General features: G+C 40.9%; 1 protein-coding gene and 1 pseudogene across 1 annotated transcript; both read left to right on the forward strand.

Annotated features, from left to right (window-relative positions):
- Window positions 1-10,136: 10,136 nt before the first annotated feature.
- LOC136879146 (uncharacterized) lies at window positions 10,137-48,674 on the forward strand. Its single transcript, XM_068228947.1, has 2 exons — window positions 10,137-10,163; window positions 46,812-48,674. The coding sequence occupies exon 2, from the start codon at window positions 46,819-46,821 to the stop codon at window positions 48,391-48,393; it is 1,575 nt and encodes a 524-aa protein (XP_068085048.1). The 5' UTR covers window positions 10,137-10,163; window positions 46,812-46,818; the 3' UTR covers window positions 48,394-48,674.
- LOC136879447 (5S ribosomal RNA) lies at window positions 19,105-19,223 on the forward strand (annotated as a pseudogene).
- Window positions 48,675-72,089: the final 23,415 nt, after the last annotated feature.

A 72,089-nucleotide genomic window follows, 5' to 3' on the forward strand; every position in this document is an offset into this window, starting at 1 on the left:
GAGGGCCGTTTTCCCCAAATGAGTTTAACCTAGGTTTATTTTAATCTGGTTTAAGTCTGAGTTTAAACTAACATTCATTTTCCCCATATTGGTTTAAACTTTGTATCTAGTTTAAACCTGGCTCACAGTTAAACCTTCTATATTGTTGGTTTAAACTGCTGTTTATATTCAACCTTCTTGATATTTTATTAACGTATCTGTGATTTTCCTAACAGAAGGGTTAGTTTTGACTACCAGTACTGCAGCACTTTAATGAAAAACGTATAACCTAGTATTAGTATTAGAAAAATGGGAGAATTTATTGAAGTCTTTGGTTAAATAGGAAATAATTTTGATGTGCAAGAGAGGTTAAGAAGCCGCGTTCCAACAAAAGTTTACAATCTTGGAAAATCGGATGTAACGGAGTTCTTTGATGGATTTATAATTCATAAGCGAACAGCAAGGATTGTCTAGTATCGAAGAAGGATTAATTTAAAACGTCAACTGCACGAAATAATGCTATTTCGCTAGAAGCAATGATTCTGGTTGCTTTAAGATATGATGCAGCAGGCATTTTTTTCATTAACAACGGGGACCACAGACCTTAAATTGCAGTCTCCTTATAATATTATATACTGTAAAATACTGTTGGTGGCATGAATACTGTAATGTGAAGCATAAAAATATTCCTACATAAGTCGTGTAATACGTCCGCTCTTCAAGCGGTACTTGGTGGCCGTAGTCGCTAAACCGTGAAGTCAGCATCGTCCGAATCCGTGACAAGGCGGTTCGAATCTAATTTGTCGAAAATATTTTTACTATCAGAATGTTGACCGGCACGGTAGGAGAGGCGGTGGTATACAATTTCTAATCGCTAGATTATATATTTATAGGATCAGAAAAACAATAAAATGTTACATGCTTGCTAGTAAACTTGTAATAGAATAGATTATAGTTAAGAATGTTTCATCGTATCTATTGCCAGCATACCAGCAATAGAAATATTAATGCTGTAGGGAGAAGAGTATTATGCATACAGTACGACATATCGCGAACTTGGTTATGTTATAAACGAATATGGAATCAAGTAATACATCTCCATATAATACATCCTCAGTGGTCTGTCTGCTGGATCCAAGGTTTGTGAGATTTATCCCGGCCGAGGGCGATGGATTTTGATAGGAGATAGATCCCGAGCATGCTTGGAATTTGTTTACTTGAAATTCACATAAATGTTGATTTTCTGAGGAAAGGAATACCGTAGGCCTATTGCTGAAAGACCAGGATTTTAATATTTCAACGTTCCCGTGTGTTCCGTAAGACAATACAGACATCAAAAGACACGTATTAGGCCCACGGTACTTGTTTATGGTAAAGCATGACAGAGAAAAATAAGAAATAAAAGTGCGTTCCAATAAATTGTAGACAGCAATAGGTAGAATTATATGACACAACACTTCGCACAAATGTAAACAATTTATTTATCAGTAAAGCTAATATCCCGCCGAATTTGTTCTTTATTCACTACGTACGATAGCATTAATTCGCCACAAACAGCTGATATTATTACAAAAATGTCGGTCATTGAATTACTTGGCTCTGATTGGCCAATTCCAATCGACCATGCCTTCGACTATTCCTTCAGTGCAGCCAACGTTAGCGCCAACGACAGCTCGCCCGTTTAAACTAAACGAGTGTCAGAAATTGGTGGAGAAAATGGACGCAACTTTAAACTAGGTACTAAAGTTGAACGGGTTTAATTTATACCAGGTTTAACTCGATTTGGAGAAAATGGCCCTTAGAGTTATAGGGTTGGCGCTTACATGTGGCTCGGTCTCCCGCCCATGTGAGTGCCCACATAATAGATATAGAATTTTTATTATTTTATTTCATTTTAATTTATTATTTGGTTTGAATGGTAACATGTGCTTGGGCGGAAGCCTGTTATGTTCAGCAAATAAATCTATCTTTTCTCTTCGGGGTCGGCTATGAAGAGAAATGAAAACTGTCAGAATGAGCCAGAATGAACCTGGGCTCAGAGAACAAGCGGTTCTGCCAAATATCTTTGCAGACACTCCGCGTGACCTTACAGCAGCTTGCACGTGGTAGCCTGCGCTAGATGCAGCCGCTGCAGTTATTTAATTGAAACGTCTGCCGTGTTTTGTAATGATATTAGAAATAATTGTCTTCTTATTTGTCGTGTATACAAGATGTAGGCTATGCAAGGCCTGCAGTGCAGGCGGGCCCGGCGCTTAAGGGAGTCTGCACAGATTTCCCCCATAAAAATAACGAGCCCGCCTCTGTGGTGTAGTGGTTAGTGTGATTAGCTGCCACCCCCAGAGGCTCGGGTTCGATTCCCGCCTCTGTCACGAAATTTGAAAAGTGGTACGAGGGATGGGACGGGGTCCACTCAGCCTCGGGAGGTCAACTGAGTAGAGGAGGGGGGTTCAATCCCCCCCCCCCTCAGCCATGCTCGAAGTGGTTTTCCGTGGTACCCAACACGGCCGCTTCCTTCCCTCTTCCTTGTCTATCCCTTCCAACCTTCCTATCCCACCACAAGGCTCCTGTTCAGCATAGCAGTTGAGGCCGCCTGGGCGAGGTACTGGTCATCCTCCCCAGGTGTATCCCCTGACCGAATATCTCACGCTCCAGGACACTGCCCTTGAGGCGGTAGAGGTGGGATGCCTCGCTGAGTCCGAGGGCAAAACCGACCCTAGAGGGTAAACAGATTAAGAAAGAAAGAAAGATTAAATAATGAGTTAGTTAATGAATTAATTAATTCATTCATTAATTAATTTCAGCCGAATGTCATTCAGCATAGCAGAAGTGATATCAAGATATTTTTGTTGAATGGATTGAAAAACATTCAATTCCTAAGTACAGGAATTGTCAGATGTTTGCATCTAGCAGCAACTGTTACTGAATTAAGTCTTGTGCAGACATCTTTCATAACACGAGCAGAGCACCACCATCTCACAATACGCTGTAAAACTTGCCGGCTTTGTAACCTCCGTAGCTGATTACAAAGCTATTAGTACTGTAGTAGATACCTCCGTCATAATTTCGAGACTTATGCATGGCCTTTTATCTATTTCTAACTCTTCCTGTTACCGTTTCTTCCATGGAATGGTCACTTCCGAAAATAGAACGTATAAAGAACTACCTAAGAAATGATGTAATCCAATACAGACTCAGTGAAATCATCAACACCTATGCATCCCAGAAAGCACGTCTGATAATCTAGTTTCATTAGACTCTGATGTACCGGGCGAGTTGGCCGTGCGGTTAGGGGCGCGCAGCTGTGAACTTGCATCCGGGAGATAGTAGGTTCGAACCCTACTGTCGGTAGCTCTGAAGATGATTTTCCGTGGTTTCCCCATATTCACACCAGGCAAATACTGGAGATGTACCTTAATTACGGCCATGACCGATTTCTTCACACACCTAGACCCTTTCCTATCTTGTCGTCGCTATAAAACCTGTCTGTGTCACTGTGACGTAAATCAAATTGAAAAAAAGATATGTGTGTACAGTGACCTTTTTTTTTTGCTATTGGCTTTACGTCGCACCGCCACAAATAGGTCTTATGGCGACGATGGGACTGGAAAGTGCTAGGACTGGGAAGGAAGCGGCCGTGGCCTTAATTAAGGTACAGCCCCAGCATTTGCCTGGTGTGAAAATGGGAAACCACGGAAAACAATCTTCAGGGCTGCCGACAGTGGGGTTCGAACCCACTATCTCGCGGATGCAAGCTCACAGCTGCGCCCTCCTAACCGCACGGCCAACTCGCCCGGTACAGTGACGTTTTATAATAATAATAATAATAATAATAATAATAATAATAATAATAATAATAATAATAATAATAATAATAATAATAATAATAATAATGTTATTGGTTTTATGTCCCAATAACTACCTTTTCGCTTTTCGGAGACGTCGAGCGGCCGGAATTTTGTCCTACAGGAGTTCTTTTACATGCCACTAAATTTACTGACGCAAGGCTGACGGATTTGAACACCTTGAAATACCACCGGACTGAGCAGTGAAGTTTTAAAAGTATTCATGTATGTCCAACCCTTGTCCCGTTTCCCTAGGTGTAGGGTATGGAGTGAGAAGAATCTTCGTAGCGAGTTTTTACGAACGGGTGCTTTTCCTGAGGTCAACCTCATCAGAGGAGTTAATGAGATAAAATGAATGACGTATAAAAGTATAAAAACCAAGAATAGAAGCATTTGCGTATTTAAGTTATATTTCAATGCGTACAATATACACAAGAACCTCGTTTATCCGGCCCTCGTTAATCCGGATCTCTGTTTTTTTTTTTTTTTTTTTTTTTTGCTAGGGGCTTTTTTTTTTTTTTTTTTTTTTTTTTTTTTTTTTTTTTTTTTTGCCAGTTGCTTTACGTCGCGCCGACACAGATAGGTCTTATGGCGACGATGGGACAGGGAAGGGCTGGGAGTGGGAAGGAAGCGGCCGTGGCCTTAATTAAGGTACAGCCCCAGCATTTGCCTGGTGTGAAAATGGAAAACCACGGAAAACCATTTTCAGGGCTGCCGACAGTGGGGTTCGAACCTACTATCTCCCGAATACTGGATACTGGCATGCTGCTAGGGGCTTTACGTCGCACCGACACAGATAGGTCTTATGGCGACGATGGGAGAGGAAATGTCTAGGAGTTGGAAGGAAGCGGCCATGGCCTTAATTAAGGTACAGCCCCAGCATTTGCCTAGTGTGAAAATTGGAAACCACGGAAAACCATCTTCAGGGCTGCCGATAGTGGGATTCGAACCTACTATCTCCCGGATGCAAGCTCACAGCCGCGCGCCTCTACGCGCACGGCCAACTCCTCGGTGATCTCTGGTTTATCCGGATCGAAAATAATAAACATTTATTTTTACTTGTACAATATTTCTTTTACGGAGTCGAGTCTTCTTGAACGTCTTTTCCGCCAAGGATAGTTAAGGACAGCAATTGGAAGTAAGTCGGCCGCGGTCTATCAAAGGTACCGTCCCGGCATTCGCCTGGAATTGAGAATGGGAAACTGTAGACTCTTCTGAGTTCCTTGACACATTTGCACGCATTCTCGGATGCTCGGACGTGGATGTAAACGACGTAAATGTCTGGTTGAAAAATGATTGTAATTCAGGCTACGGTATAATGACAGATGAATAAATGATTGCCTCTTGTTCCTCGGCAGGTAATGACGAGAGTGCTGGTGAATTCGAAAATGAACCCGGCGCTCCATCAGAAGAAAAGTGACTCCTGGAGATGCAACAATGCGCCTATTTAGAATCCCAAACTGAAACCAGACCGCCAGAACTGATGCTAGTAAAACGTCTTCGTGATCATGTTGCGCGAAAACGCTATACAAATGTAAACCATAAAAAGCTCACACATTCTTTCAGTGCATAAAACAGAGTCGTAAATGTAAGAAAAGTGTTCTTATATTTTTTTGTACAATCGATAAAAGTATTACTGTACAACTTATGGCAATATGTTGTATATCGTATTTGTTTTTTAGTATTCCGGATTATCTGGATTTTCGATAATCCGGATCAGTTCCAGTCCCACTTAATCCGGATAAACGAGGTTCTTGTGTACCGGTACTTAATTTTTAAAGCAAAATCCATTATTTTTTAAAATAATCTTACAGTATTTTGTTATACAGTCCGCCTCTGTCGTGTAGTGGTTAGCGTGATTAGCTGCCACCCCCGGAGGCCCGGGTTCGATTCCCGGCTCTGCCACGAAATTTGAAAAGTGGTACGAGGGCTGGAACGGGGTCCACTGAGCCTAGGGAGGTCAACTGAGTAGAGGTGGGTTCGATTCCAACCTCAGCCATCCTGGAAGTGGTTTTCCGTGGTTTCCCACTTCTCCTCCAGGCGAATGCCGGGATGGTACCTAACTTAAGGCCACGGCCGCTTCCTTCCCTCTTCCTTGCCTATCCCTTCCAATCTTCCCATCCCTCCACAAGGCCCCTGTTCAGCATAGCAGGTGAGGCCGCCTGGGCGAGGTACTGGTCATTCTCCCCAGCTGTATCCCCGACCAAGTGTCTGAAGCTCCAGGACACTGCCCTTGAGGCGATAGAGGTGGGATCCCTCGCTGTGTCCGAGGGAAAAGCCGACCCTGGAGGGTAAACAGATGATGATGATGATGATTTTGTTATACAGGGATATAGATTGCATTCACGTTTTGCTTGCACCTGCTGCAGTAAAATTTGCGTATGCTATTCATAGGTTTTACATACAGTATTTGAGGAGGCCCAATTTCGTTTTCTGCAGGCGGCCCCCGTATTATATTCGTCGCGTCTCTGATGTAGGCTCAACTTTGCAGCGCTCCCGTAGCGCTTTTTTTTTATTGCTATTGGCTTTACGTCGCACTGACACAGATAGGTCTTATGGCGACGATGGGACAGGAAAGGGCTAGGAGTGGGAAGAAAGCGACCGTGGTCTTAATTAAGGTACAGCCCCAGCATTTACCTGGTGTGAAAATGGGAAACCACAGAAAACCATCTTCAGGGCTGCCGACAGTGAGGTTCGAACCCACTAACTCCCGAATACTGGATACTAGCCGCACTTAAGCGACTGCAGCTATCGAGCTCGGTGCTCCCGTAGCGGTCTCATTAATTGTGTAGATGCACTTTCAGTCTTGTTCGATCTCTTAAAGTCTAGTTTCCTCTTGTATACGTTCGCTATAGGCTTATTTATATTTGGACATTCTTGTATAATACGCCAAAAGTCGTAAATTCTCAGTCAAAATAACCTTCGACATGTTTTGTTTAGTAATGTTTCTGTTATTTTTGATAGCTCTCGTCGAGACGAATTAAATTACACCTCACTCGTCTCCGCGCGGTATTTGTACGTCAAATTACAGCACGCGGTAACTAACTTTCGACCGCCAATAACGTATGTACTGCACCTTAACTGGGCGCCATCTTGTGTGATGACGCCATAAACATTACGTCAGTTGCACGTTTTGTACACCCATCCTTCTTTCTGAAAATAATATAACAATCATCCCGTTTATGTAATACCTTTTGTGCTATAATCACTTCCTGCGTTACATGAAAAACGTCGCATCAATTTTTCACCGGAGAACTCCGATCCCAGTTTGAATGTTTCACATCAGAAAAATTAACAGCCTCGACCTTTTCTGACTAATATTAAACCTGCATCTGTCCATATCACAGATTATTTCAGTATTGCGATATTCTTTGAAAGTATCTTTGTGCATTGTGCATTGAATGAAATGACCGGCTCAGGGATGGAATGAAAGAAACCCCCATCTTGCGGTGAGGATAGGAATTGCGCCGGCTGCCGAAGCCTGTCGCACTCCTCTGGGGCAATGATTAATGACTGACAGATGAAATGAAATGATACGGGAGAGTGTTGCTGGAATGAAAGATGACAGGGAAAACCGGAGTATCCGGAGAAAAAAAACCTGTCCCGCCTCTGCTTTGTCCAACACATACGCTATCTCACATAGAGTTACCGGGATTTGAACAACGGAACCCAGCGATGAGAGGCCGACGCGCTGCCGCCTGAGCCACGGAGGCTCCCTTGTCCATTCTGCAACATCATCTATATTCGTAGTGTCAACTATACCCATCATAATGCACTGTACTTTTATCTATCATCATCATCATCATCATCATCATCTGTTTACCCTCCAGGGTCGGCTTTTCCCTCGGACACAGCGAGGGATACCACCTCTACCGCCTCAAGCTTCAGACTCTTGGTCGGGGATACAACTGGGGAGAATGACCAGTACCTCGCCCAGGCGGCCTCACCTGCTATGCTGAACAGGGGCCTTGTGGAGGGATGGGAAGATTGGAAGGGATAGGCAAGGAAGAGGGAAGGAAGCGGCCGTGGCCTTATGTTAGGTACCATCCCGGCATTCGCCCGGAGGAGAAGTGGGAAACCACGGAAAACCACTTCCAGGATGGCTGAGGTGGGAATCGAACCCACTTCTACTCAGTTGACCTCCCGAGGCTGAGTGGACCAGCCCTCATACCACTTTTCAAATTTCGTGGCAGAGCCGGGAATCGAACCCGGGCCTCCGGGGGTGGCAGCTAATCACGCTAACCACTACACCACAGAGGCGGACACTTTTATCTATTTGACCTGTAAATATTAAGACTTTTCTGGCTTATCAAATACGCCTTTAGTATGCTTTGTCTATTTATTTATTTTTTTATTTTTTTTTTTTTTTGCAGCCACCCTATGGGCAAGTGTTTGTTCATTTCTGAATATATTTATACAGGCAAAAGAAATACGAATCAATAGGTTTGTTTACCATGTCCCTTACTTCGCACCAACACAGACAGGTCTTATTGCGACAATGGGACATGAAAGGGGTAGCAGTGGGAAGGAATTGGCCGTGGCCTTAATTAAGGTACAGTCCCAGCATTTGACTGGTGTGAAAATGGGGAAACCACGGAAAAAACATCTTCAGGAATGCCGAGAGTAGCGTTCGAACCCACTATCTCCCGAATGCAAAATCATAAGGTTAATGACATGGTGTTCTTTTTCTTAATCTGTTTAACCTCCAGGGTTGGTTCTTCCCTCGGACTCAACGAGGGATCCCATCACTACCAACTCAAGGGCAGTGTCCTGGAGCGTGAGACTTTGAGTCGGGGGATAAAACTGGGGAGGAGGACCAGTACTTTACTCAGGCGGCCTCACCTTCTATGCTGAACAGGGGCCTTGTGGGGGATAGGAATATTGGAAGGGATAGACAAGGAAGAGGGAAGGAAGCGGCCGTGGCCTTATGTTAGGTAACATCCCGGCATTTGCCTGGAGGAGAAGTGGGAAACCACGGAAAAACACTTCCAGGATGGCTGAGGTGGGAATCGAACCCACCTCTACTCAGTTGACCTCGCGAGGCTGAGTGGACCCCGTTCCAGCCCTCGTACCACTTTTCAAATTTCGTGGCAAACCTGGAATCGAACCCGGGCCTCCGGGGGTGGCAGCTAATCACACTAACCACTACACCACTAAGGCGGATGACATGGTGTTAAAAGTTGAATTTCCCTAATCTTCTCTATTTAACGTGGCTTTCGAAGCCACTAGTTATAGAGTCAGGGTCATGCCAATCACTGACTAACTTAGAGAATCAAGACAGACTTTTCTTCAAGGAACGAAAAGCGATATTAGAGACAAAAATATTAAATATGGATTTTTTTTCTGGACTGGGAATTAGAATTAGCGTCATCAATTTCCCGACACCATTGTAACCATGGCAACCAGTGTTCGTCTATATACAATGAGTGTCCAAATGTCACGTGAAGGGGTGTCTCATTAGAAAGGGTGCCATGTATGACACCTGAGCATTGCGACCAACTGCGGCGTAGCTGAGCAGTCTGTCACAGGCACCAGTGTCGTGAGGAAGGCAACACGTCGCGAGTTAACCGGCTTTGAACTTAGGAAGAGCATCGGCGCACGGCGCATGGGCCGTAGCATCGCGGAGATTACACGCGAACTTGGGTTTCCGAGGTCAACAGTGTCGAGGGTGGATCTTCAATATCGCAGAGAGAATATTACCACCAACGTAAACCACCGCACGGGAAGACCACTGGTGTTTAACGAACAGACATCACATCGCCTTCGCAGAACCATACTAGGTGCTCGAGGGGCTACTGTGAGTCAGATCACTGCCCAGTTGAATGTTGTGAGTCAGGAACCCATTTCTACCAGGACCAGGCGCGGTTCTGCCTTTAGGTCACATGGTCACGTGCCCTTCCACCGATTAAAACTATTATAAAAATCAGAACAACATTATGCACGATTACTGTCACGACCAGTTTCAGTGAGTTCAAGAGGCTATGATTCACCATGGTTGTTCTTGCTCTAGCAGCCCTGGACTAAACTAGGCAACATAGTAAAGGTCTAATCCTGGATGGGACCGACTCGTTCTTATACCTGAACATCATCCCCTCATTCTGTGAGCTGTGAGGGGTGAAGGGGGTTATGGCGAATTCCATTGACCCGGTCACAGTATTTCTACAACGTGACACTTCAGCGCTAGTTCGTATTTTGAACTTACTTCTCCTACAGCCTACTAGATAGCACCCAGCTACACTTTCTTGTCGGCATATATATTATTAACGTGCGAAAAAGTATATAGTGTTTGTAGCAAACCTGTGTCTGTTAGATTAATCGTGTCCATCGGTGTCGATGTTCATTGTAAGTCTGAAAAGTGTGTGAAGATTAGGGTGATATCTGAGTGTATTCCTGTTCGAGCATAAGTGTTTTAAAAATGAATCAATTGAGCTACTTACAAACAAAATCTCTTAATTACGAAAACAGATTATTAGCTCAAGAAATGGGCGGACCAAGACCAGAGCTTAGCATAAATCGTTCAAAGATAAAAATAGAACCTACAATCGCAGTTTTATATACAAGAAATAAAAAGGTAAGATTAATTTAATTGATTTAATTGATTCCTAGTGTTCCAAATATGTTGAATGTGCCCCACCCATTTTTATCATCACGAGCCGCCACTGACCAGGACTGTAAGGAGAAAACTTCTGCGCATAGGCTTCACCAGCCGACGACCAATTCGTGTCCCTTTGTTGACAACTCGGCGCAGAACTCAACACCATACATGGGCCCGCGAACATGGGCAATGGACATTGGAACAGTGGCGGCGTATGGTATGGTCCGATAAATCCCGGTTCCAGTTGTATCGAGCTGATGGGCGCGTGAGAGTGTGGCGTATGCCCCTTGAAGCTGTGGATCCTGCGTGTCAACAAGGTTGTGTCCAGGCGGGAGATGGCTCACTTCTGGGCTGGGCGGGGTTCTCATGGTCGCAATTAGGCCCCAATGTCCACCTGCAGGGAGCGCTGTAGGTGTACGTTATGTGGTCAAACTTTCAGACCATCTACATCCCTTTCTGGCCCTAGAGAACTCTGATGGAGATGCCATGTTTCAACAGGACAATGCGCCATGTCATCACTCTGGTGGCACGCAAGTGAAGTTACGACCGTGGATTGGCCCTCCATATCCCCCCATCTTAATCCCATCGAGTAGTTATGCAATGCTGTAGAAGATGGTGTACGCTCCATGAACCCCGCACCAACTACACAAGACCAATAGCGGGTAGCAGTGCAAGATGCGTGGGTCCAGATCCCTTCAGAACGATCCCAACACCTTGTAGAGTCGATGCCTCGCCGTACTGCTGCCATTTTGAGAGCTCGCGGAGGAGCAACACAATAACCTCACATTCAGTTTCTTCCCGTGCCTTTTGGCCACTCAGTGTATAGAAGCGTCATCTCAGTGTGTGCTTTCTTTTTGAAACTATGAGCTTGAGAAAATCTCGTATCGAGTGAACTCCTTTCTGCTCCACGGTCCAGAATTCATATCCTTCAAATGGCCGAAAAAAAAAACCCAGGGCCTTGGAATAAAAGACATGCACACTACCTCTACAACACGGGGCTGGTTAATAATATTAATAATAATAATAATAATAATAATAATAATAATAATATACTTATGAGGTTTAGAATGTCTTTCATTTTCTCACTCCGAGCTCGATAGCTGCAGTCGCTTAAGTGCGGCCAGTATCCAGTAATCGGGAGATAGTGGGTTCGAGTCCCACTGTCGGCAGCCCTGAAGATGGTTTTCCGTGGTTTCCCATTTTCACACAGGCTAATGCCGGGACTGTACCTTAATTAAGGCCACGACCGCTTCCTTCCGATTCCTAGGCCTTTCCTATCCCATCGTCGCCGTAAGACATATCTGTGTTGGTGCGACGTAAAGCAAATAGCAAATAGCATTTTCTCACAATAAATGAGCCTTACCGTTATTTTGTGGATATTCATTTTTCTTTCCATTTGTCGGAACTCTTTAATTCCCATGTGGGTATGAAATGGCGTATTGCTTTTAGTGCCGGGAGTGTCCGACAAGTTCGGCTCGCCAGATGCAGGTCTTTTGATTTGACGACCGTAGGTGAGCTGCGCGTCGTGATGAGAATGAAATGATGATGAAGACGACACATACATCCAGCCCCCGTGTCAGCGAAATTAACCAATTATGGTTAAAATTCCCGACCCCGCCGAGAATCGAACCCGGGACTCCTGTCACAATTTAGCCATGGAGCCGGACCCCATGTGGGTGGAGTCATAGGACGCACTATCTGTACCCCCTGCATATCATAAGAGGCTACTAAGAGGGGATCAATAATGTGTACTCGCTTTTTCATCTCTTCAGCCCAAAATCATATCTATGATTTTGTGCTTTTTCGTGTAGCGGAGAAAATATACGAGCCTGGATTTTATTTAGAAAAAGTCCTTTCAGTTAGAATTACTGCATTGATAGGGTGAAAGTTCCTTATGGGAATCACTGCGAGAACCTAGGCTCTAGGTTTTAATACAAGGAAATATTTTCATTGGGGTAATCACATAAATAGGTACAGATCTTTGCACATGATTATGGTTGTGGTAAGGATGTAAAGGAGAGGGCATATAAGTCTCTAGTAAGAACCCCAACTAGAGTATGGTTCCATTGTATGGGACCCCGACCAGGATTGCTTGATTCGAGAACTGGAAAAATTCCAAAGAAAAGCAGCTCGATTTGTTCTGAATAATTTCCGACAAAAGAGTAGCGTTACAAAAATGTTGCAGTGTTTGGGCTGGGAAGACTTGGGAGAAAGAAGACGCTCTGTCAGTGGAGAGATGGCGTGGAATGACATTTATAGACGAATAAGTTTGAGTGGTGTTTTTACAAGCAGGTAAGAGCATAATATGAAGATAAAGTTTAATTCAAAAGAACAAATTGGGACAAATATTCGTTTATAGGAAGGGGAGTTCGGGATTGGAATAATTTACCAATGGAGATATTCAATAACTGTCCAAATTCTTTGCAATCATTTAAGAAAATGCTAGGAAAACAACAAATAGGGAATCTGCCACCTGAGCGACTGCCCTAAATGCAGATCAATGTTAACAGATTGTTTCCATTAGATTCTCGGTTCAATACGGATTTAACATGAAGTTTTTAAACCTGAACAGATTGTTTGTTCTGAAATTGCTCGCCATAAACCAGACGCTTATTTACTGAGAAGCCAGCGGTGGTTTGCTCTTCGATTTATCAGAGAAAGAAAGAGCATATCGGGCCATGGTATTAGACGAAGACAGGGAGATAATGAAAGGTCAGTAAAGCCGCTCGATACTCCACTGCCAGTTACGCCCAAGCTAGGGTAACGTGCTCTGGTCATGGCCTCCTGTTCCTGCACGCTCACGTGGGAGCACTGGGAGAATTCCGTTACGTAGGCTATTGTGTCGTCCTTGACAGTGAAGTGAAAGGAAACTGCACGCGATAAGCCGAGTAGGGGGCTTGGGTAACCAAACACTCCGTCTATCTAGTGGCGCCCTCATATCCAGCCAGAGACACAATTCAATCCCTGGCTTAATGTTTCTTTTTCCACCTTTATAATTAGACGATCTTACTTGGAAATAATAATAATAATAATAATAATAATAATAATAATAATAATAATAATAATAATAATAATAATAATAATAATAATAATAATCTAGCCACGCTGAGTGGCTCACACGCTTGAGGCGCTGGCCTTCTGACCCCAGCTTGGCAGGTTCGATCCTGGTTCAGTCCGCTGGTATTTGAAGGTACGACAGCCTCGTGTCAGTAGACTTACCGGCACGTAAAAGAACTCCCGCAGGACTAAATTTCGGCACCTCGGCGTCTCCGAAAACCGTACGAGTAGTTAGTGGGACGTAAAGCCAATAACATAACTAATAAACTATTATATAACGTAAGAGTTTTGTCTGTACATTGCTCAGAATTTTAAAAGAACGGTATTTCTGTATCGGTCATGTCCACAGTAACAAGGACATAAACTTTTTAATTTTCCGTCATTTCTGTCTGTCTGTCTGTATGTATGTATGTATGGACGGGCATCGCGAGAAAATAGCTGAAGATAATTTAATAAAAATCGGCATGTAAAGTCGGGGAGTGAGGCACTACAATATAAGCTATAAATAACTGGTAGTTCAGGGAAAGACACAAATTTTAATTCTCAAGTATATGTTATTATTATTATTAGTGGTCCTATTGATAAATACTACATAACTAAAGTTATATAGAAGTAATTTTCCGATCGTTTATGTGTTATACATTTCTACTGTACCGGCTATGATAATAGATGCTCAGGGAATAATATACTACAGTCTAGGCTATAAATAATTTTAATCACACTGAATTAAAGGGTAGTTTAGCAGAAGGTGCCTATTTTTCTAAAAGTACCTACAGTATGTTATTGGTCCTATCGAAAAATATTCTTTCTTAATCCGTTTACCCTCCAGGGTTGGTTTTTCCCTCGGACTCAGTGAGGGATCCCTCCTCTACCGCCTCAAGGGCAGTGTCCTGGAGCGTGAGACCTAGGGTCGGGGATACAAATGGGAAAGGAGGGCCACTACCTCGCCCAGGCGGCTTCACATGCTATGCTGAACAGGGGCCTTGTGCGGGGATGGGAACATCGGAACGAATAGACAAGGAAGAGGGAAGGAAGCGGCCGTGGCCTTCAGTTAGATACCACCCCAGCATTTGCCCGAAGAAGTGGGAACCACGGAAAACCACTTCGAGGATGGCTGATGTGGAAACCGATCCCCCCCTCTACTCAGTTGACTTCCTGAGGCTGAGTAGACCCCGTCCCAGCCCTCGTACCAATTTTTAAATTTCGTGGCAGAGCCTGGAATCGATCCTGGGCCTCCGGGGGTGGCAGCTAATCACACTAACCACTACATCACAGAGGCGTACGCATGCAGTATAAAAATCAAAATATTGTGTGTAAAGTTAGGATCAAAAGTTTATTGTGTTTCCACTGAACTTGACATGTTTAGAATATTGTTTACACACTGTGACAGTTCACTATTTTCGTCACTACTAAATAGTTGGAGGAGCCATTTTCGAAAGTGGAAAGTAACTTTCACGAGAAAAAAAAGTCAACGCAGAAATATTTATGCGATGAAAAAGAATCTGATTCACCCGCAAGGTAAAAATGTCTACAACATGCAACAGGCCAACAGCATCTAAACTTACACAATACATACACATAACACAAGTAACTGAATAGATGAGGAAGAATATGAGAGCAAACGTCCAAGAGAGTGAAATGTTATTGAATTTGGTGACAGAAAGCATTAACAACATAGAGAATAAGAAAACAAATTATAGACTACACATTGTATATTTCACTCAAAATATAAGGCAGTGTTCCTTACTGTAATTCTTCATTTAAATGTCACCCAATCGCGAACCGTACAAAATATAAGCCTACCTATGTGTTGGGAATTCCAGGTTATGTTCTACCATGGATAACACTGAAAGTGTGGAAATGTGTCTGAAAATCAGTGGCGTCATAGTCCTCGAAATATGTCGCAAATTCTTTTATCCATCCAGGACACATTTTATTAATTGCATAATCTTGATTATATTATTACTCGTCGCTGTGAATTTCTGTAAGCATTAGATATTCCAGCCGTCTACGAGCAGCCATCTTGGTAGGCTATTATCTTAGATTTCCTATTTTACCGGCCAACCAATCTCCGGTAAAATGTTAAACCGAGATAATACCCGTTATCCGAGATAATGTTGTTTATGAATACAAACTCATCTGTTATCTCGGTTTACGCAGCATTAAACTAAGATAAAACTTGCGTTGGTGAATACGAGCCTTAATTATCATTTTGTACGCGTTGCTCGATTAATTAATACCACTCTTCGTTAATTTTTCCCACTGCCTGTTCGATATGCACCCGATGGCTACTGATTTTTCCTAACGATCTTTTCGATATCGTTAATGTCATAACATAGTATCGATACTAGCCTACAAAAATATCGATACAAAATTTCGATACTGGGATACCGAATATTAAAAAGTATCGATATTTACTCATCGATAATATAGCAGCATCGTTAGTGCCGGTGTCCCGGCCGGTTTATACACTGTTCCGGTTTGAAGCTTTTACCCATCAAGTATAGTCCTGACGCTCATCTTGTGGTGAAAACCATGAATGGAAAGTCGTGTTATGATATGTCTTTGATCTTGATTTTCTTTGGTCCAGTTTCTCACCAACCTGGCATCTGAGGTATAGAAGTCGGGGTCGATTTCCTTTTTCTTTTCTTCCCTTCTGCGTAGGAGTTCATTGTAACCGGCTCACGATCAATCTTCAGAAGACGGTGCAAATGACCTTCAGAAAAGGAGGGAGACTTTCTACAAATGACACTCTCACCCTCTGTAACAACGATATAACAGTAGTCAGCAAATTCAAGTACAGTACTTGGAATAACTCTTCAAACCACAGCTCTGTCTTTTAATTACCACAGCGGGCTATGCCACAGGTTATACGAAGTGCCCCGGTTTGAAAAAAAATGTTATGGTAAACCTGTCTAGAAACTACTGTATGTTTGGTGAGTAACGAGCGATAGTATCACGACAGCTTAAACAAGAAACCAGGTGATTCATCCACATTCCAGGGTCGTATGGAGTAAGAGATGTCTGCAGCTACTTTTCCTCATGTACATTTCCATGAAATTCTGAGAATGCTTGGTAGTGTATCAGACAACCAAGATCTTTACAGTGAAAAGAAGGGTCAATTGGTCGTTGTTAGGTCTCTTTCTCTGCCTAGCCGAACCTGTAAAAGATTGATCAGGTCACCTGTAAGGACATCTTTTCGGTTTCCTGTCAAAGAACGTGGTACACTCAGTCCACTTTTACCAGATCAGTTCCACTTTGTGCCGAGATTACGAATGGTGGAAACCGTTATGACTTGTAAGGCCTGTTTTGTCCTTCTGTTAACCTCAAGTAACACTTACCGAAGGTTGTATAATGCAGGGAAAAGCGACGACGGGACCATGGTGAGGCGTACTATGCAAGATAGATAGGTTAGTTGGCTGGTGAATATTGTTTTAAGGGGAGGTACAACTAGGCAACCATCCCCTATTAATACTGATTAGAGGGAAAATATGGAAGTGATTCGACGCTTCGAAACATGAAGGAATCGGCCAAAGAAAGAGACGGACCACGAAAGGCATGAAAATGAAAGCCACCCTAGGCTTCACAAACCTAATACCGTCGAGGTCGGAAAAGAACAAGACTTGAGCAAGGGAGGTCGGATAGGATAATTGAAAGTGAGGACCCTGGCACAAGTATGTGGAAGCAATGCCAGGACTCAACTAGGGGCCCCATGTTCGTCAACCCACACTCCCAAGTTAGCCCCTGGGACCCATTTCAGTCACCTCTACGAGAGGCAGGGGCTACCGTGGAGGTTATTCTACCACCCGCACCCACAGGGGGTACTATCCATTGTTTCCTTCACTAAGGCAGAAATTGCTATTGCAGTAACACTTTGCATACCGGTAGCTTTCAGATACACGTTTGTGCTCTGATCATCATTACTCAGTCATCAGCATCATCATCATCATCTGTTTACCCTCCAGGTTCGGTTTTTCCCTCGGACTCAGCGAGGGATCCCACCTCTACCGCCTCAAGGGCAGTGTCCTGGAGCTTCAGACTCTTGGTTGGGGGATACAACTGGGGAGAATGACCAGTACCTCGCCCAGGCGGCCTCACCTGCTATGCTGAACAGGGGCCTTGTGGAGGGATGGGAAGATTGGAAGGGATAGGCAAGGAAGAGGGAAGGAAGCGGCCGTGGCCTTAAGTTAGGTACCATGCCGGCATTCGCCTGGAGGAGAAGTGGGAAACCACGGAAAACCACTTCCAGGATGGCTGAGGTGGAAATCGAACCCACCTCTACTCAGTTGACCTCCCGAGACTGAGTGGACCCGGTTCCAGCCCTCGTACCACTTTTCAAATTTCGTGGCAGAGCCGGGAATCGAACCCAGGCCTCCGGGGGTGGCAGCTAATCCCACTAACCACTACACCACAGAGGCGGACATCATTACTCAGTACTATACCTAATTTTGGAGCTTCCATACCGTTACAGCCATAAATAAGATCGAGACTTCAGTGGAACTTATATTTTGATTAGACCTGTTCTGAGAGACAGAATCAAAAATACTGCGCTGGTCTTCTGAACCCAATTTGGCGAGGTCGGTCGTGGCTCAGTTCAATAGTATTTAAAGGTGCTCAAATACGCCAGCCTTGTGTCGATGGATTTACAGGCATGTTAACTGTAGGACAAAAATCTGGCACCTGAGCGTCTCTGAAAATCGTAAATTTAGTTACTGAGACACAAAAAACATTATTATTATTATTATTATTATTATTATTATTATTATTATTATTATTATTATTATTATTTTGCGTGAATAGTCTCTTTCGGAACACACGAAGCTTTATTTATGATTTCGTTTGCGTATATCCAGGATGCTTTCATCTGTTGACTAAAGATCCTCTTCCTTTCTTCCGTCCACTTGGTACCTGCTCTTTTTGGTACTTCATTCTCTGGAGTAACTCCCCACTTGTCAATTTTCTTTCTATATATATTTCGATTCAAAATTTCTTCAGGTTGAATTTGTGTGTTTTTCATGTCCACTTTTGTTTGTTGTATCCAAGGGAAATTCTTCAGTTTATCAACTCTTTCAAGAACTTGGTGGGTTAGTCTGGTTTCTGAAAGCAATGCCAGGACTCAACTAAGGGCCCCATGGTCGTCAACGAACTTAACATCTCTTCAATACGTACTAAATGTACGTAACACGACCTAATAGGTTGAAAGTCGGTTTCGATTAAAATGCGGTCGTAAACATTCAATATTCATTCTACATTTTGTTCAATCTTGAATGGTTCTTTTGATAATATAAATTTCTTGTTATCTTCGTTTATTTCCGCTAAACAATATTGTTGCTGTCTTTCGGGTATAGCGCTAGGTTTGGAAGCTTCTTTGTCAACCTGTTGTTATCCATTTTGGGTAGGTATCCGTAGAATTTTAATCGCTTTTTTCTAATTGTATCTGTGATTTATATTTCCTGTACTTTCCTTCCGTCCAAATGCCATTTTAACAGTATATCCTGAAATATAATGTCCCTAGCTTACTCTGATTCTTATAAAACGAAATTCAAATGCAGATTACCAAAATATGTCATTATATTGAGATTTTTTTTCTAACTATGCAACAAAACTAAGAAAGCATAAATATGCATTTATGTCAACGGCCATACCATGTTGAATACACCGATTCTCGTCCGATCACCGCAATTAGGCAACACTGGGCGTGGTCAGTACTTTGATGGGTGACCGCTTGGGAACACCACGTGCCATTGGTTCAATTCCCTTCATGCCTTTGCTGGCAAGATATAGTGTCTTCTGATATGTGCTAGAATAAATTTGTTACTTTCATTGATCTGTCTCAGTCTCATCCTTGGCTTTGACAATATGAAAGTGACTGAGGTATGAACGATGTTAGTAATACTATTCCTTATGCAGCCAATCCCTGGTGTGAAAATACACTCGTATGGTCGGTTAGTGCGAGCATTTCAGTGGGCTTGGCAGACTGATACGTAATAGCAACTTTTGACCCGGTGAGGAAAGCAACGGGAAGCTACCTCACTCCTCATTTCCCTAGTATGCCTCTTCAGTGACGCCTAGGCTATTTATGACAGCTGTTCGCGGAACTGTGGAGGATCAAACCAGCCTTCGGACTGAATATCCAACAAACAACCAAACCCTATGGCGCAACAGCCCCGAAGGGCCTTGGCCTACCAAGCGACCGCTGCTCTGCCCGGAGGCCTGCAGATTATGAGGTGTCGTGTGGTCAGCACGACGAATCCTCTCGGCCGTTATTCTTGGCTTACTTGGCCGGGGCAGCCATCTCACCATCAGATAGCTCCTCAATTGCAATCACGTAGGCTGAGTGGACCTCGAACCATCCCTCAGATCCAGGTAAGAATCCCTGATTATTACTTTACTTCTCGCAGCCCAGTACTCGCTACATTCAGCTGCGCGCGGAACGCCTGTCGCTTGTTTACACGCTCGCGGCCTTCTCGGGGAGGATGTTGTGAAGCTCTGCTCAGAGCTGTCGACCTGTGTACTGAGGAACTAATGAGTGAGGTGCATCGATAGCTGGTGGTGGTGATTATTGTTACACGATTGGTCTGGACTGGTTCTTGCTGTGCGGACAGTTAGGATAGGATCTGGACAAGACTATTGGTCTGGACGGTTAGAAGCCGCGAAGCGGCCCTAGGCCCGTAGTTTCGTGTGGAAACACGATTGGTCTGGACAGTTAGGATTCTTGCCGTGGACAAGAGATTGGTCTGGACAGTTAGGATTCTTGCCGTGGACAAGAGATTGGTCTGGATGGTTAGGATTCTTGGCTTGGACAAGATGATTGGTCTGGACGGTTAGGATTCTTGCCGTGGACAAGACCATTGGTCTGGACTGGTTCTTGCCGTGCGGGCGGTTAGGATAAGACCTGGACAAGACCATTGGTCCGGAAGGTTACAAGCCGGATTGTTATTTTACATGGTTTGTTTGTGCTTTTATTCAGCCGGTGTTGGTAACGCAATGTATTTATCAGCATTGATGGCAATGACGTCACATTCCGTTCACGTTGACCAATGAGAATGCAAGAAGCTACTTTAGCCATGGACGATGGCAGCTGCTGCTCTTTATTAGATTATAAAGGTAAATGTACTTTTGGGGCGGGATGGTGGGTTCCTAGACATGGGAATGAACACATCTCTACTCTAAAAGTAATTCCAAGTAAGATTTGCATTATTTTCACTTCCTTATAATGTTGTAAACGTTGGGCTGCGGGATGTAAAGTTATACCGAAGCCCTGACCTGGCCGGGAATCAAACCATGGGCCTCCGGGTAAGCGGCAGACACGCTACCCCTACACCGCGGGGCCGGCTCAGTAAAACCTGTTTAGTTTTTATTATAATGCTTGGAAACGTACTGAAAATACAAAACCGCAAGATATAATGTTAAGGAAAAAACTATGACTTGTCATAGAAATCCGCCCCATACTGATAATGATAACATATCAGTAGAGTGACGTGTATTTTCCACTCTCTCACAGTTGTTTTAAGCAGTGTATCTTCTGTTAACCAAACGCTTGGCCTTGGGACGATGCGATTATTATTACAGCAAGCAAACACCAGAGGAGGAGTGTAATTACTCTAATTGTGGGTTACGCTGTACAGCCAACCTCGCGGATAAGAACAGAGTGTGATTTAGGGCCTGTACTACAACTGTCAGATAAACAGCCAGATACGTAGGCTGCAGTTTTGTAAACTAGAAGTTAAATATTTTCTTGCGTATTACCAACGAAGTTTAACTACGGTATTGTTATGCTGAAGATATAGTAACATTTTATTGCGTTGGTAATAAGGCTACTGAAAATATACACTAGTGTCCAAAAGTTAAGCATAAGTTACTAGTAAGCAGGGCAACAGGAAAAAGACCGCAAATCGCACGACATATGCACCTTCCAAACTTACGTGTTCGCTCTGTGTAACAAAGGAGTGTTCTCTGCTTTGACTTGTGGCCAGTGCCTGAGCCCCATATTCCCGCAGTCGTGTTTGCCCTGTTATAGTGTGCGGAGTGTAGCCTCGTGGTGAACGTGACAACATAATAGCACAACGACGCCATTTGGACCCCGTTTAGCACGGTAGAGTACTCGGCCCCCTGCAAGAAGGCCAGATACAGACCGAAGTCGCCGTATCCTTGAATGTGCCACAAAGTGTCATTTCCAGGCTTCGGAGATGATTTCGAGACACAGGAGATGTTAGTCGTAGGCCAGTACCAGGTCGACCAAGGGTAACCATCCCACAGCAGGACCGATATTTGGCCTTAACTGCCCGATGAAATCGGAGTGCACCTGCAAGACAATTGTCGGCGGAGCTTGCAGCCGTCTCAGCGGTTGCCGTTTCTCGGCAAACTGTGAACCGGAGGCTTAGAACAGCAGGGCTCTTTGCCCGACGTCTAGCGGTGTGCGTCCAGCTCACTCCAGCACAGAGACGGGCCCATTTACTGTGGAGCCGTCAACATCGAAACTGGACCATTAATGAATGGAGGCATGTGCTCTTCACAGATGAATCCCGCTTCAGTTTGCAGAACAATTCCCGTCGTACATTGTTTTGTAGAGAACCGGGTAGCCGATACAACCACAGGAACGTCGTGGAACAGGACCAGTATGGTGGTGGTGGCGCCATGGTGTGGAGCGGCATCATGTTGAATGGCCGTACGGACCTGCACATCTTCATGGGTGGTCCGAGGTACACTGTTAACGCTCGGAGATACAGGGATGAGATACTGAAGCCACATGTTCGACTCTTCAGAGGTGCGGTTGGTCCAGACTTCCCCTCAATGGGCGATAATGCCCGACCGCACCACGCTGCTCTGGTGGATGCATTTCTGGCTGGGGAAGACATTCATCGCGTGGACTGGCCAGCGAGGTCTGCGGATCTGAATCCTATAGAACATGGCTGGGATGCATTGGGGAGGCAAATTGCATCCCGTCAGCCTCCACCAAGGACCCTCCAAGACCTTCGCATTGCCCTTTCGGAGGAATGGGATCAACTGTTCTTGGACCATCTGATTGAGAGCATGCCACGTCGCTGCGAAGAATGTCGGCCGTCAGGGGTACCCATAAACCCTATTAACAGCATATTTTGTTGTGGAAGGCACTGCCAAGTTTTGTTAGTTGTTGTCAAAGGTGTACCTTAGCTATCAGAACCTTTCTGACACTGTTATATTTTTGACAAGTTGTGTGATATATGGTGTGTGTGAGTCAGCTTTCGTTTGTTTAGCGATACGTCTGACGGTATGGTCTCGTTTAGTGATTATGCTTAACTTTTGGCCACTAGTGTAGTGTAATTTAGCGCGGTGGTATACGTGTTCCCTGGTGTTTTCATTTGTTTAGCGCTACTCCTTTTGAAATTATATTACTAGAGTCCAATATCAGACTCTTATTAAACTATAATGTGGAAGTTCATGTCAAACAAACAAAAAAGAAAAAAAGAAATAGAAGAAAAAGGACTGAATCCTACACATACGAAGAAATGTTGAAATTAATTAAATATGTAACGAAACTCAGAAATTGTTGTAGAAAATAAAACGACAGAAAATGTAACCCGGACGCAATCTCGTTTTCGTCAAATACTATTTAGAACAGACGTCATCACGTAGTTGCTCTAGGGAGCGGGTGTTACTTGCTCTGCTCTGGACGGCTGTCTGTCTCGTGACAAGAGAGCAGCAGTCAGGCGGGTTGCATACCGTGGCCTTATTGTACTTTCCGCTCAGAAATGTTACCTTCAGTACGCATTGCGTCATGAACTTCCTCTCTTCCCCTACTTGCTCGCTAAGCTGCTCTCGTTCCTCGAAAGCGGGGAGAAAACTGACTCCGAAGGCATTTTGCTCTCGATTGAAGTTGCCTGATTTAGAGGATGCGCGTTTCGGCGAAATTTAAGTTTATAATCGTAATCAATGCCACTTTACGCGGCGTAGAATCATGAATAGCCATTATTAATTCAATTTATTGTTGCAAATTTAATAACTAGTTTGTTTCTTTTTTCCAAGACAATGTTTTTTTTCTAGTGACTTTATGTCGCACCGACACAGATAGGTCTTATGGTGATGATGGGATAGGAAAGGCCAAGGAGTTGGAAGGAAGCGGCCATAGCCTTAATTAAGGTACAGCTCCAGCATTTTTCTGGTGTGAAAATGGGAAACCACGGAAAGCCACCTTCAGGGCTGCCGACTGTGGGATTGGAACCCACTATCTCTCGGATGCAAACTCACAGCCGCGCGCCTCTAACTTCACGCCCAACTCGCCCGGTCAAGACAATGTTAGAACAGTAACTGGCAAGCATTGATCTCACTTTAGAGTAAGTACTTAGTAGTAAGTTGTCACGAAGTCAAAGAAATGTTTTTTTTTTTTTTTGCTAGGGGCTTTACGTCGCACCGACATAGATAGGTCTTATGGCGACGATGGGATAGGAAAGGCCTAGGAGTTGGAAGGAAGCGGCCGTGGCCTTAATTAAGGTACAGCCCCAGCATTTGCCTGGTGTGAAAATGGGAAACCACGGAAAACCATCTTCAGGGCTGCCGATAGTGGGATTCGAACCTACTATCTCCCGGATGCAAGCTCACAGCCGCGCGCCTCTACGCGCACGGCCAACTCGCCCGGTTCAAAGAAATGTAAGGTCCTTTACGTCTTCATCCGACGGTCGAATCACCATGAACAACGTCATATACCCTTACTCCATATGAGCGTCGTGGATAGATTTGGAATAGAATCCAAACTTTTGACACGCACTCTAGTGGTTAGGAAATGTGTACTATCACTTCTAGTACCTTGTCCGACTCGTTGGCTGAATGGTCAGCGTACTGGCCTTCGGTTTAGAGGGTCGGGGATTTTAACCTTCATTGGTTAATTCCAGTGGCTCGGGGGCTGGGTGTTTGTGCTCTCTCCAACATCCCTGCAACTCACACACCACACATAACACTATCCTCCACCACAATAACACGCAGTTACCTACACATAGCAGATGCCGTCCACCCTCATCGGTTAGTCTGCCTTACAAGGGCTGCACCCGGCTACAAATAAAATAGCCACACGAAATTATTATTATCTCTAGTACCCTATGGACTAACATTTAGAAGCTAAAAAAAATGTTGGACTATTGGGACTCGAATTGCGTGGCAACATCACCTGATGTTGCCGTAACGACTACGATTACCTAGGAAACTTGCTGTTGAATTGCTTGCGTGCAACTCATATAGTCAGTAGCAACAACTTACTAGCTTGGGAAACTTTTAAAAGTTCTGTGATAGTTGGACAGAAAGCGTGATATATTTTATAAATATACGCCTATACATAGATTGTATTATAGATTCATCACGGTGTGCAGCCATCTTGATTCTTACAACAGCGTCCCCGATAGGAGCAAAGTCCCTGATAAGAGCGCCAACTGCCTCTCCAACTTCGGCGTAGCTAAACTAGAGAATATTATCCCAAATTGCACATAAACGGAGGTCGTAGTACGCGTTTTCAACCTAACTTCCAGATAAATGTGCAAACTGTCGCTTAAATTTCAAGCACACTTTTATCTGGCTATCGTAGTACATTCCTATCAGCAAAACATCGTTCGTTCGTAATCTGTTTACCCTCCAGGGTCGGTTTCTCCCTCAGACTCAGCGAGGGATCCCACCTCTACCACCTCAAGGGCAGTGTCCTGGAGCTTCGGACTCTGGGTCGGGGATACAACTGGGAAGGATGGCCAGTACCTCGCCCAAGTGGTCTCACCTGCTATGCAGAACAGGAGCCTTGCGGGGGGATGGGAAGATTGGGAGGGATAGACAAGGCAGAGGGAAAGAAGCGGCCGTGGCCTAAAGTTAGGTACCAGCCCGGCATTTGCCTGGAGGAGAAGTGGGAAACCACGGAAAACCACTTCCAGGATGGCTGAGGTGGGAATCGAACCCACCTCTACTCAGTTGACCACCCGAGGCTGAGTGGACCCCGTTCCAGACCTCGTACCATTCATTCCATTTTCTTGACTCCACACTCCCCATTTTGAGGTATAATTCATTGTTCCTAATCTTATCAGTCTTTTGTAAACTCCTCTCTTCTACTATTTGAATTAGAACCTCCTTGATCACAACCTTGTAACTCCATTTTAAATTCTTCTCTCCACTATCTGAGCTAGATGCTCCTTAACACTCCATTTCAAACTTGACTATCTGAGTTAGAAGCGACATTTTCGCAACCTTTTACTAAGCATCCTTTTTCGTACCCACATCTCAAGGAATTCCAATATCTGTATGTCGATTTTCTTTCTTCTCCAGTTTGAGCTATAATCTCCTTGTTGATTTTAAATAGGTTTAAATGCCATTGACTTCAGACTGGATTGCTACCTAGGACCAGAAATCCAATGAATAGTCGACACAAAGGTAACAAACTAGTAAATTGGAACTTTTAACATAAAATCCTTACCGCAGCGTATTCTTTCTTTCTTTCTTTCTTTCTTTCTTTCTTTCTTTCTTTCTTTCTTTCTTTCTTATCCCGTTTCTTGAGGCGGGGTCGAGTATGACATGAGATGAATTTACATGGCATGTTGTACGGCCGGACGCCCTTCCTGACGCAACTTTAGTTGGGGAGCTAATGAAGATTAAATTAATGATAGTGAACGAAATTGGGCAAGGAGGTGGACAGAAACAGCTGTGGTCTATGGACTGGAACGTTCCCGGCATTTGTCTGGAAGTGAAAATGGGGAACCAAAGAAAACCAGGACAGCCGACCGTGGGGGCGAACCCACGCGTGTCCAGAATGCAGAGCTTGGCTCCGCTCCTAGCAAATCGGAAATTTGAACAAAAGATCCTAACCACAGCGTATCTCATTCGCATTTTATTCATTACGGTTTAGCGTCCTCGTGCCTTAACTTGCGGAATGACGTTGGCTGGCCAAGTAATTAGTGTTAAGTGCCGTCACTTGAAGACTCATTTTATTGATCGTCGAGAGCTGCCTCCAACGTGTAACATCTCTGTCTACTATATATAGACTTCACTAATTATTAACAAAGCTCCATAGTACACAAGTTTAATAACTCCTTCTTGCCTAGCAATTAGCAAGGACTTAATGAAGTCTGACTTCTTGTGGACAGAGTCAACTGACTCTCATGTTAGCATACAGAGTTGGAGGAAGAAGGCAACAACTTCTTTGAACATGGAAGGAAATTCGGTTGTTAAGAATTTTGAAGAATTGTTACAAATGAGTTTGTCATGGGTGATGGTGGTGGTGATTTTTTTTTTTTTTTCACAATTTGCTTTACGTCGCACTGACACGGATAGGTCTTACGGAGACGATGGGATAGGAAAGAGCTAGGAATGGGAAGGAAGCCTCCGTGAACTTACCGAAAGTACAGCCCCAGTTTTTGGCTGTTGTGGAAATTGGAAAACACGGAAAACCACCTGCAGGGCACCCGACAGTAGGGTTCGAACCCACTATCTCCCGAACGAAAGCTGAAATCTGCGCCACTCGCTCGGTGATTGTTGTTTTAATAATGTTATTTACTTTACGTCCCACTAACTAATTTTACGGTTTTTCGGAGACGCCGATGTGCCAGAATTTAGTCCCGCAGGAGTTCTTTTCCGTGCCAGTAAATCTACCGACACGAGGCTGACGTATTTGAGCACCTTCAAATACCATCGGACTGAGCTAGGATCGAACCTGTCAAGTTGGGTATCAGACCAGCGCCTTAACCGTCTGAGCCATTCAGCCCGGCGATTGTTGTTTTAAGAGGAAGTACAACTCGGCAACCATCCCCACTTAACACAATAAATAGAAACCAAAATAAAAATAAAATATTTATATTCAATAAATTACTTTCGCAAATGAAGGAAAAAATAATACATGCATTAGTTATTTCCGTAAATATATCATGAACATATACATCACACTTTATTATTATTATTATTATTATTATTATTATTATTATTATTATTATTATTATTATTATTATTATTATTATTATTATTATTATTACAATGGCGGAAAAATATCAAAACACCATGAAATAAGGAATGTAGAATACGGAAATGTTGGCAATGTAACTGTCGAGGTAACATATTTAGTTGATTCAAGGTACAAGATTACAGGTTAATATCCGCGCGAGAAAAGCCATCGCTAATGTGCTATGCTGGTCCATTATTAAAAGGTGTAATCGCCTGACTGTTGAATGCCGGCATTCAAACGTGCATGCATTGTGTCGTACAGGTGCCAGATGTCAGCTTGTGGGATGGAGTTCCATGCCTGTAGCACTAGGTCGGTCAATACAGGGACGCTTAATGCCGGCTGTGGATGATGCTGGAGTTGTCATCCAATGCTGTCCCATACGTGCTCGATTGGGGACAGATCGAGGAATCGAGCAGGCCAAGGCAACATGTCGACACTGTAGAGCACGTTGGGTTAAAACAGCGGCATGGGGGCGTGCATTATCCTGCTGGAAAACACATCCGGAATGCTGTTCATGAATGGCAGCACAACAGGTCAAATCACCAGACGGACGTTCACATCTGCAGTCAGGGTGCATGGGATAACCACGACAGTGCTTCTGCTGTCATAGGAAATTGCTCCCCAGATCAGAACTCCCGGTGTAGGTCCAGTGTGTCGACGCCGCAGACAGGTGGAATGCAGTCGCTCACCTGGCCATCTTCTAAGCAACACACGGTCATCACTGGCAACAAGGCAGAACCAACTTTCATCGGAAAACACAACGGATCTCCACTCCATCCTCCAATGAGCTCTCGCTTGATACCACTGACATCGCAGACGGCGGTGGTTTGGGGGTGAGTGGAATGCACGTCGCAGGGCGTCTGGCTCCGAGCTGACCTTCAAGTAACCGATTTCGAACAGTTCGCTGCGTCACTGTGGTGCCAACTGCCACTTGAATTGCTGCTGCAGACGCAGACGCTACGCCACAGCCATACGCCGAATATGGCGGTCCTCCCTCTCGGTGGTGCCACGGGGATGTCTGAAGCCCGGTCTTCTTGCAAGCGTACCTTCTCGTGACCACTGCTGCCAGCACACATGCAAAGTGGAGACATTCCTGGCAAGTGCCATAGCGCGGAGAAATATCCACTTTCAAGTAGCCCTATTATATGGCCTCGTTCAACCGCAGCCAGCTGTTGATACTGGCCTCTTCGTCGTCGTAAAGGCATTCTTGATCCACTCACAGTCACTCCGTCCAATCTCACAGGTAACTAACGATCTCGCACAGTGCAGCCCGTATTTAAAGCAAACCTGATGTGCAACGTCATGAGGCCGCTATTAGCATCACACTAATGCAATTTGCGGGAAATCTGAATCAACGTCATCTTTCAGATGTATAAATACGCCTATCTACGTTCGTTAATCTAGCACAACCCCTTCTTGGTGTTTGGATACTTTTTCCGCCAGTGTATTATTATTATATATATAATTCGCTGGGGCCATCAAGGACCACGTTAAGTCTTGTTGCATTTGACACTGAACTTGACCTTCTTTAGAGGCCAAATTTCCCTCATTCTTTGTGAGTGGGCCTGCTTACGCTCCTCTGTCCAAGGGGCACCGTGTCTTCTCTTCGGTTGCTCGTCTCGGTTTAGCCCGTTCGTCAATATTTTCTTGCCGAAGAGATCTCTGTTAAGGGCGTCTTCAGCCGAGATATGTAGCATTTGCAGGTCTTCTTTGGTATTTCTAAACCAGGGAATTGTGGTTTTGGGGTTTGAATCAAAAAAGTGAAAGATTTCCTTAGTTAACTTTCTATTATTATTATTATTATTATTATTATTATTATTATTATTTTATGATTCGCCTTTATGGTCTTCTGTATGGCTTTAATTTTGTTTTTCTCCGTGGGCTCTCTTCCTTTCCTCAGTCTACTTGGTCCCTGGTCGCCTAGCTGTTTACTTTTTTACGGAACAGATTTCCGTCTAATATTTCTGATATATGTATCTGTTCTTTCTCCAGGTCTTTTTTGACTTATGGGATCTGGTAGACTATTTAATGTTCTGCTGTATATAATGATCTTATATGTAAGCCTTGTTGTTGGAGTCTTTGAACGTGTCCATAAAATTTCAATCTTCGTTTTCTAATATCTGTTGTCAGGTTGGATAGTTTCTCCGTTGCTTTACGGAATTTCAGTCTGCATCCGTCTTCAGTTTTTTCTGGACCTGAATTTTCCTCAGAATACTTTATATTTATATGTACTTGATTAATCCACTCTTACACATAATGTAAATGATGAGATCGGCAGTGTTCTCAAGTGTTTCCTGCAGATCTACGTTTCGTCTTTGGCCAGAGAGATCGACGCACTTAGTGAGGAAATCGGCACTACATGAACACTGCAGATCTCGCATCTTTAGGAGATAACAGTGTGTAGATATTCCATTACCCATTCTCAATTCGCACAAAATTCGGCCTCTCTCAGCCAAGGCCGAAAAGAGGCCCGTCACACCGCAGTTGTCTTTTTACTTGCACTCAACTTGAGAATTTGGATGGCTATTAATTGCGATTCTCAGGATGCCAAGATGGTTCGGCATAGCTGAGAACAAATAATACCCCTATGAAGTATGTTGATAAGTCTAGGTAGCAGTGTATCGCTTTCTTCGCAGCTTCATCCGCCAGCTCGTTCTCCGCGGTCCCCATGTGGCTAGGGATCTGCTGCAACAGCGGGTGTTGCGGGAAATAAGAAGCAATCATTTACAAAGGGCTTAAAGAGTCGGTAAACACTTGTGGCATCGTACGTGCCTCTGATCTAACTGCAGAGCTTTTAAGTGGGCGAAGAGCTCCGCAATCTAAACGCTACCGTCACTCGCTAGCGAGATCTTGGTGGTGATATCATCGGAAAAAATGAGCGAGCATTCAATCTTCTCTCCGAACTTAAAAACGTCCATGAAAAGAAGTCGCACGTCCAGATAGTTGTAAACGACTCATGAAAATACCTCTGCTGATCGGAAGCAACCGTATATACCTTATGTTTATGGAGTAGATCTACCCGCATATCCGGCCGCCGAACTGCCCTCGGAGGCATCTCGATCCGGCTAATCCAAACACCTATAGCCATATCTAGATCACGACACAAGCTATCAATACGAATTCCAACCGGTAGTGTGGCTCTTGGTCAGTTTTCGTACCTCTGGTAGTGTTAAGTATTGAACCCTTTGGGTCCATATTGAGGGATACCTACCTTTCTTACCTATCAGCAAAGTTCATGAGATCCGTCTCTTGGGTCGTGTCGGGTTCTTCGTCATTTCCTGAGGTAATGGTAGGGTTCAGTAATTCTAATCTATCTACTGGAATGAAAGGTCTATTTAAAAGATTCCTATTTATTCAGGAAAATTCTGAAGCAATCGGTCAATGGTATCATAGAAGTCAACTGTGTCCACTGGACACCACAATCATTTTTACATAATGGTCAGAACACTGGTGTGAGACTTTAACGTAACTGCCTGACGGGCATTCATACTAGAAACCATTGTCTCAATTATTAATCATTTAAGAAAGGAAAGTCTGGAAACCCTTAAATTCGGCTTCCATGTGAGACCACATGTACCATCATAGTGATTCGTTATGGTCCAGCACTCGTAACACGAACTCTGGACTCTGGATATAATTAAGGCCGTCCAAGCAGTGTGTGCCACACAGTGGTTCTACGGCATGGACCCTTAATTGAATCGATGTGACCTGCGTCTATGTCATGGACCGACATCTAATCTTCTAAGTTACTTTAAAGTCATTGTGGATGATGACCGCAAGGAAATGATGCTACAATGGCATATGGCCCTAATCTAAGTCACTGAGGTTGATGACGCCCTGACCATCCAAGTTTCTAGGCTGAAGGCTAAACACAATTAAGTTACATCGGTTGATGACCAAAGTTCCACTTTACTATCCCCAGCACATTCACTGCTCAGTCAATCAAAGTTCAATAATTACAACAATAGCAATGCTCACAAACTTAGTGGCAGTAAAATCCATTTCCTTCGGATATGTCCCCTTAATCGTTACTTTATTTTTTAATATTCCCCAGAAACAAACTAAAATTTCCAGAATGCATCTCCAAGTTATTCGCTTGATTAAAGTTATTTCAAATGCGGTTTCACTGAATTTAATAATTAAATAAATTTAAATAATTTAACGAAATATTAACGAACAACAAATTTTTATCTCCGCGGACTCTGGTTTCTTCACAAATTTCTACGCAGCTGTGATGTGAATTCAATATTGCGATGTTTATCTGGCTGGAAAAGAATTGTTACATAATTCATGTCCAGCTATATATCTTGTCTTGTGATCTCACACTTTTAAAATCTAATCTAGTCCTAACCGTTATTAACACTTGGATATCCTAATAATCTACGTACAAACCAAACAACTCGCCATATAATTACGATGTCACATCTCGTCATACCATTATGAATTTTGCACACCCCTCACAGACAAACCGATCATCACAGCCATCGCTCTATATTTTGGACAACCCTGAATTTGGTTACTCTGTTCCTTATACTCAAAGTTCGTGATTTCAAATATTCATTACGTCCCCAATTACAGTATTTCACAATACTCAGATCATTACCGGCTATGAATTTCAACTAAATCCAGCATTTTAACGTTTTCCCTGGCCAAGAATTACAGTACAATCTCAACTCCACGTCTGTCCCGTTATCATAGCTGAGGTCTCTCATCCTCCGAGTTCGTTTGGCAGTTACATGAAACACCTGGTTTATTCACAGTTGACTGGCTTCTCAAAATGCTCCCTTTAAACTCTGCCGACATAATTAAACAAATACGATATTCTGACCAACAAAATGCACAGGTTATGCTTCAAGATGCCCACACTAATTATACGCGTCGCCAATTATTACCGCTATGGATTTCTATGAATTTCTTTCCATTCTCAACATTATAAAATATTCCTCGGGCTATCATGTCCCGGCTTCAAATGACAGGACTCTAACCTGATTCGCACATCTCATCTCAACTCATATAAAACATTCCTCGGGCTTCCGTGTCCCGGCTTCAATGTCAGGTCCAACCTGATTCACAAATCTCATAACAACACAACTAACCCCTGTTTCCCAGCTCCACAATTATCATCGACAAAGAACTGGAACAAAATCCTTACTAGAAATCTCGACGTCTAATATGGCACCATGCATTAATCATGAATAACTTCGCATAAATGATATCGTATTTAATAACTTGATTTTTACGAACAAAATGACTGAAACATTCTACTAGATCTTTTTATTGTCAGTCAGACACAGTTTAAAATGGGCATTAAAAAAACGTTTCTCTCCGTGACCAAACTCATCACCCTAGGTTCTCACCCGACAGCGCTTCCACTCGATTGAAAATGAGTAACCATGGATTATTATTATTTACGTCAAATTGCAAACAGGAAAATTTTACGTCGACTGAACATCTTAATTTGGCATCACAAAATATAGGCAGTACACTCACACGGATGACGATCTGCATTGGACGTGATATCACTTCGGAACCCTATTCAATAACTTTTTACAACATTATACGGCACTCGCAAGACTTCAAAAAGTTATCCAAGTGGGAAATAAAACAAATGACTCTTTTAGTCGTACTCTCACATTTACAAAACTTAGTAGGGGTGACCACTGCGTCGTATATCCCCATTCAAATACACTTTTAGAGATCACGAGACAAGATATAAGAGGTAGTAAGATGGAAAGTCGCCTACCTCATGTCGTCACGCCAGTGTTCGTCATAGGGCTCACCTACGACCCTGGCACTTTATTTAGCCATGTTTACATTCATGGCTTCACAGTTTATTATTATTTTCTTCAGGTTTCCTGGAATAAAGCATTAAAAAAAAGAAAATACCCTTCACTTGTTTGTTGAGCGCACACGATGGACTATAATTGTTTCCGCACATGAATTCATTAATCACATTAGAATTTATTCAGTATTTTGACCGTCCTATCTGGTACAATTATTTCACTCAAGAAAACTATCCCCTCATGGACTCAAGACCTAGCCACACTGGCTGAAATCTGCAGTTGAACTCAGTCTACTTTCGTTGTTTGATTTCGCAGAGCAGCTCAACAATTTTTCGTCCGCTTTGTATCACAAATGCCGGAGAAGGAGAGTTCGTCATGGCGTCCCTTCATATTTATAGCAGTTACCCCCTCTCTTCGGATCTCTCTCTTTGCCGCCAAGAAAATTTCTATAAATTTTCTGACTTACCTAAACTGTAATTTGAAGAGTTTTGAAAGTGACTACATGCTTGCTACATTTCTGGCGGTAGTGTTCATGGACATTTAAAACTTTTACGGGTTCGATTTGTGAGATGATTGACCCCCTTTGATAGGCACTATATTTTTTTTGACTTGGCTTGGTCACGCCATGTACACGCGCTTTGAAATAGTTCACAAAAATGACTTGAGATTCTTCCGCCGTCGACACGTGTGGCTGACGTCACGTACCCCAGAGCGTGGGATCGAAGGTAATCACCTCCTCGTCACGTGTCAAATCCATGCTATCAAGAATCCAACTTTTAAGTGATTGTCGATTTACGCATAATGTTCTTAGGGTACAAAGGTCATGGGTTCAGTATCAAACAGGCATTGATAGCTTTGATGCTGCAGCATTTCACGCATTCTGGCAGCGTACGTTATAGGAGCATCCGCTGCCGTCTATTTGCTGAATATAGACCTCCCGATTCAGCGAGCAGACGCCGCGCTACTATAGTCTAAATGGGAAATAACCGTGCTCGAGTAGAAACGTATTAACACCACACGGACAGCCCCGTATCAAGTGCCGCTGAGAAACTTCAGGCATCCTTCGATTGATGAAGTCCCTGAAACCAGCAAGTGTCTACCCCTGGTAGGATACTGTTTCGGAAGCGTAGCTCCGGGTCAGGGTGCACAGACCGACGTCGATAAAACTGTACAAGTGAGGTTTCCGCTTCCGAAAAACGAAAATAGTGTTGTAGAGCCCATCTACCAGCTCGGTTCATAACTTGCTGTCCCTCAGTAACCGCTATCCTTCACGAGGTGAAATGTAGAGATAAATCGTCTACATAAGGCGATGGAAGAACTGCGAGCCCAGCAGCGGCAACTATGCCATTGATAGCAATTGCAAACAGTGTGTTACTCAACACATATCCCTGAGGTACTCCATTTTCTTGAACGTAATATTAATATTGATATACTCGGACTCGAAATAGGAGGAGAGACATGAGCATTTCAATGAACGTTGAAAAATCTAGGTATCCCCACTGATAAAGTGTCGAGATAATCCCATATCGCCAGGTAGTATCGTAAGCCTTTTCATGATTGATGAACAAGCCGATGAAGTGTTCACTTCGAAGAAAGGGTTGCTGAAAGGCCCTCTCCAATCTAACCAAATTTAATGATCGGTGGAAGACCGATGAGAGCAAAAAATAAACTGGTAATTATTCAGGAGGCCTCTCTCCTTTAAGTTCCACACAATTCGTCGGTTCACTACCCTTTCGAGCAGCCTTCAGGAACAATTCTTTAGGCAGATTAGCCTATAGTTATCCAGAAACGTTGGATCCCAGTTCCCCTCACTCTCCCTCACTCCATATTATATTGAATGGAGTGACGATATCTCGAAGGGTAAAGATTTGATTGTAGATTTTGTACGGCCCAGGATCTGTGCCCCTGCACAGCACGAATATGCTCTGTAATTCCCACTCCGTGAAAGGCTCGTTGTAGGAATACGAAACACTGAGTGTAAAAGAAAGTTGGTGAGCCTCTGTCTCACGCTTTATTGGTAGAAAATCAGGGTCATATCTACCAGAGCTGGACGTATCTGCAACCTGTGATGCTATGTGATTTTCAATGGCGCAAGGAGTCGTAAATACAGAGTGTAACAAGACTCAACAGCAAAATTTTACGAATGGATTCATCATATAGAGAAAAGACAACGGTGTGATAGCGTGAGTCTGGAACTGCGTAATTACAGACTTATGCGACCTTTAGTAACGTTCGTAATTCGACTACTACTAGTACTAAAACCAAAAAGCCAAACCCCACGGCACTTAACGCCCTTGAAAGGGCCTTGGCCTGCCCACCTACCACTGCTCAGCCCGAAGGCCTGCAGATTACGAGGGGTCGTGTAGTCAGCACGACGCATCCTCTCGGCCGTTATTCTGGGCTTTCGAGACCGAGGCCGCCATCTCACCGTCAGATAGCTCCTCAATTCTAATCACGTAGGCTGAGTGGACTTCGAACCAGCCCTCAGGTCGAGAGGAAAATCCCGGGAATCGAACCCTGGGCCTCCGGGCGAGAGGCAAGCACGCTACCCCTATACCACGGGGCCGGCACTACTACTACTACTACTACTAAATTATCTCCAATTCTCCCCTGAAGGGGAAGGCGGGTCTCTTTGATGGTGACGCCATCTCTCAGGTCAGGAGATTTGTTACGGTGAATGAGATACTCGGATAAGGTGGGAGGTGCGGGGTTGCGGCTGTGGCCTATACTATGAACTGTACCGGCACTCGCCTTAATGCAGGAGAATGGAAAATCACGGTAAACCATCAGGGCAGTCAACGGTGGGGACCAGTCCCTCTCCGTCTCCGGAATACGGAGGCGTAGAGCCACGACAGAGCCGTGGCCAACCATTCTCTGCTCGGTAATCGGTCGGAGCGCAGCGCTGTCGGACCATGGACCAGCGGTGGCCAATTGTAGGCCGAGACCTACTCTGCGACCTTCGACGTGTCATCCGACTCTCCCAAAACAGTTGCACTGATACTCTAAATATGTCTGTAACGCCAGCTGGAACACACAGTTGGCGTATCAGATGTAATGTTAAAGTGACCTCTCTTCGGACGATTTAACCTGTTCATTTTTTCCCCTTACGACCTTGGAATCCTTCCATTTTTAACACTTTGTTACTAAAAATATCTCCTGTGTTGCTTTTTCTTCTACTATATTGTTTCTTTCCAGATCTTTCTTGACTTCATGAATCCAGGTTGTTGTTGATTTCTTATTGCAAAGATATTTGACGAGCTCTTTGGTTAACTTGCTGTCATCCATTCTGTATAAATGTCCAAAAAATATCAATCACCATTTTCGTATTGTTCATGAAATGTTTTCTATGTTCCGATATACTGTATTTCATCATTACTTCTTGATTTCTATAGTTCTCAAGCCCTTAGCGGACCGACTATATTCCGTATAATTCTTCTCCTAATTTATTCGGCTTCTAATTCAGTATTAGACATTCACTCGCGTATAGGCGTTCTGGTTTGACTACAGTGTAGTAGAGTTGTATTCGTATTTTGAGATTTTTAGATAATCATTTTTTGTTATGGATATTCCTATTATTCCGTCGGCCGGGTCGGGGATTTTAATCGCCTTTGATTAATTCTTCTGGCCCGGGGACTGGGTGATTGTGTTTGTCCCAAAACTTTCCTCTTCATATTCAGCCAACACACTACACTACCAACTACCACAGAAACACGCAATAGTGATTACATCCCTCCAAATAGGGTTGGCGTCAGGAAGGGGATCCGGTCATAAAACAGGGTCAGATCCACATGTGTGACGCAGTTCAAACCCGCGACCCCACAAGTGTGGGAAAAGCGGTAGAAGAATAATAATAATAAGAAGAAGAATTCATATTGTACCGTATGCATTTCCATCTTGTGTATCCCTTTTTATACAACGGAGTTTTTAAAACCGTTTTCTTGAATAGTTACTCCCAAATATTTGAACTCATTTACCTTTCTTAAACGATCAATTTCTGCTATTAGAAATTCTACAGATTTTTTTTTATATTGGTCATTAATTTGTAGTATTTTACAGAAATTCTTTAACATGTTATGTTGGCTATTTCTTTCTAGAAACTGAGTTGTACTGCTGCATCAATCAATCAATCAATCAATCAATCAATCAATCAATCAATCAATCAATCAATCAATCAATCAATCAATCAATCAATCTGCATTTAGGACTATCGCCCAGGTGGCAGATTCCCTATCAATTGTCTACCTAGCTTTTTCTTACACGTTTTCAAAAAAACTTGGAAATTTGTCAGGTTTTATGAAAGTATGGCGAAATCATCTGCAAATAGCTAGACAGTGTATTTCAACACATCTGGGTTTTTTTTCAGTGTTATTAGTAGAGTCCGGATTATTAGGTGCTGATAGGTTAGAATGCAAACTTACTTAAGCCAGTAACAAGTATACTCTACACTGTACAACGGTTATGCCATGAGATTTGCATAGATATTAGGGGTACAGCCTATAGAACTCCTTGAATTTATGCTACTCTTCCTACTTTATGGTATAACGGGTTGCATGACACTTCCTACAAACCAAATTACTTTGCATTCTAACCTACTACCACCTACAAATCCGAGGTATAGTTATTAGTGACAGCTTGTGTCCTTTCAGTTTTCATTCCAAATTCTTACTATTTTCTTCACGACACAGTTGAAGAGGAGTGGAGATAAACCATCACTTTGCCTTACACTTATATTTATTCTGAAAGGTTTAGATACCCCCCCCCTTCGTTTAGGCTGTCTGTGGACTTCACTTGACAATCTTTGCTCTATTTTTAGCCTTCTCTGCCTTCGCTCTCTGCGAGTATTTTTCATTCTTTCTCCTACTTTCTTCCCTTTTCTCATAAAGTTTCTCCAATCTCCTGGAAACCACGGAACTTTTTTGTTGCTACTTGCTTTACGCCGCACCGACACAGATATGTCTTATGGCGACGATGGGACAGGAAAGGGCTAGGAGGGGAAAGGAAGTGGCTGTGGCCTTAATTAATGTACAGCCCCAGCATTTGCCTGGTGTGAAAATGGGAAACCACGGAAAACCATTTTCAGGGCTGCCGACAGTGGGGTTCGAACCTACTATCTCCCGAATACTGGATACTGGCCGCACTTAAGCGACTGCAGCTACCGAGCTCGGTACGGAACTTTTTGACGAGTTGTCTAAATCGATTTCTGCCCATGATATAATCTCCTGGAACCCCCATCTTCGCCAATCCAATCTCACATCTCGAAACCACTGCAGCTCTGCTTTCCTCTTCAAAAATGATCTTCGTTAGTCGGTTACTGTCCATCTTCAAATAGTGTATGAGAGTGGTAAATCAGAAGCAACCACTGAATATGGAGTAAATTAGTAGATCCGAGAGACGTGAGGCTCATTCGACGACGGTATTCATCTTTCTTTTTATCGTGTAGAAAACGTATTAATTCCTAAGAAGATTACGCCCACTATAAACAACTATGTATAAATGGCCAGTCTTCTTTCTGATGATGGAACTCGGAATGTGTTGTTTACGCGGGTCTATTTTTATCACTCATCTGATGTGTTAAATGAATGACGGGTGGGATCTTCTGTGATCAGTGCTAGCCGTCCAATTAACAACACAACCCTCGCAGCTGCTACAATAACAAGAGAGAGAGGATGTCGTCCGTCAAGCCTAGAATTTAATTCACTTACATGTCATCACTAGGGACCGATATTTATCTACTATAAACGATTAAAATATGCATGCATTTATGAAGTAAAATGTAGAAAATATGCACTAAAATTGAAAAATATGCACTTAAGAATAAGCCAGTTTTATTCACTCACTTCATACACGTATCATTCATTGAAGAAAGAAGCATCACAATCGATAACTGCAGGTTTTTCAATGTTTCCTGAAACAAATTACGTTTTTCATCTGTCAAAATAAGTTTATAGTCCGAGAATGACCTTCTACATCAAATGAAGTGATGGGACGAAATTTATACGCTGGCACTGAAGGTTCCGAACATTCATCTGGCAAAGACGCCCTGGTTCCACTCAAGTACTGACTCATTGTTTGAATCTGCGATACTTTGTTTTCTACAACATTTCTTCAGGAATTATTGTAGAACTGGATCGTTTAATTTATTACACGGAATACTGCTGCATATTAAAGTCTTACAAAGATTGGCTTCGGTTTTACATGCGTAAAAAATCCCAGTAGTTGTAGTGTATTGCTACTTTCCCTCCTTTGCCATAATATGTGCAGTCGTTTTTGCATGTTGTTCAATTTGACATTTCTTTTCACATTTCACCTCCTTCCAGCATACTTGACAATAGGTGACAATGGCATGAGTTGAATAATCACTATTAGCTGGGATACCCATTGATTTAATAAATAATTTCTGCTGCTCTTTTCTTTAGGCAGTTTGAGTAAAGGATATGCGGACTAAGAATAAAGTAACACATTGACTGAAGAAACTCCTCACAAAACTAACTCCGAGCTGCCTAAATGGTGAAAGTCCGTTTTATGTCTTACAGTAGTTTGTTAGTGAGATTCCTCTATTTTTGCACCACATTACAGAGATATAAATACACGCGAAGAATAGGACAAACAGCCAGAAAATTTAAGTTACTTCGAGATATTGAAAATTCGAGTAATAGACGTTCGAGATATCGAGGTTCGACTGTATTTCAATAGGTCTAAGGTAAATACGAGGGTTGGGTCACGAATGTGGGATCTACCAGATACACGAACATAAACAGATACACAGTCTCTCATATAAACTAAGACTGTCGAAGCGATACGTAAGCTTTAGTAGGGAAGCCGCGCGCATAGTTCTTGACCTTGCAAGCAGCCTGCAGATGTTCGACCTGGCAAGCATCAGTCGCCATATTTTCGTATTGAGTGAACAGCCATAACTCTCGCCACTGGTGTGCAGAAAATCCTTCATGAAGTCCCTCTTTGTGATAGGAAGATTGGAGTTTGGTGTGCTGTTAGTGCAAGACGAATAATTCGGCCTGGTTTTTTTTTTTCGAGACGATAGTTAATCCTGAGAGGTACCAAGATAACATTTCGACGCCGTTCTTCTACCAGTAAACGGAAGAAAAAAATCACGTGGGTGGTTTCAACAAGATTCAGCCCCTGCGCATACAGCGGAAGATTTCCTTATTACAATCGCGGAAGTGTCTGCAGACAAAGTGTGGGGTAAACTGAAAGAAAAAGTGGGTTATATGAACGCTACTGATCCACGAAATATCACTGTAATATTTGTCACATGTGAAAGGTAATCATTGATTTACTCAAATAAAGTCTCGAATCCCAGGTAGATTAAGAAATACCGTCGTTACTAGCAAGAAATATGAATACATACTTATGAGCTGTAAACAGGAGTCCATCATGTTGCATTCCGCTGCTCGCGCCGTCTTTTGTTTGTTTCTTGAGGTCCAGGGCTGGCACCGATGAATGGGAGTGCCATGTCTGTGAATTCTTATTATCTTTGTGCATTTGTCTAGCGCGGACAGTTCAAAAAGCAAAATGGAGGTGAACAACATTAAGGATGTTATCGCTTTTTTTGACGACGAAAATCACCATGTAATAAGGAAATTACAAGACCTAAATCCCGTGCCGAAGCAACCGGAAAATAGCATGATCCCTGGACCAATAGATATATTACTTTATTAAAGGAACAGCACTATTAGACAATTGACAGTTGAAGTGACACGACACCAAAGCATTACCGTGAGCAAAGACATGACACACGAAAGTGTTGTCTTACACACAAACAAAACACGGAAGTCCTGCGACGCAAAAAAATTGTATATAGCTGTAAGGCAGTAAAGTATGTATTCTGTAAAATTAAATATTTCCATTATTTCTTAATCTACCTGGGATTTTAGACTTTATTTGAGTAAATCAATGATTACCTTTCATATGTGACAAATATTACAGTGATATTTCGTGGATCAGTAGCGTTCACGTAACCGAAAAAGTGTATCCAACAAATCTTCACACATTGGAGGAACTGTAAAGAAAACATTACGAATGAAATCAGAAACATTACAGTGGCAGAACTCACTCGCCTCAGTCAGAAGTCAAAGCCTTTATAACCGAAGAAGCACGATACTTCCAGGTAAGATTTCATGTAAGATTGTACTAGCAGTTTCCCGCTGGCTCCGCCCGCCATGTACAAAGTATGGTGTTGTTCGTTACTATCCTCACGAATGTATTTGCAAAGTTTCGAGTTAATGAAGTAAAGCACATGATCTGATGTGGTAATAGAATGTAATATAATGTCAACAAAACACTTGAAAATGCATCACACAAAGAAATTGAATTAAACGTTCATTGGATCAACACTACGCGACGAACTGTTAAAAAGTCCTTCAAAGATCTTCGTCATGGAGACAAATGTACTCATAACTTTTCTCAGAATCTAGCAATTTAAATAGTTATTACCTCAAAATAAAGCGCTTTATCCACTGAGTGTTTTTAGATAAAAACGAACTGCATACCTCAATTAGAACGAAAGATATGATTGCTTCAATGAAAACAAAATGTTGAAGAAATGAGACGTCAAATTGAATGTGAACTCATAACTTTCCTCAGAATCAGCCAATTTGAATAGTTAAGAGCTGAAATGAAAGAGCTTGATCCACTGAGTGTTCTTAGGCCAAAACGAACTCCGTACCACCGAGCTCGATAGCTGCAGTCGCTTAAGTGCGGCCAGTATCCAGTAATCGATAGATAGTGGGTTCGAACACCACTGTCGGCAGCCCTGAAAATGGTTTTCGGTGGTTTCCCATTTTCACACCAGGAAAATGCTGGGGCTGTACCTTAATTAAGGCCACGGCCGCTTCCTTCCCATTCCTAGGCCTTTCCTATCCCATCGTCGCCATAAGACATATCTGTGTCGGTGCGACGTAAAGCAAATAGAAGAAAATAGTACTCCGTAACTCAATTATAACCAAAGATATGCTTGCTCCAAAGAGACAAAAAAAATGAAAAAGTCAAATAATTTGAGGAAGGCGGAAGTTAAGCGATTTATAGTACCCGATGACAACTCTGTGCATGCATACCTTTTAGTTAAAAAAGAGAATGAAGGAAATTGACCGGATAGAATGGCCGGACTGACTGACTTCAGTTTTCATAAATATTTTTAATATATAGATACACCCCGAAAGCAGGGCGGCCGCGCGCGACACTCTTTTGGCTGAGGCAGCTGGCGTAGCGCAGAGTATAAACACCGTGCGTTCGGTCTGATTTTATATGAGAGACCCTCTAGGAGTGAGGAGCGTAAGGGGCTGTATGTATGAAAAATACCGAGTAGGTTTACCAGGTGTAGGATATCAAGCGAGGAAACTATCAGCTAGGAACTCCTTGTTCTACATAATGTTTACTCTCAGGGAGTACAGTATCGTAACCTTTACGTTCAACTCTCAAAGTACGGTAGTCTCCTAGACTGTCCACAACAATATGTCGACCACGATGCAAGAGACCACACCATGTGTGAATTTTGCAATCGCATGCTTAATAGCGTTGGCAATAGAGATGGGACATTCGATTCATTTTACTGAATCGATTCATTTGATTCCGTTCACGTTACTGAATCGATACAGTGATCCGATTCACGGCACATTAGAGTCACCGCTCCTAATGCATCTGTAGTAGTATGAAATGGTAAGACAGCAGCAACAGCATTCATTGTTCGCTGCTGCCATCTGGTCTTCATACTATGAACTCCTTTCTTAGAAAAAAATTCTAGTCACTCTAATACATCGAAGGTTTCCGGCGACGCAGGATGGGAAAGGCCCTTGATTAGGAAGGTAGCAGCCATGGCCTTAATTAAGGTACAGTCCCAGGATTTCCTGGTGTAAAAATGGGGATCTACGGAAAACCATCTTAACGGCTGCCGACGGTGGAATTCGAACTCACCATCCCCCGAATGCAAGCGCATAGTTACGCGATACTAACCGCACGTCCAACTCGCTAAGTCATTTTTGAAAATATGTACCCGTGTTTTTCTATCGGCAGAGGATTCTTTTAAATCGTCATATTTTGTATAGGCTACCCGAGATGTACAGTAGCCCACTGGTTTCCTGATTCAACATACTGTTGGTTAAGTTATTGCGTCAGTCGGCTCACTTACTGTCCACATATTATTGAAGTCTTGTGCAACGGTGTGACATACGAACTGAAACAATACTGAGCCGTTCTTCCCAATATAAAACAGGTACTTTTGAGTGGTCATGAGCATGACTCATAGTCATAGGGCAGGCTACAGTCGAGTGTAATTAACTGTCAAATGTCAACTAAGTTATAATACTAAGATTCATTAAACTAATAACTAGTATAACCTAATAGCCTACCTACTTACTAGCTACTTTAGAATTATGTTTTGACTACCTTTTTAACACTGAAAATAAATTCATCTATTATTTAAACCTCCCTGTAAGAAGAGGACAGTGAATGCAAGTGGGTATTATTTTCAAATGAGCTGAGCTCGGAAGTCCATTTAGCGTACGATTCTTTCAGTGTACCATGGCTATGTATGTATTGCTTCAGAGGAAGCCCGGCTCTTCGCCAGTGTCCACTGTCCAGTGTGCCGATAAGGAGCCGCGTGTATCTTGTGTCTCACTGAGCCGTGCTCGTTCACGATTCTTTCGGTGTGCCATGGCTCACTGTATGTCTCGCTGCAGCGGAAGCTCGGCTCCCCGTCAACATCAAGTGAGTGCGCCACTCAGCACTGTCCGCTGGGAGTAAGCTGAATCGTGTGCCGTGAGCTCGCCGTTCCTGTGAATCGATTCACTCGGACACTTGAATGAATTGATACACTGCTTCGAATCATGCATTCAGTAGCCAACACCAGTCAGCAATGCCACTGCCTTCGTGATGTACAGGCCGTACTGTAGCAAGCGCGGGAAAGTAATCAGCTGATCGTTAGGGGGAAGTTCAGCACATGAGAGTTAGTTGAGTTACATGTGAATTATTCGCTGTTTTAATTACATTTTTATCGTTGGCCGCATGTTTATTCAGATATATATGAGATGAGTGGTTATCGAATGCATTATTAAGTGAAAAGTGCTTAATTAGTAAAGAAAACATAGTGTGAGCGTGTATTCATGTGAGATTATAGGTTAATAAGACCGCTATGCAGTGTTTTAATTTTGTAGTTTATTTGTGTAATGTTATATCCGGAGTGTAAAATTAATTCAGTACATTCTGTGTTTTATTATCAACCACGATGTGTATATAATTAAAGGTTATTAGTGAGAGAAATCATCATGCCTAAGAGTTACTGTGTGTCTAGCTGCAAAAAGAGAGTACACTCCAGTATTTGCGTTTCCTTCTCATGAAGAAGAAAGAGTTAGGTTATGGTAGAAGGCTATTCCTAGCGAGAATTTAATAGTTAATCACAACACAGTTGTCTGTATCAACCGCTTTCCTGAAGACCAAATCCTGAGGGGAATAAGTGTCTCATCGCGATGGTGAGTTGAAGTGTCTTATTATGTTATAAACATGGTTAACATTAGGTATATTTGTATGTAATCAGATTTACGGCTTATTTGAATTTGGTGTATTTGAAAATTCAGGTCCAATACATGTTCGAAAGGTACTGTAGAAGGATACTGCTGAGATTTTTTCTATCAAACTTCATATCATAGGCAATGGTACAGGATTATCCCATTAAAATTGAATATGAAAATAATATGTAGGTGTTATTTGCTTTTTTATTAACAATAACTTAGTTTCATGACAGTGACAGTAAAGGTTTTCTTGTTGTTGGAGGTTAGCTTACTCGTAATCTCTCTTGTAGGTACCGAATTGGTGGTACAGAAATAATTTACATTGTAGTATATTGTGTTGGTAATTGCTTGCATGTTTTCTATCAGTGTAATGTTCTAGTTGACTAGAAAAGGGATATAAATAACAAGAATACGTCTGAAAATTTTAGCCTCTAGTCACGGAAACGAACGTATACACACGATAAATACAACGTTACGGGGAAGGATATGCATTGTATGTCAGAATTAACAAATATTTGCGAATAGTTTTTGGTTTTACAAGGTGTTAACAGTTTCTTAAGTAATTTAAACGAGTGTGTTTTTCATGCGGAGCAGATGCGTATTGCCTTCAAGTCCCGCCCAAAGCGTGACGTCACCAGAGAAACAGTACGGCCTGTTCATCACAAAGGCAGTGTCAATTCCCTGTCGTGTCCTAAATCGTCTCTCACGAAATGGTTCTTTTATTTCGGGGATGATATCAAAATCACACGGAGACAGATCCGGTAAGCATGGCGGGTGTTCCAGTAGTCGGCACGCCTTTCTTGCCTCACCACATCCATTCTGCACGGAGCCTGACTCACTTCTGCAGTCCCATCGCCCTGTGTGTGGTACCGGTCAAACCACCGTCATTTTGTGCTGTGTCCATGTACTATGAGTGTCATGCTTTGACCACTGTATGGCAGCACCGTGCAAATGAGACGAAACAGTAGTTGCCGTGAATTATGCCCCAACCCTCGTAGCTTCTTTCTCACTTCATGGCACATAACGGGTAGGGTATATTTGCCATTTATGCAACTAGCTCCACACTGCGTTATAAACGATGCTCTGTCTGATAGTAGGTCATCAGCCAGAACTTCGTAGGTAGAAGTGTTCATATTTTACCAGTTAGAAGTTCCACTTCCGTAGTGGCTGGTCGGCGGATGCAGAGTGCGTCTCGGCCCACAAGTGGCCACGACTGGTCCGTGGTCCGACAACTCTGCATTCTGACCGGCCACTGCTCTGCACCTCAGCATTCGGGAGACGGATAGGGGCTGGTCCCCACCATCAGCTGTCCTAAGAATGGTTTTCACCGGGCGGTTAGGGGCGTGGGGCTGTGAGCTTGCATCCGGGAGATAGTGGGTTCGAATCCCACTGTCGGCAGCCCTGAAGAGGGTTTTCCGTGGTTTCCCATTTTCACACCAGGCAAATGCTGGGGCTGTACCTTAATTGAGGCCACGGCCGCTTCCTTACAACTCCTAGCCCTTTCCTATCCCATCGTCGCCGTAAGACCTATCTGTGTCGGTGCGACGTAAAGCCACTAGCAAGAAAAAAGAATCGTATTCCGTGGTTTTCCATTCTTCCGCACCAAGGTGAATGCCGGGACAGGCCACGGATGCTAACCCTTTCACCTTTTCAGCACATCTCCTTCTCCGATATAAATCTCCAGGCCTGAGAGACAGCGTCACTGTCTAGGAGACCCGCCTCCCCCTTCAGGGGAAAAATGAAAACAGTAGTAGTATCGTAATGGTTAGCACTATTCGCTGTCGTTCTCGAAGGCCCAAGTATGATTCTTGGTACTGTCAGAGACTTAAGATTGGCAGGAGGTTTGGTATGTGGTTACAAAGGTACAGTCAACGCACCTTCACTAGGGATGTGACTGGAAAAATCTGCATCACCTCGGGGAATAGAGGACACAGGTTTACATTTACCTTTTGCAAGTTAAAAAATAACAGTACTGTTATCGAGTTATAACTTAACCCTGTATAACTCCTTGTATTTGAAAGAATATTCACTGGTATCATGTTGAAATTAGATCTAAAGACATTGTTGATTAAATCGTCGTATTCTTCTCTGTTACAGGGCCATTATGCGACGCGCGTCATATACTCCACTGCCAACTCAGGCGCCATCTGAACCGCTTATCGTTGTGGAAGAAAGCGGTGGAGGTGAAGAAGAGGAGTCTCCAAGTCGCGAACCATCTCCACCCATGATGATGAATCCCGATTCTCCTTTGCTTAATCCTTGCCTGTTGTCTCCGTACCGTGACTTGAGAAAGCGATCGCTGCCAACACCACATTGCACATCAGGTATCACTGCAAGTCAGGTCCGCAGACTCTCAGAGCACGGCGTAGACAGCGCTGGCACCGCGGTACGGGAAGCAGCATTTCTTGCAACATTATCCCAGGCCCCAGTACCTGCACCTGGGGGACGACGCCATTCTGTAGTCACAATATCCCGCGCACCCCCACCTTCAATTTTATTTGGTCGTGGACGGCGAGAATCTATTGCAGCATTTCCTACCAGCGGTATGCAGGCTAGAGTTCTTCAAAGTCGACGGGACTCCACGTCTTCTGTACCTCGACCTCCTGCAACATCCAGCACAACCGGGAGTAATTTTAATTTACAACTTGACATAATGGATGATATTGCTGAAATAAAAGCAGCGCGCAAAGTGCGCTTAAAAATGTGGAGAACGCCTAGTCGAGAACGGGTGTGTGAAGTACAGCCTCTTGATGGTGCTGCAGGACCTTCAGGGACGTCTGTCACACCCACGAGGTATCACCAGCAACCAGGCGTTCCAGGAAGAAGTCCAGTTGGAGAAGGTGCAGGAAGACGGTATTCAGATTTTGTAACCACAGGTTCTCTTCAGCCCCCTCCAATACCACCAAGGCGAAGAGCCTCAGAATTACCACCAAGCTCTGTCGCAAAGGCAAAACAGGAAGATTCTGGCATAGTATGTTCAAATACAGACCTCATTTCAATCTTATCATCCCTGGCATCGTCGGCTCAAGAAATTAATGTACCTAGAGAAGGATCAACACCATCTACACCAAAACTCAAAGAAGATAAAAAGAAATCCTTCCTGCCCTCTGCTAGTAGCAGCACTGAGCAGAAAAGAAACCGTTTAAAGAACCTGCGTTCTAACAGTTTTGATGTATCGATGCTTCTTGGAACTGGAAACAAATCTCAGTACTCACATGCATTCAGGAGTGGTTCCGTAGGTCCTGCTAGTTGGTTCGTCAAACGGCATCAGCCTAAGAAAGCAGGAGAGCCATTTAGACAGGCCAAAGTAGCAGAGCCAATGGTAGAAAGTGGCGGAAGGAAAGAACTACGTCGTCGATCTTCAAGTTCTTGTAAGAGCTCCCCGACCAGTTCTATCGCAAACATTGTTTGGGACGAGCATGTCGGAGCTATTGTAGATGCGCAGAAATTAGGTAGCGCCATCGAGGTTTTCCTCACTCAACGTGGTGGTAGCAGTAAAGATTCCCCGAAGTCAGGACCCCAGCAAGGAATGTCATCATCCCCAACTTCTAAAACTAGTGCGATCAAGAGTGGAGTCAGCTCGTGGTTCTCCTCCATGAAGAATAAAGAGGGCGACGAGAGCAAAGAGTCGTGCGAAAGTTCCATCTGCTCTACACTCAAAGATCTGTTCGTTAAGTAGAGAAACGAACTCAGGAAGTGATCATTCTTTGCAAAACAATGTAGTTTACTATGATTTATAGCACTGATTCCCAGACACAAACAACAGTTTGACTAAAGGAGAAGAAACAGTATAATATGATTTAAAAATAAAGGTTGGAGAGAATAGAAGTAGTTCGCTAAAATATGAATAACTGAAAACATTATTTTAATTAATCGAAATATGTAGTTGGAAGGTTTCGGTTGTGTCCTTTATGTTAAGGCCCGGTCTAGAAAGCCAAGAATAACGGCCGAGAGGATTCATCGTGCTGACCACACGACATCTCGAAATCTGCAGGCCTTCGGGCTGAGCAGCGGTCGCTTGGTAGGCCAAGGCCCTTCAAGGGCTGTAGTGCCATGGGGTTTGGTTTGGTTTGAAATATCAATGCAGCTTTGGTCTAGTTCTCCATAGCTGAGCTTTGGTAGTCATTCGCCATAGCTGGGTTGTACATTATTTAAAATCCTTTTTGGTTTAAAAATCTTAATGTTGGACCGTAGGGTAGAGTGATTTAAAATTGACTGAACAGGGGTCGGGAACAATGGAGATATAAAATCCTTCTGTCACTGACATTTGAAGTCATTAGAAGTGATTCAGAACTGCAAATAATTTGACAATAGTTTTCAATTTCCTGCCATTTATATGCAGCTTTATGAGATCTTTCTTAACACGATCAAGTCGCAATAAATGGCCACATTGTTGACTGTGGAATCAGATTTAATTTTCCTGCTTGTAGTTTGAGTGTATCATACAAAAACACACATAAAAACTAATGCAGATAATTCATTCAAATTTTGCATTCGTGCCATTCTTCATTCCTTGAGTGGCTGTTGGTAAAAATGTTTCATTTGAAATAGTATGAAAAAGAATGGATCCTTGTTCTGTAGAAACACCGCAATTTCGGACGGTGGGAGGACTATATTTTTAAATATTTCTGAAACACCGTTTCTAATGGCGTATAGCCTCGGGAGAGGCATGGTGCGAGTCTTCTCGTAGATGGCCTGTTATTCGACCTGCATGTCTCTGAAGATGAAGGCTCTACCTAAGATAATTTCTAATGCTGAATAAGTCACACACACCCAGCCCCGAGCCATCGGAATTAACCAATTAAGGTTCAAATCCCCGACCCGTCCGGGAATCGAACCCGGGACTTTCTGGACCAAAGGCCAGCCGGACTGAAACACCGCTGTATTCAAGAAATGGATTTATATCAGGTTTATCGTCCTTTTCCTCCAATGTCCAATCACTACGGTTTTATGTGTCACCAGCCGCGCGCGTTTGGTAGAGCTTGGCGCGGTACTTTCGCTCTCACTTTCTTCAATATTCTGCTCACTTCAGTAACTTCCACTATCCTTGAACTCGGATTAATTTTCCAAACGCTATTTTTGCCATAATCGCCCTCTAAAACAATGTTTACAAGCGCTTTCAATCTCTCGTCGACATTACCGCGAAACCGCTTCTACTGCATATTAAATACTGAATACCGACGAAAATAAACTGTTAGTGAACCATTCCAGTGTCACACAGAAATACAGACAGCATTGTATTTGCCGCTAGTTCCCTACAGTGTGTATTGTTAGAAATTATATTGCAAACGGAATCTACTAAGACCGAGCTCGATAGCTGCAGTCGCTTAAGTGCGGCCAGTATCCAGTATTCGGGAGATAGTAGGTTCGAACCCCACTGTCGACAGCCCTGAAAATGGTTTTCCGTGGTTTCCCATTTTCACACCAGGCAAATGCTGGGGCTGTATCTTAATTAAGGCCACGGCCGCTTCCTTCCCATTCCTAGCCCTTTCCTGTGCCATCGTTGTCGTAAGACCTATCTGTGTCGGTGCGACGTAAAACAACTAGCAAAAAAAATCTACTAAGGGAGACACTGCGTCATTGCGAGCTGAGCTCGTCATTTGTTTCATGCGCCAAAACAGAGCGCGCGACCACAGCTCATCATGTGGCGCGAATGAGCCAAGTCCATACCTTCTTTTTTCTTGCAACTCCTTTCAACATCTCAGTACATTCAAATAATAATACGGAATTCTTGTATTTGCTTTCAGTGTAGTCGTGAGAGGTTCGCTGTATTTTTCTTGTAAAGAAGACAGAAATCTATAACTGGTACGAATTTCACCTGTTGAAACTTCTCTTATTTTCACTATCGCTGTGAATGACAGACAGAATTAAGCATTACATAATTATATACATATATATTAATATCATCCTGCATTTAACTTTATTCTTATCCTTTCGTCTGCAATCAATAGCAATACTGAGAAATGTATGATTGAATGTAGCTGGTGAGGTCTGGGAACCATTGCTATAAGTATAGAAATAAATAGATGTATTTTGTGTTCTCAACAATATTAATAGTTTTCTAACTGTTATGTAAATGGCATTTTTGAAATTAAAGAGCTGGTTTCCTTAAAGAAAAACATATTTGATGGTGTAGAAATTGTCTTTCAAAGTGTGCCTGTATCCATCAAACGTCAAGTGACTTTTCTGGTCGTTTTGGCGTTGAAGATGAAACAATGTAGCTTATTTTAAGCGAATTCAAAAACTGTATGAATTAAACCCAGTTTAATGAGCAAAATACAATCAGTGAGAAAACTCTCGGAATCATGCCTTATATTTTCCTTAATTGTATTGTAAAATATCCCCTTAAAAATATGATGAGCATTGTTTTCTAAAGCAGTAACTCGAATGTAAAAGAAAGATAAGATGTTTTCCTCTTGAAGAATATCAAAAAATGTATCTCCGTACAGAAAGCATATTGGTGAAGTATGACCAGAGTAAGTTGTTGTACAATATTTTTAGAATTGTTAGATCGTGGCGTATTTCTTCGGAAAATTGCCGATGCTTCCTCTAAAATTGGGACTGGCATGTTCAGAATGTGCTCTATTCCGTATTGTTATGAATAGAAAGTGAATGATAGCATAAGATTTAAGCAAACTATTCTGAATCTTCAGTGGAAAGCTTTGGATTTCAAAGAGAATGGCTACGTAGGATTCTCCAGAGTATCTTTACTCCAATGTGTTCTAAACTGATAAAGGACGGTAAAATTTTAAACATATATTCAGTAAGAACAGATGTTGACGTTGTAAAGGTGGAATTCTTAAGTTTGTGAATTCGCTAGTACTGGACATGACATTTAGTTGAAACAAGTTTTTCGTCCAGAACGATAATATCTGGACCCCGCATCACAATCCTCTGCACAGGTATGGTCTTACTGGAAGAAAACATGTACTAATTTCTTGACAACTAATTCAGAAGAATAACTAACGGAAGATATAAAGTTTCAACTGTTAATAAACCACATCTCTCCTAAAGTTTATTCCTTTATTAGTGATTGTAACAGCTATACTACCGCTATTGCCAGCCTTGAAAGCGTATTTATAAAACCGAAGAATGAAATTTATGCTAGACACTGCCTAGCTACAAGACGACAACAGCAACACGAATCTGCAGATTAATATTTACAAGTACTAAAACTACTGGGGAAAGATTGTAATTTTAAAGCGGTGTCAGTAGACGAGAACGCAGATGAATACATTCGCGATGCATGTGTCAGCGGACTATTATCCTCTCAAATAAGACAAAGACTTCTAGAAAACATTACATTAAAATTAGATGAAGTATTTTCTCAAGCACGGGCCTTGGAGATGGCCTTGAGACAATATAAGGAATATGGATACAGTAATACGTCGCTAGTCAGTGCAGCTTCGGACAACAAACAAGAGACAGGTAGGAAATCTGATGAATCGCTTACTGATAATAATGTGATAGCCATCGCGCGAAGGTAAGATAAAGGTTTCTTCTGCGGTTTCAATCGTCACATGGGAAGTAATTGTCCTGCTTTAAATGCTTTTTGCAGTAATTGTAAGGAAAGAGGACATTACGCTAAAGTATGTCAGTCTAGAAAGAAAGATTATGATACTGTAACATCTGCTACAGGTGTATGTAGTAATAATAATACGAACATCTGTATTAGCCCTGGTCATATTCTCTATAAAATTTCACTGGCTTCTCTAAACAAAGCTATCTTACTACTTAGTGTTAATGGAGTTCAGGCTAAGGCCCTCATTGACACAGGTAGTATCTCTAGCTTCATTACAATCTTCATTTCTGTTTACATTTCTTAAACGTTTATGAATTCGAAAGCTTCCGTAAGTAATCAACTCTACACAACAACATTTATAACCTCCTCTTTGAGATTAGAGTTAACTCTTGCCAAAATATTCTCAACATGGGGCAAGAAAATCCATCGACCACTTTCAGAAGCCACGAGATAGCAACGATACCGGTGCTATAATTTTACAAAAACGAGGTTAATTAACCTCGGCTAGTATTGCTCGGTATGTAAATGTCAGATTACTCGCATTCAAAATCTATAGCCTACCGAATATAATGGAACAGAGCAAACTAAAGATGCCCAGCCGTATTTTCAGAGGAAACTTCGTCAGCTGTCTTCAAAAATACGGAACAGTCTTGCAATCCGAAAAGCTGCCTTAGGGACTTCCAAGCTCACCGTAAAGCTTTCATTATTGACTGAAATGTTGTCTGCTAAAAATTACTAGAAGTTGTGGAACGTAATCGAATCTACATGAGTTACGAAGGAGCAACTTGACAAGTCTCGACTGAATAGCTTTTATGTTAAAACTGAGACACCTAGTTGTAGAGGTATGCTGATCGTGTACCAGAAAAAGGATTCCATCAGATAAGATTTATTTATAAAATCAAACTACGACAATCTTATTAATGTGTTCTCTAAGAAAATTATTAACACCAAAATGGTGGTCCTCTCTGAGACTAGTAATCTGTTTCTTCCTTCCAGTAGCTCGAAGGGAAACAAGGTCTTTATTATGTATATGCTGAAAACAATGTAAATAAACCTTCTCTGCGTGTTATTACGTGCAGTTTGCAAATCAAAACGAATTCCGTGAATGTGAATTTCAGAACGTGAGGTTCCCTATTTCACGACTTCATGTCTTACTCTGCTATACTATTTTATAGGGTATAATTAAGGTTACTAAATAGAGTAGGGGCATTTTGCTGCGCATGATAGTCATACTTTCTAAAATTGACAATATCCCCCAGCACACTCGTGCTGTTTGTTAACATCGTGGCAGAAGATTACTTACTGGAGGTAGGCCTTGATAAAACATTGCCAGAAATATATTGTACTGCTAGAACGTTGTTCATCCCACTAATTTCGCATGGCTTTACACTCATTTTTTTCAAAACTTATCGGCTATATGATCTTCTTACACTTATCTGAATCACAGAAGGCGAAATTCATCTTGGGACTTCTTCTCAATTTATTCCTCAGAAAGAAATAATAATACCAGATACAGCAGTGCAGATTGTTTCTCTTCACTCTCAGACAAACACACGCCTTCCAACAAACTCCAAAACAAGATCCCTTCCGCCTAAAAAATACTTTTAATAGTACTTACGTTAACTACAGAAGAAGTTACATGACGATTAAAGATAAATATTATTTTATTGCTAGTGAGAATATACCAGGGTGGTCATATATGTTTTACAGTGACACAATTGACACAGGAGAACGATATTTCTTTACAAAAGCAGACTATAGGAAACAGAAAGAAGATTGAGTGTGAATAGCTGTCTAGAGAATATAAGTAATGCCAAGCTGATATGATATCACTAATTTAGTACTTTATATAAGTACTCTATAAAAATAGAGCCTAATTAATGTGATCTATACTGAAGATCATGGAAGCGGATATTTTCAAAAATTTATTTTAACAGAAAAGCTAAATATGTTCTATGGACTTTACAGACACAGTGTGAAGAAATCTACTTGAATATGGCAATTAAAAGTATTTTGAATGTTGACTTGTCCGACAAACCGATGCATTTATTAATAAAAGATGATCAGTATGGAAAATAATACATTTTGATTTACACAATGAATAAACATACGAGAAATATATAATCAAAACTGTCAATATCCTAACTTTGTTATTTCAAAAATTGAAATGCAAACATTAAGTTTTACAAGTACAATTACTTCTTCGAGGGCATTTAAATAAATATTTGGCTTAGAAATCAGAATCTTTAGGACGAGAATTCTCGGGAAGATGTAAACCTAGAACCTAGAATTAATTTCACAGATATGTGTAAAGCTGTTTTGGAACTAGATGCCATTTGAGGACATCCATCTCAAAGAACAATCAGGATAATTTTGGTAATATATTTTTACTGTTCTTTGTATATTCCAAGACAAGTAAATGCTAGTACAAAGCCTTTTAAAGGCCTTACAAGGCGCATTATCATTTATGAGAGACAAATGAACTAAACTGCTTTCTGAAACAGTGTTCCTCATGTTGCTTTAACACTATAATAGATATGTAGAGGTGTGAGAACACTTATGACAAAATTGAAACAAACTGAAGAAAGGAGGAAATTCCTCCAGTTCCTATTAAGGAGCAATAAAATTTAATAAAGGTACGCGATAGAAATATTTTTTGTGAACTTGAACATAAATTAGCCTGAAGAAAAATTTGACTTACCTGATAACCCAAATTTAAGACTACATTAAGAGCCTATACAAACAGTTTTTTTCCATGACGAAATTATAGTTGTGTATTTAAAAGTGACATTAAGTTACTTCTGCTGAATGATGTATAATTTTCGGAAAATATGGGATGGAATGATGGAAATCTTTTGTTCGAGCTGAGCTGTCAAAATGATCGATTTGCACAAAGAGGAGTGCTTTCTTGGTCGCTTATTTTGGGCTGTATTGGCATTTGTATTTAGGTGTAAATTCCTATAGTGAAATTCTATGTAAATGAGGAAGTAAGAAACCAAAATTGAAACCGTAAAGACGAAGGTGAATCTGTAATGTTGGAATTGAAACGGGATCAAAGTTGAGCAACAAGAGGCTAGACAGGGAACATGAAACAAGTGGAGCCTGGCATACGATGTTGGGTTAACTCCAGTCGTTGGTCACCGTTCATGTCCTATACGTTGTCAATATGTTAAATAAACTAGAATTCGAAGTTCACTGTCTACATTATTCATGGTAATATTCATCACTTCTATTTTCTGAACATTTAAAATAATATTCCTTACTATGGCCTGACTACTACTTAAATTCAGTGAATGTTTCCGAATCTGAATACGTAAAAATATTAGCTAGTTCTGTTATGACTGAATTCGTTTCCCCCACCCCACCCCCTTTACCATGTAAATATCTCTCGCATTAATTATTCTATAAAAATTGTAATAGCAAAACTTTTAGAATTGAGGGCACCTTCTTCTTCTCCTCCACTGAAGACTGCATCACCTCTGTAAGGGCCCGTAAAATTTGTTTATATAACAATATCCTTAATACATCAGATATGACGAAAATGTAATAGTATAGAAGATCGCCTACAAATAATATCAGGGAGATAAATTAAATCTTTTTGAGGATGTTCTAAACCAAGGGTTTACAAATGGCGCGAAGCCATATTTTGCAGGCCGCGAGGGCGTTTAGAAAAGTATATTTTAAGAATTGTGAATACAAATTACAAATTTCATAGCTTCTTCAAAAACTTTTAGACCCAAGTCCTGTTATTCACGTGGTATGAATAGATTATCTTTAAAAAAATAAGATCCAAACTTCGTCGGAAAATGAGCCCTCACAAATGCCAGTAATGGGTCTTAACCGTTAGAAAAATGGCTATGGGATGCATTCCAAATCTTGAACTCCATGCCAACCTCACTGTGCACATTTTATGCAATGTAGCATGCAGTGAATACCAAGACATTCTGTAATTGCCATTGGTGTAATAAGCGGATTCAGTTCTTCTGTCATTGGTAGTACCGACTGGTACACAGTGCTACACACTCGAAGAAATTTTCAGGGAAGTACTTCTGAAAGTACATTGCTGGGATTTTAGGCTCGTACAACTGGATATCGTGGTTTTCTTCACACTACTTCCACTAAGTTGTCCTTTAAGTTTTGTTTTGGTCACATTATTAATTTAAGTTTGTATTTAGATCAAGTTTTTCATTTTTTGTAATTTGTCAAATAGTAATTCAAACGAACTGAAATTTGTCCTGGGTTTATTTGTTTGTTTATTTTTTATTTCATTTTATGCAATTGTAAAATAGGGTTTTAAACAATTAAATTATTAAGCCTTCCTTTCATTGGAGCTATGCATATTATTTCATACTGGTATTACGTTCTATTTGCGAAATTCTACGAAAATTGACTTATTGTTAAAGCGCGGCCCGCGATCTTGCCTAAGGTTTCCAATGTGGCCCTCGAGCCCTTATTAATTGGAAACCTCTGATCTACATCCAACTCCTACCAAATATCACCACAATAAGAGCCAAGATATCTTTTACGGGATAAAATTCTACATTCCGAAAATGGTATATTATACCTCGTAAATTCGATGTTATTAGTTGCTATTGGTCTATGCCTACAACCCTCCACCCTTAATTTACCACAATATTCTATAAAAACAGGATTATTTATACACGTAACCTTGAAATATTATTACGAAATCTGTTTATAGTTCCTTCACAGTCCACATATCTGTACAAACAAGAAGACAAAACATCCGCATACACAACCCATATAAGAAATGTTCCAGAATCGCCACTGTAAGAAATTATATGTCGAACTACTTAACAGTCACCTCTTCGTTGGGCACATCTATGAAAGAATTGTACGTCATTTTTATTTCATTCTGAATAGCTGAAAAGCAATTCTTTCTTTCTTATTTACACAATGAAACAAAAGTGAAGTATGCAGCTATCCAAGGCCTTGGATTGTTATGAATGTGGGAACTTGACTTTTTCAGTTCAATAGATGTTTGATTCCCGCATTTAGAGTCAATAAAAATAACCTGCCTCTCAAGACACGCATTGTGTCACTAGACGCCCTTCTGCCAGCTTGCGAAAACCCATGAAATGCAATTCCTCGCTGTTACGGTTGTAACGTGTCTCATATTTTAATACAATATAAAATGGAAAAACTTCGAGGCAGTTATGTCATAGATATTTAAACAACCCTGGAAGATTTCTGATATAAATTGTATGTAGTGAATTATACATAATTAAATGGTTTTCGGCTCATTGGTTGCATAAGAAAGTTATTAATTATTTAATGGCAACCTAGGCGTAAAGTGTATCCTCAATTGAATATCAGTCATCGCATGATGTGATAATATCGGTAGCTGAATCGTAAAGTGATACAGGACTTTCTCTTTTTCTGATTTACGTAAGATACCATTAATGAACAAACATTTATAGACATGTTTGAGTTTCATAGCTTGTACTCTGAAAATGCTCTCAAACAGACAGGCAATCGTGATTATTCTTTCTACGACAATCATAAAAACTTTCCTATCAAAAATCTTTGGGTAACGTGTTACTTTAAAATAATTGTACTGATGCTATATTTGTATATATATATCTGTGTACTCTATGCGTAGGTAGAGTACTCCCTGAGTGCACAAACACGTGAAAGGAGGGGAATGCATGTAGTGGAGGGGGTAGCTACTGCTGGGCTGCTTACTTGAGATCTTAACTTATAATACGGTTACAGATACGAGGAGCCGGTGTGAACACTTTCGTAGCAACTAACGATGTGAACGTTATTCCCCCTCTCACTCATCCTGCAGCCCATGGACTCGTCCGCATACGAAACACATTTTGTGCGCAGCTAAGGTTTTGTGCCATCAGGTAGTAATCTGCCTCTACTTAGTAGAGCTCGTGAGAAAATTTTCAACTCGTTTGATGTAATGTGTACTTATTACAACTATGTAGAGAATTTAATGCCGGTTTATATGCTAAATTATATATTTTGTTTATCACAATGCAATGTCATGCTGAAAGAAATTCTATCGCATATCTTTATTGATGGATACTGTAGTTTATTTGTAGGTATATGGAAACCCAGCTCCTCGTATTTCTAGATATGCTGTGTATAAAATCTATTTGTATGTTATCAGTATTAGATTGCATTAACCTTCAGTGATATGAAAGAAAAGAAGGTATGTTATCGCTACATAGGAGAATAAAGTTAATAGTTGTAAATGTAATTTTATGTATCAACATGTCTATGATATGTTTGTTGACAAGATGTGTCTATATTTTATCATTTCAGGAAATTAAACAACAAATCTGTCATTATTTTTAACTTCTATAGTCAACCATAACTTTAAGTAGTTCTTAATGTATTACACTTAAGGAAGTATTTTGTGTTAATTAGACAATATCACATATGAACAAAATTAAGACGTAAAAATCTTGATATTACTGAATGATATGTACAAATATTATTATATAATTTGATCATACCCTTGAATATGGCTTTATCCATCTCAGAATATAACAGAGACATTTGTACGATTCAAACAATGACTATAATAAAATTGTCATTATTTTCCAATGGTTTGATTAATATTACTAGTCTTTATAAAACGCATTGAGCATCGAAGTAGTGTCATTTGCAATCAGCCGAGTTTTATATATCTACTTCCCCTGTTCAATTATTTATTGTCAGTGTAGCAATATACAAAGTTTCAAGGATAGGCTATCTTTACGAGCTAAACCCATCTGTAATGTAGAGCTCTAAAAGAAAAGCAGTCAAACGTTTATCAAGCACACAATAAAGCAGATTACCTCCTTTCAACTGCCATCCAAAATATCTCTGTTAACTTTCGGGTTAAATTGTTCAAAAATATCTTGAGAGCACAGTAATAGATATCTCTATAAAGCATATCAAAGAGTATTTTTAATGTTATCATGATGGCAGGAATTAAAAATGAAAAGCTACAATTCGCATAGCATCTGATTGAACACAGCAAACACTACGTAAAATAGGAAAATATTAACACATTTTTAGTATGTGAATACTATAACTGTCAGCCTTCTCCTTGACTGTTTTACTGCTGAAGTCGAGTATTTTTCTTATTGTTGTTGTCTTCATTACCATAGACGTCAAGTACACAATGAAAGGTTGGCATTGACTGTACGACACCGCTGGTATCCGAACCCACAACCACTCGGTTGGCCATTTTTGTTTTGTACTTAAAATCTCTCTCTACGTACTGGACACGACCTAATATGTTGAAAATTTATTTCGAATATTCTGTGTATTTTGCTGCAAAGTAGTGAATTTTGCGTTCGATGTAAGATTACCTATGAAGGAGATATCGCTTAAGTTTGCGAAGAGAAGCCCCAAGTTGAACGGTTCAGTTCTCAAACACCAAAAGCATCAAATTAAATTTTACAATGTTGAATCAAAATTAATAAAATCATAACAAAAGACTTTATTAACAGTTAGCAATTTCCGTAAACCTGGCGAAAAATATGGTAAAAGTCATAAAAATATCGGGTAAAATCCACTAACATAGTTTCTCGGTGATCCCAAATGAGTTTTTCTGTGTTTCCGAAATGGATAAGAGTCCTGAATTTATATATACTGTTTTATTATTTGTATTTCATGTCATCAATTAATTATCATAACATGTATTATACTATTATGTACTACGACAATTCTATCAAAGTTATCAACGTTGACATCGTATTTAAATATTTATTTTTGAATTGAAGTATCTAATGATCTGAAAAATTGTAAATAAATTGTTCCTAATTACTTTCCAATACTACCCAATCCTAATAACTGTGGTATTATTTTATAAATACATGATATTCTATTTAATAGTCTGAACATTCAGAAACTTACCTACCTAGGATGTCAGAAAATGCATTACATTTGTGTCTTTTGTAATATAGAAGATATCCTTGAAGGTTTCGCTTTCGTATAGAAGTAACTGTTTTTCTCATATTATATAAATGCTCCAAAAGTTTTTTTAACCTGACCTGGTAAACCGTCATTAACAACGGTGGAATAATACAAGTTTACAGTGTAACATCTAGGATGTCGTCGGTCAGTTGGTCGGCCTAAGCCCATGACTACTGTAGAGCAGAAGCTGCTCCTTATATCGTAATAAAATCAAATTATCTTCATAAAACGTAAAGATGCTATTTCTTGAGGAGAGATATTATTTCACGTTCTTTTTGTAAAATACTGAAATGATATAATTTTATTATAGGACTTTTCATAAGTGAAATTATTGTGCAATAGGATGAGTGAAGAGCTAGTTTAATATAAAATAGTCTCCAGTTCTTTTAATGTAAATAACATATACCGCGTTTTAAAATAATAACATATTTCGCACTAATGTTTATAATATTTGGCGATATTATCACTTAAACTGCATCTAACGATATCATCATATAAGTACATTTCTAAGTTATATTCATATCAACAGTTAACCATGTACAGAGCAAGATATTTGCAAAACGTAAAGGTTTCTTAGAGTATAACTCGTTTGACGCGACGTAATACCGGAAGTTTATTACGTCTATGTAAAATCTCCTTGAAGGGAATACAAACGTTTATTCCGAGTTACTCAATATATTTATTAGGTTGCCTTCTCAGTACGACTAACATAGAATTTACAACTTTGTGTATATGAATCTCACTGCAATTATTTTCAATTTGTAACTTCGTTTGCATTGCAGTAATCTGTAATTGCATTAAGATGCCTATATTCATTTCTTTACATGGGAGGATCTTACGGTATAAAGAGATTCGGTTTACTTAAGATATGGGTAATATTCACAATTACCAAAGTGGAATCTTCTTATTGATTATTTTCAAATATTAATTTAATATATTAATTGAAATTCGCCCTCTCTCTCTCTCTCTCTCTCTCTTTCTTTCTTTCTTTTTTAGCGTTTTTCATCAAATTGGGTCCGATGTTTGGCTATGTCTAGGACTTCTCGAGGTTTGAGGTCCACAGGCGCATATCTCCCATGATGTTGTCAATCCATCGCTTCGACGGTCTCCCTTGTGGTCGTCGCCCACCTGGATCAAGCTCGAGAACCGTTTTCATTACTGAATTATCATTGCTTTTCAGCTAAATCTCACTGGCGACCGGTCAATGTTTCTACATTGACTGTAACGAATCTCAAAGGGACTAACTTCTTTGGCCTGCTACGTCCTTGAGCAAGTAGCCCATGCGTATTTCTCACACTACTCGGTCGAAAGCGGCGCGCCTCGCTTCGGGGAACGCCCTACCATGATTCAAATTCCGATCTGATGTAACAATACATACGACGAGGTATGCCTTAATCGACGTGTCGCTCCAACTGTCGTTAAGGGAATGCGGGTAGCTGGAACGTGAGCTTTGAGGGCTTCCGCCAACAGGATGACGCGAGGAAGTTCTGGCAGTGGCAAGGCTTTGCCATAAGTAGTTGGCATAAGCGCGCCAATTGTAGGTAGATCTGGGTCGGCGTGTGTTTGATACCGCTGGCCGTGCTGGCTGCCTGCGTCCTGAGAGTCGACCGCGTCGTCCCAATCAGCTTCCTTAAGTTGCTAGATCTCTTGTGTTAGGTTGTCCTGTCCAGCGGGTGGCTCATTAATTGTTAGGATACTCTGCAAGGCGTCTTGTGTATCTGCTACTTGAAGTTTGCTTCCTTGGCCGGGATGTCGGGGTTGCCCGTGTTCGTTGGCTTGATGGAACCGCGTGCCTTCTGCTGGGTGAATGGTATCTGCGTTTGGCGTTGAGGCATAATCTTCTCGACGTGGTTATCCTAATTGATTTCATTGGCATTTCCTCCAATGGGGATATATTTTCCTCCTAAAGGAGCTCATCCTCCCAAAGCGGTTGGCTCCTTTCAGGTGTTAAATTACTTCCCACTCAGCGTAGAGTCGGTGGCTGTACAGTCTACTTTATTACTGCAGCAGGACAAACCAGGCCAGACAGTCAATGCCAGGAATTAAATAAAACGTATGAGCTCATATAAAATCGCATTAGAATGGTCAGCCACTTCGATACAAGTCCATTGGCCGTAATGGTATGCGGTTTGCAAACTTCATTTATTTGTGTATTGGCCTACCATCTTCGTCCAAGAAATGTCTTACTCTTTTCCTCAGAGAAGATGATCGTTACAAGTGCATGTGTGTTTCTGTGTCCTATGTGATGATTGCATATTATGTGTAGTACAGTGTGATGATGATGATGATGATGATGATGATGATGATGATGATGATGATGATGATGACAGACGAAGGGAAAGCTTGAAACACGATGTCGATGCTTAGCATATTCTTATCGAATAACACCAAGTAGTCTGTTCAGTGCCTAATGTCTCCATCCGATGGACGAGTTACCACGAATTGAAATCAGGTTTTTGCCACACGATCTGATGATTAGATATTGTATACCACCACCTCTCCTACACTACCAAACAATATTCTGATGGTAAAATGTTTCTTCTCCGACTAACCATGCTGTCAGACCATAAGGACTTCCGCCTTAACCATAACGACTAAAGTGTATGGCCCCAAGGCAAGCATATTAGAATATTTACTTCAATATTATTTCATAATACGAACATTCTGCGGGTTCATGTATTAAATAAAGCAATTATCATGATTAACATAAGATGGCTGAGTAAGTTTATTATATACCAACAAATACAATAGTACATAGCTGTGGAATCTATATAGTTACAACTGTTTGTAAAAGTCTACACGTTCTTACAGGAAATTTGAGGTAATCACAAGTTAGATTCACCCAATAAAGGATAATACTTATGATCAATAAAGTGATTATATAAATATGAATGAAGGTTCCTGATATGTATTTATTGACGATAATCTGAGCATTATTGGTTTATGTAATGTATGTAAACAAATCAGATTTCATCATAAAAATACATCTTAGCCAATTACGATAACAGAGTAGTCGGTTGTGGTAAGCAAGTTCAACAAATGCACATTAAATAAATTAAAACTGAATTGATAAGAATTATAATAAAGCTGTGTTCCTTGCGTTTTAATTATTGATTTAATATCTTTTTTTAGAATGATCAATAACAGGACGAAAACTTCAAACAGTAGAATAAACAGGCCCAGGTGCTTTTCCAAGTTAAATCCAGTTTCATAACAAAGGCAGTGAAATAGAAGGTCGATAGTTAACTTTATCTTTAAGGTAGTATGACTTTCTTTATACCACGAATCTCGTACTGTAGTTATCTCCACATAAATATCGAATATTTAATTAAACTGAATTGTTGGCTTATATTTTGAACATTATAAAAGAAATATTAAGTCTGTGTTCTTAAATATTTACTTTATCTTCAACAAGTGAAAAGTATAAATATATTTTGTGAGTGAACCCTGCATACTGGATACGTAAGTTATCATTATACCTAGATAAGAATGAAATTCACAGTTTTGCAACTGACGCGAGGAAGAGCATACATATTCCAAATATGATGATATAGTTTCATTTAATCGCATTTTATTTATTGATCTCTCTGTTCCTTTCGGTAATTTATGGTGGAATATATTAATATAAAATGTTAACACCGAGTGAAAAATTTAACGCTCGAGGCTGATAATTTTCATGAGATATTTAATATATTTTAGTAATGTTTAATGTAGTTTATTCATTACTAATAACTAAATTACAGTAAATAATACAGTTTTAATTGTAGTTAAATCTGTAGATATATCTTTGCGTAAACGTAAAACGATGGCAACAATGCTGGTTATCTGGGAGATGGATATAAACACATTGAAACAGATCGCACAAATAAGCATAGTAAAACAAAATGTTCTCAGAAAAGGAGGATATATTTTTATTCCTGAAGATGATTCGATCGATTCTCGCATTGCTGTGACATCGTTGGTTCCCAATAAGTCTGCTTCTTTATCTTATTTCTTTTAAATGACCATTCACTGAAAAGCAGTTTGCAGAGTGAATAAACGTTTATAATATTTTAATTCACTTATAAGAATAAACCCAATGTTTAGATTGCTAAGGACGACAAATTAAAGAGTATGTTGATACTTATCACGAATAAAAGAACGTTATGATCGCCAACAGTAATTGCATTAATAATAACTGATGGATAAGACAGAACAGCATTATGAATTGCAGAGGGTAATACGTCACCTGCAGAATATTTATGAACCATTATTTCTCTTTCTCGCTGAAGGATAGCCATTAGAATAATTTCATATCAGAGAAAAGGAGAAATGTTCCCGTTCATGGGTTTTCCCCTCCTTTCTTAATGCTGCTAACAGGAAAGTTTTACGAGAGATGCAATAGAATTACCTCAGATATGTTTATCCATTGATTTCGCTTCAAGGAAGAACTCTGATGAAGTTCCAGGTAGCCTGAATACTGCCAGTATTTTTAATCCCATCTTCCACATAAATTACAATCCAAAGGTTCTAAATGAATATTTTCAAGGATTTAAATTCGAATAGATCTTCAGGCCATGTACTGTATGTGAACATGTTGGCTTGAACTATAACGTTTAGAAATTTCGTATTCTTCATAGCATTTATATCCATGGTCTTTCCCGATACCATTCGTTACTAAACTTTGTTTATTTTTTAGTTCGTTTCTTTATGTACTCTCAAAATTCAAGTCAAGAGAGGGATGATCAATAGCTGTTCAATTTTCCATGTTATATAACAATAAGAGTCGGTCGAAATGGAGAATAGTCCTTGTCCGAATAACCACACCGAAGGCGTTGGATAGAGAAGAATGGTGGAATCTGGTGCGTTAGGTAGCTGGCTGAATTGTAACGGTCACGGCACCATTAGATGAATAAAAATAAATTAGAAAAATCCACGCACTACAGTGCTCTGGAATTTAAGTTCTACTCCTTCAACAATACACATTCTACAAACTTCGGCTGAAGTGTCTGCCCTAGGACAAAAATTATGTTATGAAAATAAGCTTCACCACTTAATAATTTTCATTATATTAATATGCTTGGTTTCACAGAGAATTTGTTTCTAATGGAGATAAATACGATTCATGCTATTCATTAATCATTTCAACATATTCCAAGAATTATATTTATCATGATCGATGACAAACTTGACCTCAAATATTACTATCACGTCAACAGCGAAGCCAAAAATATGTATTAGAAAAGGTCATCATTGCAGATCTAGAGCAGCGCTCCTTAGGTTACTGCCAACGTAGAATAAATCCCTACTCTACGATTGTTTTCTAAAGCGAACTGCCCTGTTGATAAGAATCATAATAATGTAGATAACAGTCCAATTCTTGCCTTAAGGCAGTACTTAATATTTAATTCGAATGCAATGCTGTGAATATTCCATAAATTCTGAACCGCATAGGAATACATCTATTTACTTGAAAAGACTGATTAATCTCAAATATTGACGTTGATCAACATTCAAGTGATTTATTACACATACCATTGTGTAAGGTGCATATACACAAAAAGAATGTTTTACTAAAATATTAATATTCCGGAACGAATTGCATTTCGTTTGTAAAGCCAGGAAGTGTATTTCACAATGGGTCAATGAGTACTGTAGAAATACTAATTTTGTAGATTTTGTGTTAGTGAAGAAACTATTCTTAGAAGCTGAGTATTTAATAATTCCTTATTATAAGTGACCGTACATAAAATATAAGATATTTAAATGTAATATTTTTAAAGTTCTTGTAATCGTTTTAGAACAATTGGTAGAAAATTGAAACTGTTATTGTATATTTCTAAATATCTAGTTATCCCATTCTTTACAACATTAAATATTGGAATTCTGTTTAAAATTAAAATGGAGTCATAAATACTGACTTATAGTGTAATTTTAACATACTTGGAAATAATATTTTTTAAATTTAACAGTTAAATGAAAAAATATTAACGGTCTTCTAATAATGTATAATATTTTGCATGCTATTAAGAGTCTGGGTTATATATAAGTCTCAAATAAGTCAACTGAGAGGTAAGTCGCGATGATTTAGAAAATCTTGAATATAACGTTCGGCAAACATCTGCTGTAAAAGATGAATGTAAATTTATTCTAAAATAAAAACACATGGACAATCAATATTTTTGTGCAAATCGTTCCCTTGTTCCTCGCAGATGGCTTGTTTATTACTGTGATGTGGTAATTGTATAATAATAATCCATGTGTTTACAGTAAGTCAAATAATTGACTCTCCTAATGATCTAAATTAAATTTAAAAGGAAGATCCTGCATCTTTCCTTCATATAAACATTACGCACAAGATTACTGAAGACACATGGTGACAATAAAAATGTTGCTTAATGTAAAAGAGTTCTATTTTAAATGGCGTAGGTTTAAAATGACTTTGAAAATAATACAAAGTTGAATATTTCTACTCTCGATTGTGTAGTAAATGTTCGATGTTATACATTGTAGTATTCACATGTTGTGTTTAGTGTTTGAAATATAATGAAATATAAACATATTAATATGATAATTAAAGAAAGGAGTGACTTTGACTCATTGGTAATCTACTAATTGATTAATTATTGAAGAATTCCTCTCTGATCAGGCAAAGAAATCGACTCGACTCTTTTACATGGAGATTGTCGGAGACTAGACTTATCTGTTTGCATAGACACAGATCTTCTCTCGTATTGGTACTGGATTGTTCGTAAGATTTTGGAAAGGAATATTTTCAAGTTTGTTAAAATTAGACATCGTAGAATGGCACTAATCCACGACCAATATAAATAAAGAAATAAACAAATATATATTGCAAGATCGGAAAACAAATACAAATTACAATATCTTAAAAAGTAAATAAAGTTCGCTGAACCATAATTAGATTGCTTTGAAAACTAAGCCTAATAGAATATGGGTTTTAATAATCATCATGCCCTGAATTGTGTTAAAGTCGGCAAACACTCAGTAGTTAGCCTTCCATCACCAGCATCTGAAATACATTGACAGAACAAATGTTTGTACTGCCTCACTAATGTGTTATATTTCCTAAGAAAATCCCTGACACCATGCGTTACATAATCTATTAGCCACTTGGATCTCCCATCAGCTATGATTACGTATTTGTAAATTATATTTTAAAGATAGACAAAATTCCGAACAGTTTTATATTATTAGAGGGAATTTACCGTAACACTGATTTCCAATGCATGGAGTCATGCGAAAGATATAAGGCAGTATACTGATTCCTAGTTTGTTTATTTTTCTAAGCATAAGGATACCAAAGCTATTATAGAAACTATTCAATCTTTAAATAAAACAAGACTAATTCATACAAGAAATACCTCAGAGAACGTGTATGATTACAAAATAATATTGATACCGTGGTTACAGATGTTACGTTCTGCCAAACAATACGACATACATAGTTATTGAGGACGTAAAAACAATTTAAATATCCTGACTTGCATGAAAATCATGAGGACCGAGCGCGTTGGCCGTGCGGTTAGGGGCGCGCAGTTGTTAGCTTGCATTCGGGAGATAGTGGGCTCGAACCCCACTGTCGGCAGCCATGAAGATAATTGACTTTTCGTTTATGTTTACAATTACTGTAAAAAGAAACATAAAGAGGTGAAATTTATACTGACGAAACTGAATAAGAAACAGATATGTATAAAGATGAAGATTCAGCTTCCATTTTGAAAGCAACTGAGTAATTTTAACTATTTGGAAGTATGGCGATAAAGGTAGAAGGTCATGGAGACAATGTTAAGAGCGATAACATCTTAGTTCTGCTCAATCTAGTCTGGAAGAAAGCAAATCAAGGGCAAGAACATGCCCATGTAATAGTACTCGTGCCAATGTCACAATGAATAATAATGTTATTGGTTTTACGTCCCATCAATGTAGAATCAATTTACTTCCGTGGTAGCAAATCATACCAAATAATAGAAATAATCGCTGGCAGCTAAAATGTTTCTTCAACGTATGATGAATTCTAAGTGACGTATGCGAAGGTAATATCAATTGAAGGTATATTGGAGACAACCGCTTAAGATCCACGAAGGATCGGAAATGGTGTTGATTGGGTTTCATATTTATTGTTCGAATATTACACTGAAACTACTCTCTTAGAATGAGACGTTAAGGATGCCAGAGAGATTTTTCAACAATGGAACTAGATTTAGAGGTTCATTAATATCCTATGAGCAACAGATATTATTAATAATAATAATAATAATAATAATAATAATAATAATAATAATAATAACCACAATCGTACGCTTCAGTTACGATGATTACAATCAATATATGCAACTATACAGTACTGGTATATTATCTTTTATATGATGCTTTATATGAACAAGCACCTACGCCGAATAAAAGCGTGGAAACTTAGATGATTTTTTAAGATTAAATGAAGAGAGACTACAGAAGCACGAAATGCACCGGCCGTGTATACACCCTTCAAAGGGTGTTTTGAACATCTCCTGTAAAACACAGATATTTCAGTTCTACGGGATACCTCAAGGTTCATCGAACATTGACTCTATTCATCATATTAATTCCTTCATACAAGTATCTTTGTTGCTCAAATAACAGTACATCTATCGATAAAAACTGTGCTATAACTACGAGCACTCTCCCCACTTTAAGTCACATTATTTGCTCGAAACAAGAAGTTTCAGCTCATCACGTGTAGAAATCAGTACACAAAGAATGATCCTTGTATTCTAGAGTTCAGTGAATTCGAACAATATCTGGTGTTGCCAAGATTGACCCTGTGGTACGACACATCACCATAGTAATTGTAATCATTAGTGTAATGCTGATTCTTGAGATGTGGTTTAAGATGCTGAAGTCTGTTCATCCTATAAACTGTGCAGGTACAGACACGTTCAGAACTGTGGTCGAACAGTATACTGCGGTGGTAGTGGTAGTAGGCAGAACTGTTGGACATCACTGGGAGAAGCTCTCTTTCATTAATCATTTATGTTTCAGAAGAGTCGTTCTCCGCGTCAGAATAGGAAAGGTCTTCATATTGTTACAAATAAAACAGTTTGTGTTATCATTCTAATTTAATTCTATGATGACCTCGATTAATACACATTTACACACACGAAATTTATTCAGTCATGAATGACCGCACTTATTATTTGCTGCTCATCCATATGGTATGTTCTCACCTTATCTGTTGGAGTTCCGTGGACGTGGGCTGAGAGCATCCAATCATTCAATCACTCATTCAGTAACGAATGCTCTCTCCCTAGTTGGTGGCTATCCGTGACTGGAAGAGGGGAGTGTTCACCCACTCATGCATGCATGAGTCCAATAATGCAATTCATTCAGTCAGTCATTCAGTTAATTCATAATGTATATTGTAAGCTAAGGATAACTCTGTTCAGATTCGAGACACAAACAAATACTTGCACAAACACAAATTAACATGGATAAGATACATGTTGTCCTTTTTTGCGAGGGAGTGTGGAAAATCTTTCATAAGACGCTTGTGAGGGGTCCGCACTCAACCACACCCCCTTTTCCCACGACGTTTATCTCCGCCCCGGAAACCGTTCTCGCATTACTCCAGGACGGATGTCGCGCTTAATGCACATTGTGCTTCATCTTCCTTCTTCAGTTTTACTGTCTGTCGTAATCATCCAGATCCTCCTTCTTCAGACGCAGAATATTTTCTACGTAGACAACCACCTGATCCCAAGATTCTTGACTTCGCAGCATTACTGACACGAGGCCTTCTGGTGTCAGTTCTCCCTGCATAACCTCTAAGCATCTAAATCGTGAAGACATCGCTTACAGAACCAAGTGCCGATACCAGATCAGTAACTTCAAGGATCTGTACCATTCACCACTCCTTTTTGGCCTTTTCTAGTGCTTCACGAAACACGATACACTTGCCTGAGCCAAGAACATGATGGCGTTTTGACTCTTCAACGTCCATATCTGTGCAAATTATCCATCGTGGATTCATTTTGCATCCTACTGCCTTGTGACCAGCCTCCCCGCACTTAAAGCAGAGTTTACTTCTGTCCACTCCTGTCCTAGACTACACAACAATGTTAACGTCTAGAAAAATAAAAATCTTGGAAACTACCATTTAGAGATCGGGTGTAATTAGTGAATAGGTGTGACTGTAATATTTAAGGTAGGAATAGATAAATTAATTGTAACAAAATCATGCATGTACCAAATTTGGATTGCAATAAATGGTTAATTACTCTCTCCACATTTCCTGGCGATAAGGGAACTAGAGGATGGGAGTGTTCTATTCTACTAACTGCTGGCTATTTACAAGTCTCTGTCCTATTTACACAGCAGGTAGTCCGGCTCGTTAGTATTACCTGAGATGGTTAAAATCCTTACTGACAGGCTCGCCTTACTCTCACATTCACTCGCGAGTCTAGTCGCCCCGCACACTAGCTACAGGTGGACTGATACGAACCAGGGCTGCTAACCTCCACAAGATACAAAGGCCTTGGTTCGTCTCCAGAGGAAGTCCAGTAATTCACACAGCCAAACAAAGTGAACTGCACAACACTGGAAACTAAACAGCAACATTCAACAATGCTAGCCAGGACTACAATACTCTTCACAACAACGACAGTTAACACTGCTCCATTTCTACTTACGACAGCTTTACAACACGCTGACACCATCACGGTCTAAAGTCCACAGTAGAGAACCGCACACACACACACACACAAACCGTACTCCAAGGCAGTACTCACAGTATTCCACTCCGCGACGATACCCTAACACCAGTGGGATACTGACGGCATATTCGAGACTCGGCTTAAGACGGAACATTCTCGTTACACCTTCCAGAAAGCGCATGAGGAGACTAGCTGGAGAGAACAATACACAGAAAGGCCGGCCATGCCCTCAAACCCGGCTGGGAGCTCCCCGGTCAGGCTCACTAGTACCTTCCAGGAAGTACCGAAGAGGGCTACGACAAGGCTGACACGCAACAACATAATATAAAATTCGATGTTTTCCATCTGAACGATTACTGATATTCCTGTTGAGTCTGTCATCGCTGATCTTAAAATTCAGTTTAGTCTCATAACAAAGAGCAGCAACTGTTCAGATTCACAGTGTCTCTGTTGAATTGTGAAATCATCTTGAAAGTATATCAAGTGTAAAAGTAAGGGGCCTGGATGTAAGTATGGTAGAAGTTACCCGCATGTTCTATATGAAAATAAAAGTTATCTTTAGATTGACAATAGTCATTCTTGAAATGGGAATTTTGTCTATTACCATAACTGTCGGATCAGGGAGAAATATGTTATGATTTTTGGAAGGACATCTCCACCTCGTCCTTTAGCTACCACTTAGATGCTTATGCCTGAAATTGTTCATTCTACGTCTACCTTGAGTTCCGATGTCGCTGGGATACTTCGGTCTGAGCCCCGGTATCTCTCGGCCTCCAGGACTCCCTGTGTTTAGGCGTAGCATGAATGCTTCATGTCAGAGAGGAATCCTTCACCACCTAGGCTTAATAAACGAACTATGAAAGTAAATACTACCCGAGTATCCAGAGTTATAGTGACAAAAGTTTTCCCAAGTGGATTTGACAACGGTATGAGATAACACTGGAGAAGCCAGACAACAGATTCTACCAAAAATCCATCCTCTGCAATTGCATGTGGCTGAGTAGATTTACGTAGAAACAATTCATCGATTAGTTACAATAACAAGAACTGAGCATTACCATTACATTGATCAGTTCCACACAATAACACAGTATAGCTTCATTTTAATTTTCGGAAAATTCTGGAGACTCCTGGATTTTACTTAGGTGTTCTGATGCTGTTTTAACGAACTTCGTGCCCCTTCGCCAGTACATTTAATAATATAATCATTCTCAGATCCATATA

Source organism: Anabrus simplex, chromosome 8, assembly GCF_040414725.1.
Source record: "Anabrus simplex isolate iqAnaSimp1 chromosome 8, ASM4041472v1, whole genome shotgun sequence".
NCBI classification, from domain to species: domain Eukaryota; kingdom Metazoa; phylum Arthropoda; class Insecta; order Orthoptera; family Tettigoniidae; genus Anabrus; species Anabrus simplex.

What these genes read in the sequence shown, in the direction of transcription:
- LOC136879146 (XM_068228947.1), top strand. Translation starts at nt 46,819, where the DNA reads ATGCGACGCGCGTCATATACTCCACTGCCAACTCAGGCGCCATCTGAA.